This window comes from Juglans regia, chromosome 12 (assembly GCF_001411555.2).
Source record: "Juglans regia cultivar Chandler chromosome 12, Walnut 2.0, whole genome shotgun sequence".
NCBI lineage: Eukaryota > Viridiplantae > Streptophyta > Magnoliopsida > Fagales > Juglandaceae > Juglans > Juglans regia.
Window position 1 is genome coordinate 1252920 of NC_049912.1, and position 72089 is coordinate 1325008.

The window sequence follows — 72089 nt, forward strand, 5'->3', positions numbered from 1 at the left end:
TCATAATAAATAGAGTAATGTTATTTGAAGGTATTTACACCCACATACACTATATATATCGCATAATTTGATATGTAATATTTAAATTTTAATTTTTTTTTAATCAAATTATGTCTTGTAAATAATATGTGATGTTAAGAGTTAAGATATTCAAATAGAATTATTCATTAACTAAAAAGTACTTTCCCAAATTAAAATATTCTTAATATTTTTATTAACATTTAGGTACGATAAAGAGTTGGGACTAATTTTTTTGTGTTTTTCTAATAAAAAATAGCATTTTTAGAGATTGTTTAGAAATAGATCACATCTCAAAATCCTCATATCATCTCCTTCCCAAACATAATTTAAATACAAAGTTTTCAAATTAATTATTATAATTTTTTCAAACTTTCAAATAAAAAATAAAAAATAATTCAACTTTTTAAATCTCTAAAAAAAATAATATTATAAAATTATATTCTAATAATATTTTAATTATATAATATTTTTTATTCAACTTTCTCTCTTTTTCTAAAACTCAAAATTATTACCTTATCTCATTTTCTAAACTAGCCCTTAAACTTGTGATTCAAATTATATCTGTTATGCGTCATATTTTACGTGATTATTATTTAATAAGTGTGATTAAAATTAATAATAAGAAAATAAGTGGACCTACTTTAGGAATATCGGTTTGACTTATCTACATGCATATCACACGACATGAAAATGCAATGCAAGTAACGATGAAAAGAAGCAATTTAAAAATTGGAAGGTAGTAGGTGGGAAGATAAAAGGCCTGCTCACCCGTTCCGCCCAGCCGCTCGTTCTTCTTCTTCTTCTTCTTCTTCTTCTTCTCGGAAAATGTAAAAACGGTGCAATCCACGCGTTCAAATATCACTCGTCCCCAAATCCCTTTTGAAATGTATTGGAAGCTTCGCGACAGAAAGTCTAGAATTCAACCAATTCCCATTTCAGAATTCTCCTCTCTCTCTCTCTCTCTCTCTCGACCTTTTCCAACTTTGAAAAACAGTATGCTTTGTGGCTTTTGTCTGCCGTTTCTCAGATGTCTACAACCCCACGTCTTCGTTTTCCCCTTCTCTCTCTCCTATTATAAAAGTGTAGCTCCCTCGGAACTTTGAAGCAGAATAATACCTCCGGGCTTTTTCTGGAAGTTATGGTATTTTTCTCAACTAATCATCAATCCCAAGAACTGGATTCGTTGCTGACCAATGGAATCTGATCGGAGCAACAATCCGGTTCACTCTCGGTTCTTGCTCTCAGGTTTTTACTGTTGGGGCTGGGAGTTCTTGACCGCTCTCCTGCTTTTCAGTTGCTGATCAAAAATACAAAACTAATCCCTGTAGTAGGAAACCGATCGGATCGTTCTCGTTTTCATTTTATTGATCCTTTCCAGATTTGCGTCTTTCTTTTTTTTTTTTTTTTTTGGTTTTCTTTTTATTTCGGGTTAAGGGAGGTCATTTCAAAGGTAGGTCGGTGAGGGGAAAAATCCGGAGGACAAAATGGCACAGAGGTCAGTTCCGGCGCCGTTCCTGACGAAGACGTATCAGTTGGTGGATGATCTGGGCACGGACGATGTGATATCCTGGGGTGAAAGCGGCACCACTTTTGTGGTGTGGAAGACTGCAGATTTCGCCAAGGATTTGCTGCCTTACTGTTTCAAACACAACAACTTCTCCAGCTTCGTCCGCCAGCTTAACACATATGTAAGTTCATGATCTCCTCTTCTGATCTTTTCTTTTCATCCCTATAATAATAACACTCCTGATCATGTCCCTCCTTTGAAACAGATAAACAATAGTTACAATACTGCTTGAAGAATTAAAATCCATTCAATAGAATACCTTAATTATTTTACATAAAAATTTTTATACATCTTCTGGCCGATAGATTGATTCAAGAGTTCCGATGCTAAATATCTATTCAATCCAAGAGAAATAGTTTCTAATAAAATTATTTGTTAGTAATAATAAAATAGTTTAAGTTAAAATATTTTATAAAATTTGAAAAAATAAGAATGAGAAAAAAATATTATAAAATTAAAATATTATTTTTATTTTAAAATTTAAAAAAATTAAATTTTTTTGTGTTTAACTCGTTCACTTTTATAAAAATTTTTATCTCATTTAATAATTATAATTTTTTTAAATTTTCATATAAAATAAAATAAATAATTTAATTTTTTTAAATTTTAAAATAAAAATAATATTAAAAAAATATATTTTAATTATATTTTATTAAATTTTTAATTTTTATCTCAATTTATTTTATTTTATCTATAAAAATAAACGAAACTAAATATTTAAAAAAATTATAATAATTAGATAAAGAAATTAAATATTTAAAATAAAAATTAGTTTATGTTGAACTCAGATGAGATAAAATAGATTTTCTCATCTCATCCAAATATATGCTTTAAAAGTATTAATCAAGATTATAATTGTATAATTATAATAAACTATACTTATTTATCACCCCTCTTATATTTAGATATTCATCAAGTGTATTGAATTTTAATTAAAACTGGATCCAAACCAGTTGTTAATAATGACATAAAGTTTGTGTAGGTATCTACGGACAAGAATATACATAGATGTGTGATCTGTCTGTCCTTTAAAAAGTGTTTTGAGTTGTTGATCAAGGATTAAGAGAATTTCTTAGTTATTTATTCGTCTCGACATACGTGGTATTAAATTAATAAAATATAAATAAAATATAATAAATAATTTGTACTCCTTATATACTATGATAACAAAAAAATAATAAAAAAGATGGTGGATAATATTACTCTTAATAATATCAAATAATACTAAATTTTTTAGTAAACTTTGTTTTGGTAGTTCTAATTTGTAAAAAATATTCTCAAATTAGTGATAAAGTACTTATATGTTATAATTTTATTTTAAAAATAAATTTAAATATTTAAATATTACAAATAAGATTTTAGCGTCTTCTTAAAAATAAAATAACTCAATTTACAAACATAACAAACCTTTGCGATTTTGTCCTTATTCTTACTGCAAATTGCAAAACAGATGGGGTTGGGTTGTTGAGGGCTCTTTCAGCGGACCCCACCCTCCTCATTTAGGGAGAATTTTCCAGAATTCTTTAGATAATCTAATTTTCAGTTTTTAGAAAAATTTTTAATTAATCTTATTTTATTTAATTATTATAATTTTTTAAATTCTTATATAAAATAAAATAAATAATTTAATTTTTTTAAATTTAAAAATAAAAATAATATTAAAAAATATTTTTTAATAATATTTTATTCAGATTAACCTCTTTAATCGTACAGGTGAATGAACTTTTTTTAAGCCACGTTGGTTTTTCTAATCTGTCGGCTTGGGAAATTTAAATGCAAATTGCGTAAAGTTTTATTTGTATAATGTTTTGTAGGGCTTTCGAAAGATCGTGCCGGACAAATGGGAGTTTTCGAACGAGAACTTCAAGCGAGGGCAAAAAGATCTACTCTCGCAGATTCGGCGTCGTAAAACGGTGAATTCAGCACCAGCACAGGTTCCAGTCGTAGGTAAATCTACGGGTGGCGGTTCGACCTCCGACTCTGGCGAGGACCTAGGGTCAACTTCTACCTTTTCTCCGGATTCAAAGAATCCGGAGTCGGTGGAGACGTCGAAGACAACGCAGGTGACTGATTTATCAGGCGAAAACGAGAAATTGAAGAAGAATAACGAGATACTAAGCTCGGAGCTGGCACAAATGAAGCAGCAGTGCGACGAATTGGTGGCATTTCTGACTGGGTATCTAAAGGTGGGGACAGATCAGGTCAATCGCATAATGCGGCAAGGAAGCTGTGGATCCAGCCGCCATGGATTGTTCGTTGAGGCCAACGGGGTTGATTCCGACAAAGATGATGTCGACAAAAACAACGGGACTGAAGAAACCGGGGAGAGTCTGAAACTATTTGGTGTTTGGTTGAATGGAGATACTGATAGGAAGAAAAGGGGGCGCGAAGAGAAAATGGGATTTAGTGGGCCCCAACCAAAGGAAATGAAGGTTTGTAATTGACGAACCATAGTGTGCCACGTTAGCAGAAAAGACCATGTGGGTGGGTGCGTTGGATAAGTTCTGGTGCACCCCGTTTATTTAAAAAAAATATATGGAACAGGATAAAAGTAAAGGGACTATCCCAGGGTTTAATTTCTAATTAATTAGGTGTTATATGATTAAGTAGTTGTCCCGGAAGGTAGAGCTCAAATTAAAATAATGGATCTCCACCTTCCTTCACTGTTATAGTTTATATACCCCCACACACACACTTTGCTTGAAATTTGCACCTTAATCACTAGGAAGTTGACGTTATAATCGTAAGGTTTGTGCATTGGAACATTTCTAGATCTGTATCATCATTAAGTCAAGTACGTTTGGTTTTATTATTTCTCTCCTCAGCTAGTCAGCTATATATGATTATAATCTTATTGCATGATTTTTTTTCCCTTTTTTCTAAGTACGTGATTCTAATATATATCAATTAAGGCCTCATGGTTTGGATATAGAAATTGTTTCATTTTATTTTATCTAATATCATTTTATCATTATAACTTTCTTAAATTTTTACACAAAATATAATAAACAATTTAATTTTTTCAAATCTTAAAATAATAATAATATTAAAAAAATATTTTAATAATATTTTATTTAATTTTTAATTTTTATTTAAAATTATTTCATTTCATCCTATCTCATTTTACAATTCAAATGTGGCCTAAGAGATTTTGGATTTTGCATGCTTTTTGAATGAGCAATGGGTAGCCCACTGGGCTTTTCAAATTTAAAATTTAAGTCTTATCAAGTCAATAATACAAAGTATTTGCTTTACACATCAAAAGCACACCGGTTCACAAGTAGAAGAATTCTTTATACGACACATAATTTATATGACATAATTTGATTTGTAAGATTTAAAATTTAATTTTCAAATCAAATTATGTCATGTGAATTGTCTATAGCGTAAAAACTTTCAAATAGAAAAGTTTATTAAATAATGAGTAATGCTAGATACAATTCTAGAATGTGCAAATCATACGCATTCCCTTTTAAAAAGCGAGATTCGTCATTAAAAATATAATTTTTTTCATGTAAATATTAGATTTATCTCCTTTTTTTCTAAAGAGTGTGCTGAGTTTGCAGACTCTATGATTGTAAAGTGTAAATATTATTTCTCTTAAATAACTAGAGACTATTTGTTATACTCAACTTATGGGCTAATCATTTGATGTCACATCATAAGATGTTGAGAAGATAATTTAAAATGAATTATAAATAAAAAAAAAATTTTCCAACTATCATTTTCTGGTCTCGCTTAAAATAATACACGGTACAAGGAAGTTGAATATAGTGGATAAAATTATATTTCTCAAATCTAACTTGAGCACCAACCAAGTTTTTTTCAAACCATACTTATCATCATTGAAAAATTTCATCAAACCAAATAGCAGCTAATCTTTCTTTTTGTCTCAACTTGATTTCAGATATTGCTCTCAGTGAGGAGTAGGAGGTGAAGTTGTTTCAATCCTTTTTTCCAATGGAGAAGAAGGAATAGTCTCGGGTTGCGTTGGTGACTATAGAGGGGGTCATGGAGGAACTAGAATAGATTTGGGATCGACTAAAACTGACTGATGATGAAAACAAGTCTGTTAATATTTCTAAAGGCAAATTTGAGAAGGTTAGAGGAAAGAAGAACGGAGTCGGGTAGGTAAGGTGTGTTCGAAACGAATGATTGGGAAAGAAGTGGTATGCACAATATGTCAAAGATATGGAAAGTAGACAAAACGATGATTTTCCAAGAGATTCGATCAAGGACGTTCATAGTTACTTTTGCAACTTAGGAGGATAAGTTGCGAGTAGTGGGGGCCGCCCATGACTATTTGACAATTCTCTATTTAGCCTGAAGCTTTTTTATGGAATGATTCATCCAAATATGCTAAATTTTGATGACGAATTTTTCTGGGTTCAGATGCACAACCTGCCTTTGGTGTGCATGAACTTTCAAATTGGGAGTCAGATTGCAAGGTCCATTGGAAGAGTCATAGAGGTAGATATACAAGAAGATGGAGTAGGTCGAAGAAACTATTTACATGTGAAATTTAAGCTTAATCTAGAGAAGATTATTGTGAGAGGTAAAACAGTTACTTTGTAAGGAAGGAAAATGTGGGTGCCTCTCACCCAGAAAAAATGCATTGAATGTGCTTCGTTGTAGCCGTGTTGTGCAAGCTAGTTAGGGTGCCCAAAGTCTGATTTAGTATAGATGCAACGCACAACGGTGGGGATCTAATTCGGTTCATGTTAAGGGTTGCGCCAAACTTTCGAAGGAAATTAGTAGGTGGAGCTCAATCCAGTGCCAACAATTCTGGCAACAAAAGAGATAGAAACATTCTGAAGGATTTTCACGATGAAGATAGTTGGGTATCTTCTCCAATGGTGACGGCGGAGCATACAAAAGAGATAATTAAGGAAAATTAGTGGAAATGGGCGAGATTTGTGGCTATCAAAACAGTGAAGATGATAACACGAAGGGTGATGTGAGGATGGAAGGCTTTTTTGAATTTGAAAATATGGGATTAGTTTTAGAAGGATATAAGGAGAAAATTGCAGGAGAAAATTAGAGAAAATATTGTTATAGACTAGAGGATATCGAGCACAGTGATGAGGTCAGAGATAGAGGAAATAAGTTAAGAAGTATTGGGCCTGATGGAGATGTTGTTGGGCTTGGGCCAGGAACTTTAAACCCCTGTAAACAAGACACTATGGGTTCAAACTAAACAGCAAGGAAAAACATAGAAGTAATCAAACGAACTAGCACTAAGCCATCACCAACTAATAGGTGGAAGAGAAGAGCTCGAATAAAGATTACTGCAAAGGTAAGTTAGTTCAACCCAAACTCTTATAAGCACACTCTAATTTTCACTGAAGATGATGATACTATTGCAAATTAGAGCAAAATGGAGAAATGATTAGGGAGGGGATGTTTGTGTGTTTGAAGAGTCAAAGGCAAAGGCAGCTAGACAGCCCCGCCTATTTTCCTTAGTTAGAACTTCCAAGAGCTTGAAAATCCCGAGACAGTTCAAAACCTTTACAATATGGTAAAGGACAAGCAGTTTGAAGTAGTTTTTCTAATTGAAACACTACTTCTCTCCAAGAAGGCTGAAGCTCTCAAGAGAAGGTTAGGGTTTAATAATGTTTTTGTGGTTGATCCAATAGGGAGAAAAGGAGGGTTGGCACTATTTTGGAAATGTGAAGTAGAATGAGAAGTCCAACATTTTTTACAGTGGCATGTAAATGCTTGGATCAAATATGAGAATTCTACAGTAAAATGGTTACTATATGGCTTTTATGGACACCCTGAGACAGGTTTGAGGAATTTACCTTGGGATTTATTGGCAAAGATTAAACCCATTTGAAAACACTGTATGGTGTGTCACGGGATATTTCATTGAAATTCTTTTGTAATCTGAGAAAGTTGGAGGCAGACTGAGAAGTGAATCTCAAATGGTAGAATTTAGAGACACTCTAGAAGATAACTTCTTATCTGATCTTGGGTTTAAAGGGACCATATTTACTTGGAGCAACAAACACACATATGAGACTTTCACTAAAGAAAGATTGGATAGAAAAGTAGCTAACTCTTAATGGAGAGCTTGCTTTAAGTCACTATGGGTAGATACTCTAACAGTGAGAAGTTCTTATAATAGGCCATATTGCTGTCAATGAATAATGAACAGTCAAACGTCAGTAAAAGAGCCATGTTGTTCAGATTTGAAGCTAGTTGGATTAAGGAGGAAGATTGTGAAAATGTTATCGAGCAGAATTGGCTAGTAAGGGCTTCTATTTCAAACTTTATGCAAAGGTTCCATAAATCCAGGCAAGTTATTGATTCGCACAACAGAGTAGCGGAAGACAAAGAGATATTGAGAATTTTCAAGATGCATTACGAAAATATATTCAAATCTACAAAGCCATCCAAACAAGTGATTGAACCATGTCTTTTGTCTTTATCATCTCGAGTGATAGAAGAAATGCTTTACAACAGGAGATAGGAGGGATTTATGTTACATACCTATTTTTGTTGTGTGTTGAAGGATTGCGCACTCTTATCAATGTGGCCTAACAAAAGGGGGAGATAAGAGGGGCTTTTGTTACAAGGGACTCGGATCAATCACCTTATGCTTACAGATGATTGCATTATTTTTTGTATGGCTACTTTGCTGGAGTGGAGAATGATCAACAATGTTCTCGGTAAGTATGAAAGAGCTTCTGGACAGTGCTTTAACAAACAGAAAACATCAATATTGTTCTGTACTAATGCTAGTGATACTGAGCAGAGTCGATATTAGAGGTAATGGGTGTCAGAGCTAGTGGAAATATGGAGAAATGTTTAGGTTTGCCCACCATGGTAGGAGATCTAAATATAATACCTCATAAATATTAGAGTGTGGCAAAGATTGAATAACTGGAAGAATTTTTTCTATCTCAAACTGGAAAGAAAATTTTACTGAAGGTCGTCATCCAAGCCATTGCAACTTATCGCATGAGTGTTTTCAAACTACCAAAAAGATTACTTAATGAGATATCTTTTATGATGATAAGTTTATAGTGGGGGCAAAAGCAAATTGAGAACAAAAATCCATTGGAAAAGTTGGACGAAGATGGGGGAACCTAGAGCTAATGAAGGATTGCAGTTTAAAGAGTTTTAATAAGGCAATGATGGCTAAACAATGTTGGAGATTTATGTCTAACCCATACTTTTTGACCACATAAAATTTTCAAGAAAAGTACTTCCGAAATGATAATCTAATGGAAGCAAAGTTAGGTTGTGGTCCATTTATGATCTGGAAGAGTCTGTGGGGCTCTCTAAGTTTGCTTAAAGAGGGGCTAGTTTGGAAGGTTGGAAATGAACAAGGTATCAACATATGGAGAAATAAATGAATTTCAACACCTTCCTCCTTTTGCATTCAATTTCTAATTAAAGTTCTGAATAGAAGTTCTCGAGTGAGGGAATTAATTGATTCAAAAAATGGCTCTTAGAGATTTGAGTTCATAAAAGACATTTTGGGGGTGGATGAGGCTGAATTAGTGTATAACATCCTTCTAAGCAAAACTGGGATTCAAGAAAGAAGGATTTGGGGCTACACTAAAGCAGACATTTTCTCTATGAAAAGTGTCTATCATCCTGGATACATCTCTCAGGAAAAATTTGGAAGGTGAATCTTCTCAATTTACAAGTGAAAGTGTGTTTTGGAAAGAAATTTGGAAGATGCAGGTATCGGGGGTGGTTAAGAATTTTGTCTGGAAGGCAGTAAAAGATATACTACCTACTAAGACAACATGCTATGTTTTGTGGAGTTGTAGGGCCTCAATGATGCATGGGCAAAAAATTTAAGTCCAGTTAAGAAGTGGTCGAGCAGTGTAGCAGTTTTTCATCAAATATGGGAGTAGATTGTTAAGAGTCTACAGTAGAAAACTTAGAATTGTTGGAATTAGAATGAGAAACATATGGTTGAGATGAAATAACTTTATCTTTGAGAAGAGATTTCCAACTCCAAGATCAGTGGTTCATCAAGCAGTGGAGAACCTTGAAGCATTTCAGCAAGCGCAAGCAGAGAAGTATTTAATGCAAAAATGGGTTTGAGAGTAATAGATCAGTAGTTAGATGGAGGAAACCATCTTACAATGTGTTAAAGGTGAATTGGGATGCTAGTTATAACTCAAGGAACAAGAGGATGGGTGTAGAGTCATTGTCCGTGATTGGGAGTGGGAGATTCTAGCTTTTCTTTGTTTGAGTAAGTCCTTTGTAAGTCATCCAATCATAGCTGAATTTAATACTTTGTGAAGGACAATGAAGTTGTATTTAGAATTAAATTTCTCAAACGTGATTTTTGAAGGGAATGTATATATGGTTAGATAGTCCATTAGAAACACAGAAGAGAACTGTTAATGGTATGGGCAATTAGCAAGAGATGCAAAGAGAATTTTCAAAGACAGACCAGCATGAAAGATTCAGCATACTTATCAAGAAGATAATAGAGTAGCACATCAACTAGCCAAATTGGCTATTAATTACAATGAGGAATTAGTGTGGATTGAAGAAGGTCCAAGAGAGAGATGCAATCTTGCTTTAGAGGAAAAAATTTGTAATGAATAATTTGGTCAATAAAAGGTTCATCTCTTTTTTGAAAAAAAGAAAAACCCCAAGTAGCAGCCTTAAACCACTCCCAATGTCTTTTGTATTATACAAAAGATGTAAATTATTTGAAGAATTGCTCTAAAAAGGAGTTCCAACCGATTATGTAAAAGGAATTGGAAAATATAATTAGCTACAGTAACCTGCTATATGTAACGGGTACTATTCATCCTGTAACGGGAAAATACAACTCCCTCATTTTTTTTTTTTACTTTGATTTTTATCATGTAAGCAAATTATTTTTATGATTCATCATTTAAAATACATATATTTCATTTTCTTCTAAAAAATATTTTGAAAATATTTTTAAACCAATTTTTTCATATTTTGATTTAATTTTTAATTTTTATTTGGCTTATATATTTTTATTTTACGTGTACAGGACTAAATTATTTTACATTGTATATAAAAACAAATTGCAAATATTAAAAAATATATGGATATTGTAAATTTATTGGTATAAATGAAATATTTAAGAAGAATATTTAAATGATATAGAGAAAAAATAGATAAGATGATGAATGACATATTGTAAAAGTCAATATGTAAAATAAAAAAAAAAGTGAGTTATGGTGATGTATTGTAATGGATAGAATAAAAAATTCATTGGGAGTGCTCTAACAAACCCCAAACCCTTTACCCTTTTATATAACAATATCATCTAAATAAATCTAAATAAATTAATGAAATAGTTAAACCTAAATAGACACCAAATTATCTTTTGAACTTCAATGTTTAAGGCCAAACTATATATTTTCTCAACAGTTCCTCTTCGGGCAGGTGGCACCTATAAACGACATTTATTGGAGACGAATCACAAGTTGTCACGTAGGTGTTCCATCTAATACTATGTAACACGCATAGCAGGGATCACTGCTCTCTCCTTTTCCCGCTAGAGCTGAATGACTCTCCTTCCCGAGTCGAACACCATAACCGACCTCTCTCTTTGTACTCGATCTCTCTCATTCCTTCTCCGAACACCATAATTGGAATAGTGAAGCTCTCTCTCTCTCTCTCTCTCTCTCTCTCTCTCTCTCTCTCTCTCTCTCTCTCCTTTAATCTGTCTGCTTCCCTCTCCCTCACAAAAATCCTAAATCGATCTTCAGAATCTCTCTCTCTTTCCCTCTCTCTTCTTCGATCTCCCTCGCGGAAACCTCAAGACAAAGATCAGAATCTCTCTCTCTCTCTCTCTCTCTCTCATTCCCTCTCTCTACTTCGATCAAGAACCCGAAATTAAGACCCTGAAACTCTATATCGCAACTTCACTGTCGGAGGACCTCAGGTACCAATTTCTTTAATCTCCGATTTTCTCATATTCCTAATTTCTTATAATCCCTAATTTTTTGTAATCCCTAAATTTTAATGGTCTGTGTTTTGTGTGTTTTGTTGTAGGGTTTTTGGCTTTGATTTCTCACTGCTGCACAATGACGAATCAGTCAAAATTATGGTCTGTGTTTTTTTATTCTCTAGTTTTCTCTTGTTTCCAATTGTAATCTAGAATGAAAAATCTGTGTTATGCCTATATCTATCACTTCATTCCAATTTCTATACACTTTGTCACACACAGAAAATGCATCCTTAAGAAACCATCAGATTAAACTGACACTGCCTCAAGCATATAGTATTATCCACGTTAGAGCTCCAATTATCAAGAAATAAGATGCAAAACTAATTCAGTAACACTCTCGACCACAAGCTGATTGATTACATTGTTTTAAGGATGAATTTAATATTGATTACATTGTTTTATACTCTCTAGTTTTTTAGGGATTGATTAAATATTGATTACATTGTTTTATGTTGGGATGAAGGATTTTGGGTGGAGTTCGGATGGTGATGATGTTGAGATACTAATGACTAGAAATTGTCTACAAGTTGTAAATGAAACTATTGAGGATGAAACCATGGATAATCAATGTGATGTGAATATGGGAGATGGATTGAATATGAGAGATGGCATGAATTTGGGAGATGGTGATGGAGATGAAGTGAATATGGGAGATGGAGATGGAGTCAATGTCATTTCCACTTCTAATAGTGGACTTTTTGAATCGTTCATTGGAAAGGAATTTGATGAAGTTGAGGATGTCCAAGCATTTTACAAGGCGTATGCAAGATGAAAATGTATATGCTAATGGAGTCGTTGGTTGAATCTGGGAATCATCAATTTGCAAGCCACAATAGTATCTACTGATGGAGTCGTTGATTGAAGAAATCATAGAACCTAGCGTGGCTGGAAAATATGATATGGCTACGATGGAACTTCTGGTTAAAGTGGCTTTACAGTGTGTGGTCGAAGATTGCATGAAGTGTTCCCTTGAATGTCTTGGACAGTTGTAAATGTAGGCAGCCACTAGCAACAGAAATGAAGAGCTTCATATTGTAGTTACGTTTCGTTATTTTCTGCTTCATTCACATTAAATTTACTTGGCTTGTACTCTGAACTATATATTTTTTATTGGACCAAGCATGACACCCCATGCTTGGATATGTTGCACTACTAGTATAACAGATTGTTCTTACTTTTCTAGCCTGGATTGAACATAAATGAAGTTCTTGAGCTTCATGTTCTAGTTACTCTCGTTTTGTTATTTTCTGCTTCATTCATACTGAATGTACTTTGTAGTTTGGAATGTACTGAGTTTTTACCATTTCATACTTTTGAAGGATTTATGTTCTTATTCACCAAAAAAGGAAAGGATTTTTAAGAGTTGCTCAACCTCTTTGTCTGGTCCTTTGTTTTGTTGATGCAGCTATGTTTTGCATGATTTTGAAGAGTTTTCATTGATTTTGGTTTTTTGGGATGAATCCAAATGGCATAGCAAGGACACACATTACACATTAAGGCGATAAGATTCATTTGCATGCTTCATGATAAAAGCATTATTGGTCCATATTATCTCAGAAAGTTTGAAAAAATAGGCAATATCAACACTGTTTGCATTTACAAATACATGCCAAATTTGGTTCTTCCAAGCACCTTTTGCTCAATGAGGAACTGAAATTAAATTCAAGATTTATATCACAATTTAGGTGGAGTACCAAGAACACCACAATTGTAAGATAAGAATAGATACAAAACAATACAAACCCATGAGATACATGATTATCATTCAAATCATGACATACATGACTATCGTTCAAACCATCACAAAAATTACAGCACAAAGCAAAACAATACAAAACCATGATAACAATAGAACTTGTAATGTTTCTGTAACACCTCATTCCCATAGGCAAGAAGTGTCACATATTTTTCATAAAATAAACCCGGCAAGAGATCTCATATTTCATAAATGAAAGTAGAATTTATTTTGTAGAAAAAAAAGGTCTAATAAAATGTCTTCCAAAAACATTAAATAAATAAACTAAATAAATTCATGTCATAAAAGTAAATTTTATTTTTAGAAAGTCTAAAACTAAAACTAACTGCTCCTTCTAATTCTGGCATGCCTGCTCGTATTCATTATCCTCACCTGGGTGGTTAAAAGCATGAAAACAAACTAAAATGAGTCGAAGACTCAACAAGAAATCCATCACAACGTAAACATAATAAACATAAGATTTTCATAAAAGTTTTCATGCTAAAAGTTTAAATTCATGACTATTTATACCAATGCTTATGCTGTACATGACTGATTTATCTAAATTAATTGACTGATCTGACTAATTTATTTGATTTAATTGATTGATCTGACTTGCCAACACACTTAACCATGTGTGCGAGGTTGTGCACTGACCCCACGTCCCGCGGCCGCAAGAGGAGCCGCTGATAGTATTCTGGCATACTATGGTGGACCACGCTTGAGTCCGTGGCTTGCACATCCACCCTGAAACTGAACTGCATTGGTACCATGCATCTGAATGTCCTCTGATTAACTGATTTGATGTTATCTTGCACTTAAACTTAAGATAGCTTACATGTTTTATACACATGCGATGCATGACATAATATATACATAATTATAATTTCTGAATTTGAACATGATGAGAAATGACATGATTGTATGCTATGCTGAATGACATGTTTGCATATGACATGGGTAGTTCATAAATAATGGCTATCAATGAACTGGCTTGAATAATACTTATATATAAACTGAAATGTGATGATCTTAATTTACGATCAAATTACTTACCTCGCTGCGCTACTTCCTGAAACTCACTTCATAGCTTGTCACCTATATGAAGTATTAAATATCACTAAATCTGTCTAAGAAAATATGTCCTAATATTCCACTTAATTTAAATTCATACTGTAGAATATAATGAATAAATATTCTGTTTAATACCAAAATCAATAAATCCTGATATTTTAAATTACTTAAATACTAATAAAATATTATAATTTAATAGAATACTTAGGCTATTTTAAATAAATCATAAAAACCCCAAATCCTAAAATAGATTTCCTTTCTTAACATAATTATTTCAAACTAATAACATATTCCTTAATTTCTATTTAAAATATAACTTAATAAATTTCTTAAAATCCGACTAAATAGACAAAGAAGAATATTAACTAAAATAATAGGTTCAAACGTTTACTTTAAAGTACAAATTTCTTAAACATTTTCTTATAAAAATGAGCCTATGACTAATATATTTATTTAATAAAATTAACCTAACTTTAAAATATTAAGCCCATTATTACAAGTCAATATCGAGTAACTTAACTCAAAGCATAAGTATGATAAAATCAAGTCCAGCATAAGTCCAAGTATTCTGCCATGGCTTACATCCGAAGGGCAGCAACGTAATGTTACTAAAAAGAATATTCAGTGAAATGCATAGGAAAGCTACAAGGCAAGGTGTTAAAGCCTAAAAGGTATTTGTGTAAAACTCATAACATTTTTACGAAGCAAACTAAAAACAAAACCTAAGGCAACCAATGTTGTGAAGAGAAACAGAGGGCAAGCGAGAGGCGTGTGAGGCAGAGGACTCATAGAAAGAGGGGCAGCGGCACGATTTGGCGGTTCTGGGCGGCTGGAAGTGGTCGACGACGCAACTGGGTCTCTGGGCAGGGTGGTGTGACGCCGTGATAGAGAGAGAGAGAGAGAGAGAGAGAGAGAGGACTGCCTAGCCGAGAATAACAAAGGGAGATGAGATCACCGTGAGGCAGTCGAGGCAAAGGTGGTGTGCGGCAAACCTGGGGTGACAGAAAGTCTTCACTGCAATTTCTGTGATGCCTAAACTGTCCCTGGCATAAGGTGGTGGTGGAACAACCAAGGTTGGCTGCGTCTCATCTACAGGTGCAAGAAGCCGCAGCGTGGTGCATGTGTGACAGTGCTTGGAGGTCTTCGCGGTCATGCATGTCTGGGCAGTGGAGTTGCCGCAGTGGTTTCGTCGTCCAGTTGTGGCCCTTCATGGTTGTTGCTGACGGTGCTTTGTTTGATGGGTGCAAAACAGGGCTGCGTTCGTCGTGCATGTTTTAGGCTTACGGTGGTCGACTTTCGGAGCTGCTAGCGGCGGAGGTTTGCATGCATGGCGAGGTGTCAGAGGTCTTCGGCTACAGTTCAAATCATGGGTGGTTGACTGGGGTGGTGCTCGGTGTTTTCCATGGCATGGGTGTGCTCTTTGTTTTGCTTGTATGCGACGGTGGCTTGTTGTGAAGCAAGGCTGAGACGTGCATGGGGGAAGGTTTGTCCATGTTTTGTGTTGTATTTAAAAAGAGGCTTTGTGAGCTTTTATAGAGGAAAAATGAAGGATATATGGTAGGGCTTTCTGATATGAGTTGGTCTCCCAATGGGATTTGGATTTATCAATTAGGGGATAAGGATGAGGCTAATCAGTTAAGAAGAAATAAAACTTAAAATTCAAAACTATTGCAAAATTGGGTCATAATAAAATACCAATAATAAAATTATAAAAATCTTATTAAAATTAATAAATTTAAAATAATAATAAGAATAATAATAATAATAATAATAATAAGAATAATAATAATAGAATATTTATAGTTATAAGAAAAGAATACATAAAACTTATCTTATTGCCTAATCTTAGGATTGGGTTGTTACAGTTTCCTAGTACTTCTTTTCCATAACTTTGAATTTTGCTTCTTCAGTCATTACACGTGCTTGATTGATCATGTTGTTCCTTATTTGAACTAACTCCAATGTCATTTTGCAACAACTGTTTTGTTCAATTTCAAAATCAATCCATTGAAAAAACTCGCATTGTTTGTCTATCTTATATTTGGACAATTGGAAAACCGTCTGCTAAAACTAGTATCTTTGGCAAAAATCCTTAGCTTTGATGGAATCCCATAGTGGCAAAGTGGTCTATCCAACCCAGCTTCATCTTTTGCTCTTGAACTCCAAGAACTTGGACTACAACTAGCACCGTTGTTATACTGCATTTTATACATCGGTTATACTAGCTTTGGTTTCATGGCCATTTATATTCTAATTATGGCACCATTAAATATAAAAAAAGCACTAAAGTATATAATAAATGTATTTTGATTCAATTTTAGGTAGGATATTTCACATTACAGATAGGTTGGGTACTACATTACAAATCTGTGGCAAATACTGAATAAAAGCAACATTTAGATGAACAAGGAAACATCAAAAATACTTTTGTGGGGTTGGACCCCTGTCCTGATGAAATTCAGAATTGAGCGTAATAATTCTGGGTGGATATGATTGAAATGTGGAGGGGATCAATACCTTCTAAAATAAATAAAAAAAACAGTAAGTTGTGGGAAGTGCATATAAGCCTATCCCACGTCATTATAAGACAATAACACCTCATAGTATATGCTATCCAACAAAAGGGACATGAGACCGACCTCTAAACAGAGTGGAACATGTAGTTTTACACCTATAACCACATATATTAATACTACAAATTTGCTTGGTGAGGGAAATTTGCCCAAAAAAAAAAATGCGTACACTATGAATTGGGTTGCAGATTGAAACGTGGAGAAAATTACCTTCATTCTTCGGTGGAGTTGAGGGAGGGTTAGGGTTTTGTGGGAAATAGATTTAAAAAAAAAAACCTACAAAAATAAACAACCAAAAATTAGGGATTAGAAAAATTAAAACCCTAATCTACTGTTAGGAGAAGAAAAATTTCAATCCAAATCCAAATGGCCACTACCTCAACGTCTTTCTTGCAGGTTTAGTGCGGCACTACCTCTGAGGTCATTCCCGGGTCACGAGAGGGAAGGAGAGTGACGGAGATGAAGTGAGAGAGCAGAGCATAACCTTCAAAATCAGAGATTCAAAGAGAGTGAGATTTCGTTGAATGAGTGAGGGTTTTCACCTTTCGGGATCGAGAGAGCATAGAGAGAGGGAGTTTTTCGTCAAGTGAGAGAGGGTTATTGCCTTTCAGGATCGAGAGAGCAGGGAGAGATGGAGTGTTTTCGTTCGAGAGAGTAGAGAGAGAGGGAGTGTTTTCGTTTCAGGAGTGTTTACTCCCTGTTTGAACGTGCCTATCTTGTCTTTATGTACCACACATGTAGCAACTTGTGATTGGGCTCCGATATATGCAGGTTGTAAGAGACACCTGCAAGAAGGTTTTCTCTTTTCTCAAATCTAGTGTTTGAAGCAAATCACGATAGAAGATAAAACCCAAGTTTACATATTAATAAAATGTGTGTAACTAAGAAAATTAAGGAAAAATAAACAAACCCCTATTTAATTATCTCTCAATATGCAATCACTAATTAATTTGGTCTATTGCCCTCAAATTTTCAATAAATTGCAATACCCCGATCCTTTCTCACTTAAAAAGATAACATCGCCGACAAAATTCTCATGAAATAAAAAAAATTTCTTAGATTAAAAAGGAAGAAAATATTCTTTAAAAATTAGAAAGACAATAAATTTTAATTCACACCGTTTCATTAAATAGATACATTACATCAGTATTGGTGCATGAGCTCACTTACAAGAAGACTTTTCCTTTTAAATTTAAAAAAATATATATTTTGTATGTTTTTCGATCTTTTGAAGTTTTTTATGCTTTATAGTTTTTATTTTTGTTTGAAAAAATCGTGAATGTTGTTTTTATATATTTTCTAAAATAATATTCATTTTTTATGTTTTTAAACAATAAAAAATAAAGATATTGACACTAATAATTTTCCTAAGGAAATTACTGTTTATATAATTACTGTTCATATGACCAGTGATTTTACTGTTCATACTGACGGATAAAGTTACCGTGGATTCAAGATAAAGATATCAGCGAGGGTACTTATGAACTGTGGAGTTGGAAACTTGGAACGAATGGCTGTCATCTTCCGCCGTGCACCACTCTCTACTCCTCTTCCGCTCCCCGTCTTTTCATCCTCCTCAAACCCACTGAGGCCCCAGGTCTCCTTCTCTGCGTCCGCAGCGTCTGCTCGCATGGAGCCGCACAACCAAGGGCGAACCAAATTCATGGATTTCCCATACGTCTCAGCCCCACACAGAGACCTGATGCTTGATCTCGTGTCCACATTGGAGAACCGCCTTGGCTCGCAGCTGCTTCCATGCACTCTGCCACCGGATGTACAGTACTATCAGAACCAGACAGGGACAGCCAGTGCGACGCTTCATGTCAGATCGGGCCACAAGCCCTCCCAGGTATTTTTTCCCCCTCTCCTTTCGATCTTTATGAAATTATGAGTACCAAGAGAGGTACTTTAATGGAATTTCTAAATTAAATGGGAAAGGGAGTTATAATCTGGAGTCTGTATTCGAACCCAGATTCCCGAGGAAGTGATGATTCAGTTTATACTTCAGCTCTCCCTCGCATTCCTCCTTCCATTATTCGAGGTCGATCCCCTGTCTTTTCCTCCATGGCCTCCACACCCACATCAAACTTGGAAACCTCAACCAAGACTCCGCCCGAGCCGCCATTAGAGGACCCGAGCGCTCCAACCAAGCCCCACTCTCGAAGAGGAAAAAGTCCAAGAACAAGTCTTACTTCTATGTGAACAATTCCCTAATCTTCGGGATAAAGCTGTACGACAGACATAATCGTTAAATGATGACCAGTTTTCCCAAAAGCTTAACCTTTAATCCTTTAATTTACAATATTCAATCCCAGCTCTATTTCCATGAGCTTATTAATGACAAGATAATAACATTGACATTGATGCTGAAGGAGTACTGCCCTTCGTCGGTGAAAACTGTGAAATTGGCAATGAGTGGGCATGTCCCGTTTCGAACTTCCGATTTTAATAAGTACAGGCTTTGGTGCTTATAATTTCAAAGTGTGGCTTTTAAGATCAAACTTGCAACGTATTTGAATGAGGCATTGTTCTCTTGGCACCAACGTTGGCTCGCCAGCTTGGTTCCGGCTTTGGATTTTATTTTAGCAATGGGGAAAAGGTCGATCTTTCTGCACAACCACCAATAATGTCTTTTAGTTTTGCAGTTTTCTTGCACCACCGATTCTTTGTTTTGGGCGTTCACTTCAGGAAGCCTCGTATTTATCTTCGTTGCATCTTGAATGTGTCTTGGTAACTGACGTTTGCTTTTCGTTGATTTTTGAATGTCTAAACATTGAGATTATGTATCAGATTGATTTTATATTGGGTAGCTGGATACACTGTGAGCTACCAACGGGAGGAGCATTGAACATAACAAGCCTCTCAGCCTACCTGAACTCTTCCACCGATGCACCAAATTTTCTAATCGAGCTCATCCAGGGCAGCCCGACGTCGCTAGTTCTCATCCTCGATCTGCCTCCTCGGAAAGAACTCGTTCTCTACCCGGACTACATTCAGACATTCTACGAAGACACCCAACTAGAGACACGAAGACAGGTGCTCGAGAAAATTCCCGAGGTTGTACCCTATGTCTCTTCCTCCCTCTACATCCGTTCTCTAGTCTCTCCCACTGCTATAATGGCTCGCATCGACACCGGGACAAGTGGACCAGGACGCATGGAGGAGGTCGTAAAGAGTAGTATAAATCCCATTGCGAAGGAGTTGCTGGACATCTGGTTGGATCGCTGTGCTTGTGGGGAGAGAGAGGTGGCAGAGGTCGAGAGAGCTTATTTGGAGAAGAGAGACGGGTTGGTCAAGAAAAAGACCATTGAAATTGATCTGGGCATGAGCTTGCCGAGGTTGTTTGGGCAGGAAGTAGCAGACCGAATTCTGGAATCCTTGCAGGAGTTTTTCACTGCATGAGGAGCTAATTGATTCGGTCGGCGTATTCAGCACTCGCATTGGCTAAGCTATATGCTCCTGCAATCTAAAATTTGTCTAAGATGTAAAAATACAGATGCATTGGAATTGCCAAATTTGTCATCTAAGTTAAGTTAATATATAGCTCATAGATTCCACGTATATTCACTTGAATGGTATTTGTTTAATATTAGGGTCGGTCCAAATACATTTGTACATCATTACCTATTGATTTCCTCAAAGAAATTACTACATACGAGTGCTCTCTTTGCATGAATATTAGTTTGCTACAAAATGAAGGCTTCCGTTTAATTATTAGGATTTTGGAGTTCACTTTCTATACAATTAGGAGTTTTTTACATGATATACGCAGAACTTGTATGGATGAGAATTTTTTATTTTAGATGAAAGTTTAAAATATTATTTTTAAATATTATTATTGTTTTGAAATTTGAAAAAATTAAATTAAAATTTAAAAAAGTTGAATTGTTTATTATACTTTGTATGGAAGTTTGAAAAAATTATAATGTTGAGATGAGATGAGATAGAGTTCTCTTCCCATGCCTCAAATATAAACGATCATTCTATCACATTTTTCCATATCATCAAATTTATTTTTATATCATTAATTTCTAATGATATGAGATCTTGTAACAAGGCAAAAGTATTACTTGTCCAAATTCTATGAGTACCTACCTTAAGGCCATGTTTGGCTAACTAATTTTTCGAAAGAAAAAAAAATCTTTGTTTCAATTTAAACATCTTTTGATCTATATAAAAAATATTTTATTGGAACTTCTCTTCTAATCATTTGCAAAGCTTAGTAATTTCAGGAAAAGCTAAATATACAAAAATTATTATAAAAAAATTATATGCAAACTTTTTAACTCTGCCTATTCATTTTAGCAAACCCGACTCCAATACAAAATACATTAAAGAAAATATTCAGATTACCTCATCTATTCTTACATAACCCCAATAAATAATACCTCTTACAAAATTAGAGAAATGTTTGGTTCACAAAGATATTTTACAAAATTATATTTATAAATTGATGAAACTTGATGTTAGATTTATAAATTTTAAAATGAATAATTTTATTTAAAGGTCTTTATACCACACACCATACACGTGACATAATTTTAATAAATTTTAAAAATTAAATATTACAACTCAAATTATGTCATATAGATGATGTATTGTGTAATTTCCATCTAAAACCACTACATTACAATTACTTGGAAGACAAAGATTATTTTCGCTGAGTTTGGATGTTAATGTGATCTAGATGATATGAGTTGATTTATAAATAGTATTATTTTGTGAATCTCATTGAGATATGTTTAAATATAAATAAGTTGTGATATATATTTGAATTTTGAATGTATGAAATAGGTTTAAATGAGTTTTGAAAAGTTGAAAAAATAACATTTTTCATCAATAATTAATTTAAGATGGATTAAGTAATCTTGACATTCGAACATAGCCAATTCTAAATGGGCCGAGTCTACACTCTTCCAGCCCATGTTTACAAACACCACCCGCATCCCTTCGTCTTTCGTGCCTTCTTCCCGACATTTTTCCTCAAATCGACAGCGTCAAAGCATATCAGATCGTATTGAAAACTTTTGGATCCCAGCCCCAAGGTGCTTGTTCGAAGATTTTCATTAATAATCTTGAAGCGTTTGCGAACTCCCTCTCCCAGACCGAAGCCAATGGTACGTTTTCTTACGAAACCCTAGTTTGATTCCTCAATTGATCACGAGGGGTTTTTTTTTTTGTGAATCTCCGGGATTGATTCTGATGCCTTTTTTATTCTGCATTTTGAAAATTATAATATCATGATCTAGGTTTTAGGGTATGATCGTTGCATTAACCCGAAATTATATGGTAGACGATGCTTCCGGTTGTGAATTTACTTCAATCAGAAAAATGTGAAGGGTTAGGGTCATATGGTTAAAAGTAATTTGATTATGATATAATTATCATTTGAGTTCTTATTTTCATATGGTTAATTTTCGTACGAACTTACTTTCGAATTATGCTTTTAAGGTCACAATACATTTAATAAAATCTTAGTGCTTTCCATATGCTTCGGCAGTTTTTAGCCATTTGGCATCTTGAATACGGTTGACTTTTGTTATGGTAAAAATTAGTTAGGGACACCTGAAGGCAGCGACTTCGTTTAGGACTAGTATACTCTCGCTTTCATCTTATTTGAGAATATAAGAAGATCAACAAGTCTTTCTCTAACGGTTCCTGACCTTATTCTACGTAGTTTACTGCCATAGTGGAGCACCCTGTTTGAATGTATAGATCACCAAGTAAAAATGTTAATCGTGTTGTTTTGATTTTTCTTGACGCTTTTTAGAGAGCCATACTTGGTAAATAATATCAGTTTTTTAAATATGTAATCATCCCATCAGGCGACTCTCTATAGAGGAACATCCAGGAAAGATAAACCCAGAGGACGTTTGCACGGTTTAACTCAGCAGAAGAGGCAAGAGATTAAGGAAGCATTTGAGCTATTTGACACTGATGGCTCAGGTATTAAAATGGTTTGTTGTTATATTTGTCATTGCAACATTTATTTTTTATTTTTTATTTTTGCGATTAAGTTTTTGTTTGACCTTGTTCTTTAGGCACTATTGATGCCAAGGAGCTGAATGTCGCCATGAGGTATGAAATTCATGCCTGATGTACCAAGTACTCTGAGTTGACTAGTCATGAAATCATCATAACTTGGATCTTCTCTTAACAGGGCCCTTGGTTTCGAGATGACGGAAGAGGTAATTACTAATTACCCTTCCACAGTTGCTCCTTAGATAAAGGCAGGGTATCTCTGTGTCTGTGTGTGTGTGTCTGCAGTGCTTGTATGTTGTATTATTTCCTTTTATCTCGATCAATTTGGTTGCAATCATGAATCTTCTTGGTTAAGTCTAGGCATATGCTAGACTCTCTTCAGGGTAATATCTTAGTAACTAATGTAATGCATCTGGTTCTCCTTCCTTCAGTAGTCCTAGGAGAATGTTCTTGACTTATATTGAGTCATGTAGTTTTCTCTTTGTCCCGGAATTTGATTCTAGACTTTTGACAACATGACAACATGGCTAATGTATTTCTCAACTGTGTCATTCCAGCAAATCACTCAAATGATTGCAGATGTGGACAAGGATGGTAGTGGTGCAATTGATTTTGATGAATTTGTGCACATGATGACAGCCAAAATTGGAGAAAGGGACACTAAGGAGGAGCTCATGAAAGCTTTCCGCATTATTGATCAAGATAAAAATGTAAGGATTGGTTCTGTCAGACATTTTCTATGTTTCTTCTTGTTACTAACTGTATTCTCTTTTCATTGCATTTAGGGAAAGATATCTGGGTCAGACATTAAGCGTATCGCGAAGGAGCTGGGTGAGAGCTTCACTGACAAGGACATTCAAGACATGATTGAGGAAGCTGACCGTGATCGTGAGTTTGCATTCTTACACGTTGGATGTAGCTTTTACATTTTGCCAGCTTCTTTTTTTAATCTTTTATTTATTGTCTGAAACTTATCTGGTTGAATTTCAAAGTAATTATTTCAAACTATTACTCGATTCTCAAATACACCTCCAAACTATGACATGATACCTCACCCTCCAAACTCGATTCTCAAATTTGTACTGGGTTGCTTCCTGGTCAGATCGAGTCAAATTGGTGGCCCACCATGAGAGTCGTGGCCACCACTACAGGAGCCCTGAACATACTCTCATAGTGGACTACCATTGTTTTGTTTTATTTTTTCTTGTTTTTTGAGTGGACGAAAATTATATAATTTTTATTATAAACAAGGGTAATATCATCCAATTTAATTCTCCAATCTAATTGGAGAGGCAATGCAACAATGGGTTGGTTTTGAGGGGTGAGCTGTTATGGGTTATAGCAGGAATGGGGTGGTACTTTGAGGGTTTTTTTTTTTACAATTTTACCCCATCGATTTTGATTACATGCAGAACACTGGACTTGCATTTCTTTTCAGCCGTTTTTTTTTTTTTTTTTTTTTTTTTTGGGGGGGGGGGGGTGATCGTTAGTGTCACTGTTTATAATTTTATTTTGTTCATGCATTTCGTCAAATTCTATTGTTTCTTTCTCTTTGGAAAGTATATTAAATTATTTACTCTTTAGGAGTTGTAGTAAATAATGATTTTGGACATGTTTTGCTTTTGAAACATATAGATGATGGAGAAGTTAGTGCTGACGAGTTTATCTGGATGATGAAGAGAACATATGGGTACTAGGCAGGCATACTCGGAGGATCAAGCTTGTTGAGAGTTTGAGATCCTTTGCAGTGAAGGGATATTTCTGGATTATGCTGTTTCTGTAATCTACTATTATTGTTACAGCCACACATTATGGAGCATATATATTGGACGATATGGAAGTAGTTCAAAGACTTTTTTTTTTTTCCTTTTAAGTGTTCTGACTTATGAATGAACGATTGGATCCAAGATAGGGCATGGTAATTAGTAACTACTGTGCGTGTATATTATATTGTTGCTGTTGACTTATTATATTAGCTAATTGTAATGTGGGTTGTAAAATAATTTTTTTATTTTTATCATTGTTCTTTACAAAAAGAAGTTTGCCATGCTTGTTAATTACAAAGAAAGTTCGGCGATATTTTTCCTGTCCTGATCTTACTACCCGTTTGGTTGGGTTGGTAGGGCAATTTAAGTTGTTGAATTAGAATCCGACGCGAACTTTTGTCAAATTTCCTTATATTTCTTTTAAACGCGTGCTAAGAGTTAAGGGCAGGTTTGGGGGATGAGATGAGAATTTTGTGTTTTGTTTTAAAGTTTAAAATATTATATTTTAATATTATTATTGTTTTGAGATTTGAAAAAGGTGTATTGAGATTTGAAAAAGTAGAATTGTTTATTATATTTTGTATGGAGATTTGAAAAATGTGTAATGATGAGATGAGATGAGAATTTTATATTTTGTTTTGATTACCAAACCTGCCTTTTAATCTCTACGGTCCGCATTTACGAAACCTAAAAAGAAAGACCCACTTGACCTTTTTTGGTTATACGATAAAATTGGATAAAATATTATTTTTATTTTAAAATTTTAAAATAATAAATTATTTATTATATTTTGTGTAAAATTTTAAAAAAGTTGTAATGATTAATTTTTATTTTAAGATTTGAAAATATTAAATTATTTATTATATTTTATAAGAGGGTTTAGAAAAGTTATAATGAGGAGATAATATAAAATAAAATGATTTTAGATAAGTTGAATAAAATATTGTTAAAATATTATTTTTTAATATTATTATTATTTTTGAATTTGAAAAAATAAAATTATTTATTATATTTTATGTAAAAATTTAAAAAAATTATAATGATAATATGAGATAATATGAAATATCTCTACATCCAAACAGGGCCTATATAAGATGAGATTGTTTGGTTTGTATAACCAAATCAGTCCCCTCCTAACTCATCCTTCCTTTCCATCTTCCATCCTGCGCATTTTTTTCTGTGGAGAATAAAAACCAACAAAATTTAGTTTTGTATGTCTTCATGAACATTCCGGAAATATTGGCACAAATTCAGAATCAACCTCAGCCGGACATATAATTTGTAAACACAAGAAGAGAAATAAGCTCAAAATGATGGGAGGGAAAAGTAAAACAAGCAACCTCGGCATACATTCATCACAAGCAAAAAATATTACCTGGATCATTAAAAAACAAAATTAATACATCAATCCCAAGAAATTAATAATGTGGTTTGCAGCCAACATACATGATGGACTACGACCGATTGCGAGGCACCAATAGCACAATAAACCCATCTCTTCCTCGTCGAAAATACCTAGAAGATTAAAAATTTGGTATTTACCACCCAGTTCTACAAACTTTAATTGGGAAAACGATCATAAAGATCGATAGATCAACAAAAACCACACCTGAACACTAGTTGGATCCTAGCAGTAGTACCATAAATGCTGCAAAAAGTAAACCAAAATTGTCATTTCGAGAAATGCGTCAATCTGATGCTTTTCTCCTCGAATCCATGTAGTTCCGTTTTATGTTCCTTATGACACTGTTGATGTCCCACTTGTAGTCTGTTTGGCCACGTAAACTTGCTTTATCTTTGCAGAGGGAAAGCTTTTTTCTGCACCCAAAGACTGATTCCTTCCCTGGAGCCCCATTCTGCGATGGGTCCATTCGGCCCCCGAACTATTCTTTTGGGAAACCCCACCTCCTCTTTGATAACTATACCCCGAGGAATGACCATACTGCTTGTGCTGAGATGACTGAGTCTTAAAAACGGAATTTGTGCTGTGGCCACTGCTGTTTTTGCTACTGCGTGCTTGAAGATCAGTCTTGCCAGCATCAGCAACGGTGCTTACTGATGAGCTACTAGTGACCACAGCTTGTGACTGAGCCCCAGTGCCAGAGGAGCTTGCAGGATCTACTAACCCTAATTCATCGGGGAACTGGGTGACAGTTGCATCAGTTGGCACAGGAAAATTCCGGCTGCTGTCAGATGGCATTGAACTTCGAGAATCAGGGAATCTGTTGGCAGTTAATGTCTGGTTAACAGCAGGCCCATGGCTGAATTGAGATGTAAGAGCACCTTCTGCCAGTTTTTGCAATGGCATTGACTGGGGAATAGATTGAAGAGGTGAAGCAGGAAAGTGCTGCCAACGAGCTTGGACTGACAAGTCAGGAGAAGACTGGGACAAAAATGTTCACCACCCGGTTAGTTATACCATAAAGGAAGAAGAAAAGTAATATCGACTAATTAAACTAGATGGCTTGTATGGCTTCTACCTCTACAAGAATTATGCTGCTTAAAATCACCTCCGCCCAGCATATACATACATAGAGACGTGCGTGTGTGTAAAGCATTTTAGGGGAGGCTTTCCCCTACCCACAATCTATACCTGGAAAGGAGATACATCGAACATGGCCAAAGGAGAAGGCATTGGCAGGAGAGGCGACCCAGGGGAAAGATGCTGGATAGGAGAGGACATGTTTGAAGGAGTGCGCTGTGCAGAAACCATATTCAAATTATTTATATCCCCCTCACCCACACTCGAAGCAGTTGACGCAGGATTGTGCTTCCAATCAGGTTGCTTGCCAGACGGGATATAAGTGGCACCCATGAAACTCAAGCCAGCTTGTCCAAATTGTCCAACTGGTGCAAAATGGCTATAAACAACCATGTGTGGAGGGCCTTGAACCCCTGGGATGCCTCCTGGAGGACTGATGAAGGGGCCGGTAAATCCAGCAGGAGGGCCATAGAATGAATCTACACCAGAATGGCATTGTGGCCAGGTCCCAAGTGGCCCTGAAGCTGATGCACTACTCTTCTGGGGCTGTGATTGAGTGGTGGATGAAGATTCATCATGTTGTCCAAAAGCAAAGATAGGCCCCCCCAACATGTGGTTCATCTCGTAAAAGGGAAAATGAGAAGGCGGTCCTCCAGGAAAATGAGAAAGCATCTGGCTTGAGGAGTTTTGTGGACTCGCCAAGGGTGGCCATAAGGAAATTGGCAGGGTCTCAACAGATAGATCAGCAGGAAGAGCAACACTGATAGATTCTTCTGCCCTTGATTGACTTTCTAATTGCAGGTCACCATCTACACCTGCCAAAGATTAAGAATACACTTCAACATAATGTATACCAATAAACCAAGTTAATATTAGGATGGGACAAGAAAAAACCACCTGCTGTTATTCCATCAATATCAGCTCCAAAGCTTTTCGTATCTGACACAGAGACAGGGGAAACACCCAGCCCATTTCCAACAATCTCATCATTGCTGATGGCTGCAACGGCAACCGCTGAAGCAGCTGCTTCAGCTTCAGCTTCAGCTTCACAATCCTCCAAGTGAACACAAGATTTGGGGACATTTTTCTCCTTTCCAAAGTAAAGATTGCGATCATCCTCAGCTCCAGGAAGATTGTGAGATATTTGGATATTAGACCGACATGGACCTGGAGGGCCAATACCAAGAGAAACCGCACAGCTGCTAGGAGGGAGAACTGTTGGAGATGTAACTGCACCTGTGCAGGAGACAAATTCTTTATTCAAGTGAGACAATTACAAGCCCCATATATTCCAAGTACACAAGAGAGCAGATGCTCACCAAATTGGATTTTCTCCCCAGTAAGCAGGGAGTTGATTGGCCTCGTGGCAGAAGAATATGACATGTCCTTTGTCAAGATGGATGATGATGGCATGATGGGCTCACTAACAGAGTTATTATGATCTACAACAGAAGCATTAGAATCGAATTGTTCAGGCTTCATAGCCTCATCAAGTTGTGTTTGTGTTAGGGCCATAACCTGCCAGAGAAGTCAGATTCAGATTCTTGACAGAAATAATAAGCAAATTATTACAACAGACCAACAAAATAATGAGCCAATTAGCTTGTAATCAGATTGAGTTTCAGAGTAGCAAATTCCCCAGGGGGTTGGGCCAAACATAAATCTTGACTCATTTTCCAATCATAGTTGATTCAACTCATACAAAGAGAGCACCTAGCAAAAAGTAGCGCTGACTATGAACATTATACATGGAAGCACTTGAATGTGAGAACAGTCCAACTGTTAGCAGCAAAGCTTTGCATACCTGCTGATTAATCCTTGAATTATTCCAAGGCCCCAATGATGATGTCCGGGCATTATCAAGGACCACGTCAATCACCACTTGTGGTCCAAGGAAGACCTTATTTTTGCTGTCAAAAATCTCTCCTGGTCCAATGCTCTTGCCACCACCAGTTACTGTAGGAACGGAGCCTGTCTGGAGGGATCTGTAGAAGAAAATATGAGATTTCATATCATTTATAAAATATAAATAGTCTTCACGTGAGTAGATACCTGATTGCTTGGGATCGCACATCAGTTTGAGAATCAGTTTTCACAGCAGGAGTACCAATTGGAGCCAATGGTTGTGAGACTATGGCAGTGTTAAATCCGGAGGATACTTCAATGTTTGCCAAGCCCCGTCCGTCAGACGAAACAAGGTCAGGCCGAAGGCTCTTTGATGCTTCTCTACTTGTTGATGCAGAAATTTTACTTAACTTGGCTGGGATGATAGTGTTCTGTGAAGTAGAACGAGGTTTACGCTGCATCTGTCATAAACCATTTCAATTAGAGATAATAAAATACTCCTGCAATGTACACCCAAAAGAGAAATGGAACGGAATTCAAACCTTTGAGACCCGAGACTTTGCCTTGATTTCTTTCTCTCTTTGTTCCCGCCGATCATTCAGCATTTGCCTCTTCGACCGCACCTTGATGAAGTCATCTTCATCGCTAGGAGCTTCAATGCCAGGTTGCTCGAAGACGCGCACAATGCCACTTTGCAAAGAAGCATCAACAAGCTCTTCAGAACCAATATTCCTTTTAAGGTTTCCCTCTCTGGAGTGAAGGATGCTGTGACTCCTCGGCAAGGTTTCCTTTACATATCCCTTTTCATTTCTGCTCCCCGAATCCATCTCCTGTGATCTAGATGGACCTGAAGTCAAGTATGCTGAGTCTAGTGTCGGTTTCAATTGCTTACTTGACACAGCCACCTTCCGAGGCACACTTCTCATGGATATTTCTGTACCCCTTCCATTGGTATTTGACTTATCATCCACCCCAATGTGATGAGATGAAACCAAACCAGTAGATTGTCTCTTATCTGCACTTTCCCGAACTCGAAACTCAGTGCGCTGAACATTCCGTCGGGGCCTCCTCTGCAATCCATTAAAGTCTGTGTGAGAAGTGTCAGCAGCTGGATACGATAATTTTGAGCTAGGATTTTTAACCGTGAAGACATATCTTTTCCCTCTGCCACCAGATATCGGCCCTTGAGTCTTTGTTCCATTTAAATCCTTTTCTTTTGAAACCAACTGAGATGATGCTGCTTCATATTGAGGCTGCCTTTCTCTCGTATTGGACAAGGAATTGTAGTTCTTCACAACTGAATTATGGTGCCCCTGATCTTCTACCTGCTGATATGATTCATACCGCCCACTGTCATCACCACAATTGGAAATCTCTGTTTGAACCTGCTGCTTTTTAACAGCTTTTCCAGCATTCTCTCTAGCAGCAAATGAATTTACCTCTTTTGACACAATTCCTTGGGAATGCTCCAGATGACTTGAAATAAGGCCTGGTTGGTTATCCATTGAAAGTGACACAGCATTGTTCTTCATTGGATTATGAGCAGAAGATTCTTGACCCAGTTGAATTGGCAGAGGACCTCCTGGGTTCTGATTTAAGGAAAAACTGGCTGGAACATTGGGTTGAGTAAATGACATGGATTGAGGAGCCAATGGCAATACTCCCTGAGATATAGGAGATGTGTACCTTAGCTGACCAAACTGGAAGAGAGGAGGCTGTGATGGGTGCATGTGGGTGAGGGATGGGCCAACCTGAGGATGCAGGTGAAGAGGCATCTGAATAGAGCCAATCTGTATGGCCGTAACTGGAGGTGGTATTAGAGAAGGACCAGAAAACAGCCCAAACTTAACAGGCACCTCAGTTTGAATCGGTACAGCAGGTACAGTAGACATCACAGTCTGACTAGATGAAGGATGTGAAGCCAGATTGATTACAGATGGGACAGGATGCTGAACTGACATACCAGAGCTACTAGAAGCCTCCGCATGATCTAAAATCTCACGTGCTGCTGATGCATGAGCATAATTGGGTTGAATGACAAAATCCTGCATGGCCTTCTCAGTTTCCTGGAACACTCTGGAAGAACCATCACTGCTCACTTGAGGAGCAACATCCACAGGTTTAAGGGCCTGTCCATCACAACATCCACGTTCTTCAAAAGCATCTGTTGATCCCTGTTGTATCACAAAACTACTTTCTTCATTCCTTGAACTCCTTTCAAAATCATCATTTGGCAGGCCAACCGGAACACCCTCATTGAAGCCTAAAACGAAATTTTCCATCATGTCAGGTGACCCTTTCTCCTTTAGATGCATATCCTCAAACTCCCGGTTTAGGTCAACATTCTCATCCTCTCCTTCATGCACTTCATCTTCTTCCTGGTATCCATCTTCATCCTCATCATATTCTTCCTGCTCTTGCAACCGCTCATCATTCTCTATAGTCCATTCTTCATCATCACCAGCACTTGAGGTGGTCACCATACTTTCTTCCTCAGCTTTGGTCGATAAGACAACAGGTTCATTCTCCTGTTCTGACAGGGGAGCATCTTTTTCTTCTCCTGCAGCTGATGCCACCGCAGAATCTCCAGATTCATCCCGATCATCATGAGATAGATGAGTTGGAGAACTAGGAGGACTTGAAACAGAGAGTGAAGACTGCGAGTCACACCTTGGTGTAGCGTTATTATCAAAATTTTGCTCCCGATTCTCAGGATTCTGTTGTTGGACATTACCAAGTTCACGTTGCTCAAGATTCTCTTGATGACTATCATCAAACCCAGTCTGCATGTTAGGTTCACTTCGAGCTGGACGATTGTACCGTACCTCGTTTTCCAGAAAAGTAGGACCAGGATGTTCATTCTCAACCCTGTAGGTCGTCTTGTTCATAGAAGCTAGTGATGGAGGGGGAAGAACACGAGGCTGCCTCATGGAATACCGTGACCTCCCAAAAGAATAAGGCCCATCTGCCTCAGTATTTGGATACGAACGGTCAGAATATTGAGGATAAAGAGTACCATGGGAATGACCTTGACCCCATCCAGCATCACCAAACTTTTCAACAAGATTCTCATGATATTCTGAGTCCATCTCCATATTTTTGCCATAATGATCACCATCCCCGGAAAGATTCCACCTCTGCCCTCTAAGATGAGTGAAATCATTCATGTGAGGTTCTGGAATCCCACCTCGATGATGAGTCCTAGAAGACATAAATCCAGCTCCTCCATAGAACTCTTTTCTAGAAATCGATCTCCGACCAGCAGATGAATCTCTCTTGGGACCATGGTGACCATTCTCTTGGTCTTGGATGAGGAAGTTTGAGCTGCTCCCACTCTCATACGCATCTCTTCTCCACGAATTAACAGGTTTTCCCCTGTCCATCAGGGTGGAAGAGCCATCTATTGAAAAGTGAGGCCTAGAACCCATCTCAAATGGCCTATTATGACTGGAGGAATCAGAAGATGCTGATGTTGTAATCCTCTCCACCATTCTTTCACCATCTTCCCAATCACCGATGTCTGCCATCCCTTTTTCATTTACCATATCGGACATCTTCTCATCTGCAGTAGCGGGATAATTACCACCAGCCTTCCCTGCTTCAGCCTGCCTCTTGGCAATCCTTTGCTCCAATTCTAAAAGCTTTTGCTTAGCAGCCTGTTTCCTCCTCTCTTCCTCCATAATAATCCTTTGTTTCTCCTCTTCTCTAGCTATCCTCTGTTCTTCAGCTCTTTGCATGGCTTCCAGTCGTTCTTGCTCTGCTCTCCATGCTGCTTCCCTGGCTTCCTCTTCCAACCTTCTCTGCCTTTCTTCCTGTTCCCTAGCCAACCTATCTCTCTCCTCTTCTTCTCTTCGAGCTAGTTCCAAGGCTCTTTCTTGCTCTTCAATGATCCGCTGCCTCTCCTCTTCTTGCAACTTTTGGACTCTCAAAAGTTCGGCCTCAAACGATTCCCTTACAGGATCATGGAAATCAGTCTGTTTAGGCACATCTTTCTTCCTCTTAACCACCCCAACGAGACTCCCAGAAAAGGGATCCCGTCCATCAAAACCTATAGCTTCAAAGTCTTTGAGGAAAGGGTCCTCCATATAGGGTTTTTGACTCTTTGAGAATGGACGTTTCTCCCTACCAAAATTGAGTAACGGATCATTAACAGGAAGCCCTTTACCACCCAAGGAATATGAGGATTTAGATACCAAGTTATTCTGGAAAGCATCGCCCCTATATTTGGTGTGCTGTTCATGGCTGTACCGGTCTCGTGTATTCCCTTCAGCCCCTCGGCTGCTATATAGATCTGTAGCGTTGTTCCTTAGGTGTCTCCCTCCCTGTCCATACCCGATATTTGTCCTTCCAATATCATTATTACCATTTTCACGGAATGGTGATGCTGTGTATTTGTTCTCTTTAATTGTCTCTCTATTAAGTGTAGCCGGCCTCACACTGGTACTACTTCGATCATTTTCAACTCCTGGAACACCAAATCCATCTTTAGGAAGAGAGACAGTTCTCCACGAGTTTCCTTCCCGCCCTTCTTTACTAGGCATTCTTACATCTCTGCTGAAAGGGTCCATTTTGGAGACTTCACTGGAAAAAACCTTTCCAGCTTCATTGTCACGCTGACCCCACCTGTCAAAATGGTTATGAACAGGCTTCTTTGGTAAAACGCTAACCCTGGGCATATCAAAATCTCTTTCCCAGTGAGCTTCGCCCTTGGGAAACCCATGATCTCTACCCCGGTCTGTCAAACCAAAACTTGTGTCACGCTCATCATCAGCCCAATCTGATCTCGGATTCACACGAACAAGCGGCAGTGGACCTGGAAAATACTCTTCCTGCTTCCGAGCTGTCCATGAACCACCAAAACCGTGACTTTCACCACCCTTCTCGATCAAACCATTAACAACACCATGATGGGATGGTTGGATTTGAGGGCGCATACCACCATGAGAGCTCAAACGGGAACCAACCTTCTGCTCATTGGTTGACTCATTACCAACTGCTTGCTTCTGTTTCTGACTCAAACCATCCTTTTGTTTCTGTGGAGGACCTGATGTGGAAGGCAGAGCAGCCTTCAGAGATGGAAAATCCTCTCCCCTCAAAACGGTCGCTTTCTCTGCTGGTGGTGGTAGAGGTCCAATCGAAGCAGAAGCTGGGGGTCCCGCCATGCCTGACCGAGCCGAGGGAGGCAAATACACGCTGCTCCCCCTGCTCACCCCATCGACACTACTCAAACCTGGGTCAACTCCATCAGCTCCATGATCACTAAACCCTTCATTCTCTTTCTCTTGCACTGCAATCGTGCCCGGCTTAGTCCACCCCATACCGGACGAAGTTGGCCTTGGCCCACTTCCCGAAACCCCACCAGCGGGCCCAACCCCTGTTCCCAACAAATCGAATCTCTCATGCTCCTTTCGCAAGGAGGGCAAGTTCAAGGGGGGTGGAACAGAAAGCTTCGCCCCAGCCTTCTGTGAGCTTCGAGGCCTCGAAAGGACCACCATTCCTCCTCCTGCGCCGCCACCATGACTACTGGGTCGGGTTCGATTAGATCCATAAGAGCTCTGATTAGATGAATGTTGATGGTGATGAGGTTGCCCATACGATTTGTTCAGATTCACCGACACAAACTTAGTCCCGGCTCCGGGATTGGCCATGGCAGGGGTCCGACCCGAAACGCAACCCGTTTGGCGGATTTGGATTTCCGCCAGTGCATCAAAACCCTAGCCCTAGATTTCCCCTCCACCACAAAAGAATTGCCCCACAGATTACTGTTCTCCTATTACAGATCTTTAGTAAAAATCGACGATCCAATACAACCAAACCCTAGGAACTCTCTCTGATCCTGATCAAAGCCAAAAAACAAAAACAAAATTAAAAGCTATGATCGATTTCAAACTTCGATTGATTGAAAATAATAGAACAGTGATTAAAAAAAAGGTTTGATTTAAAGAGTATGTATGCGTGTCTTGGTTCGAAAATTAGGGTTCCACTGTGGTGGTGATTTACTTTTCGACAGAAAGAGGAGGCGGATATCAAAAGTACATGGAAAAGGGGGCGTGGAAGAGGAGCTCACCTCCGGGGAGAGGGGCGTAGGTTAGAGAACGGCCGGAGTTAACGTGCGCCGCGGAGAATCCAAGAGGAGAGAGCGTGAGGTAGAAAGTCCTGGTAACCGGAAAAGAGAGAGCAATACAAAGCGAGAGCTAAAAAGGCGCACGAGATGAGAGCAAGTTATGAGGAACTGTGTTTCTTGTTTTCGTGTTTGTTACCCCTTTACTTGTTCATATTTTTGTTTATTCCCACTCCAGTTACTGAATATCTCAATTACATCCAACATTCCTTCTATTAAATCTAAAAATAACTTTAAAAAACAATCTAAAAATAAGGGAATGAAAACAGTCAAATATTTTGTCTAAGTAGATCATATGTGTGATTTCAAAATATTAATTTCTGAAATTTAAAAAAAAAAAAAAACACACATTTTATGATATTTCAAAAAACACCCCTAAGTATAGTATACAAGTAATTATATTTCCTCCACGAACTATCATCACATTCTAAATTGATCCAAATCCTATTTTGAGACTTCAAAAAAACACCCCTGCAAAAGACGAAGTTGTCATTAACATTAAAAAACCATGTCTTTGGCCAAGTCTTTTGGACCAATTAGCAATATCTTGGTTTCCGATTTAAGGATTGAATCCCCCTTCTCCTCCCATGTACCAAAAAAACCATGTCATTTAAGAAAAATCCAATAAACCATTTATCATTAGCTCTCATATAAAAGGATAAATTAACTAATTCCAAAATAAAATAATCTATCACTAATCTGTAAAAATTTAATCTACTGTTTGGATAGTGAGTTGAAATGAGATAAGTTAATATGAAAATTGAATAAAATATTTTTAAAATATTATTATTATTTTGAAATTTGAAATAATTGAATTGTTTATTATATTTTGTATTAGAATTTGGAAAAGTTGTTATTATTAGATGAAATGAAATGAAACATTTTCACTATTTAAACAGGCCTAAAAGTTTAAAAACACTTTTTGCTTTTCATTAATCTAATGTACCACAAATTGATGTGGCTTGTTGTAGTACATTAAATATAATTTTTTTAAACAAAATATAACATATCACTCATGCTTACACTTTGCTTATTTGAGTTGAATATATCACTCATTCACCCTTTTTGTTAACTTAAAAGAGTGATTAGTTGTCATATACTACATACTGTATTCTGATATCATTTTTATCTTATTATGTTAATATTTTATCTCCTATCAATCTTTGATTTTCTAAAAAAAATTAAAAGATGAACCAAAAGTAATGGAAAGTATCACATTTACAAAGTGAGATGAAAATGCAATATAAATATAATATATAGCAAATAGTATTCACTTATTCATGAGTTTTGACCCTAGAATAGAAATAGGTGTAATATTTTAGCTGAATTCACGCTATAAAAGGATATAAAATATAGTAAACCACATGTTTTACAACTTAGAAAATAAAACAAGTGAATATTTTGTATGAATAATTTATAAGTTTTTTCACCTATTCTAAATGTGATTTTATGTCAAGCATAATTGGTCATTGCTTCTATTTTCCTTACATTTGAAAAATAATGAAGCTTGGCTAGGGTTGGGCTTTGACTTAGACGGAGCTGGAAAGCCCAACTTTGGGCTCCGACTCCGACTGTCAGAGTCGAAGTTGAGCTTTAACTCCAACTTCGATCAAGAGCGTACTCTGACTTCAAAACTCCAATCAGAGTCAAAATCGAAAGTAAGAACTCTGATCAATGGGTCACTATTACAGGTTGGGTCAAAAAAAAAAAAGCTAAAAAAGTTTAAAAAAAAAACATAAATACAACTTATACAATTTTAAAAAATCAATAGAATAAATTTAAACCCATAAGCTAAAAAATTTATACATTTAAACTCAACAAAAGGAAAAACAATTGGATGATTACTTGAGATTATTAATAGAACCAACAAACAATAATAAAGCCATAATGAAGGATTACTAAAAAACACCTAAATCTATAATGTAAATTAGAAGACATCATCATGGAAACAAAACACCTAATTTCATAGAATCATAAACATTAAAATACAATCATGCATACAACAACAAAAGATCTAAATGCACACCACAGGAAGTGCAAACAATAAACATCACAACTAATCTCTAATCCAACTCTTCCAAATCCATAAACATTAACAAAGTATCAATATTAAATTAACAACTAATCCCTAATCTAACTCTTCCAAATTCATAAAAACTAACAACTCCAACAAATCCAAATCCATAGTCTCCACCACCAACATAGTCCACTACCAGGCACAAAGTAACAGCTCAAACTTCAAGTATCCTGCATTATTTTGAAAATTAAGAAATTTTAGACATTACACTACTTAAGTAAAGAATAATACTAACAGTAAAGTTAACATAAAAGTTAAACAATTAAGTTCATGATTCATCTACCGGACTCCCTCCCACAATGCATCTATCTCAGTCCTCCTCAATTATTATGACGTTCACAGGTAGATCTACAAAAACATAAAAATTATAACTTAATGAATTAAAATAATAAAAATATCTAATTAGTCAATTAAGAAAGAATGCTAAAAGCCTAAAGTTACTAGACTCAAGCCTATAGCTCTCGACATCATCAACACTATCTAGTCCAATACGCTTTGACCTTGGCCAGTTTTGTGAGCACAGTTCTCGGAGCCAATAAACTTTGATAGGCATCCAACACACGACCGGAAGTGCTAAATGCCAACTTTGAGGCAACCATAGTGATAGGAAGGACCAACACATTCAGGACTACTTAGGAAAGGACTGAAAACTTAGTGAAAATAACCTTTACCAAGTTAGGATATGAAATGTATCAATAGGTGCCTCAACATCCTCCAAAAAATATAGTTCAACCTCATATTTACACTGCGTAATATTCCTTGATGCTCAAATTTAATGATACATTTACATCAAAACTATTGAGCTCCTTGAATGTGTGTCATCTATGAAAGATGTCGAGTCTATCAGTCATGAGGAGCTCCCACATGAACTTGAAACTTGACCACCATTGTTGCTATAACGGTTATACAAGACATCAATATCATGCTTCAATACTCTGTTGAATTGTTTAGCCTTGTCATCACTGAGGATGTCCCTAATACAAAACTCTACAACTTCCAACTTATATCGGGGTCAAGAGTGCAGCACAATAAGAAGGTCTATATAAGTATGGAAATGAATGTCTATATAAGTATAAAGAGTGGAGCATAATAAGAAGTTCCAAAGTAGAATTTTGCAAGGGGCAGACTATCCAAAATTAAAGGACCAAGCATGCATATTCCCAAACTTTAACAGTAACTTCCAAGAAGCTTTAAGCACAAAAGCAATTGCCTTCTACAAAATAAAAGTGTCTGAATGTGAGGGATCTTGAGCTTTCAAATTCCAAAGTTAAGGTATAAGTTAGAAGGCCCATGAACTAGGAGGTTTTGGGGCATCAACTAAGCTTTCTTCGACCATAGTTAACAATACCCTTGCATTGGAAAGGTAATTAATAAACAATCGAGTACTCTCCTTCTTCCTACTTTGACGGCATAAGAATTTGATTGGTAACGTTGTTTCAACATGCTAATTCCACATCAAATTCTTTTTTTTTTTTATTAGAACAAATGGTAAATTAGACGTGCTCTTTCTGTAATGCCCCCAACTTTTCTAACTATTGGAGATGTTTTCATTGACATTGAAAAATGATAACGTAACAATAATAAGAAAAGAACTATAAGAAAACCTTTATATATAAATAGAGTTTAAAATACTAAATTTCACTCAAACTGTTCGTTCAAAAAATGCCACAAACTAGAATTCAAACTATTCCATAACTGACACTTCTTCCACCACTCTTAATTTAACTCTTCCACATATCGTCTAAGCTCCCTTTTTGTCTTGCTCCTTTTTGACATCTGTAAAATAAAATTTTACAGGTGGAATGGTAAGTCCACAGCTCGGTAAATATGATTGATTAAGCTGGGTGTAATATATGAGCCTCATTAATTTAACCAATACACCAAATAAATAATAGCCAATAACATGATTAATACACCAAAAAATAAAATGCTTATACTATGTAATTCTAAAAAAAAACTCTCCATAGGGAAACTATCCCTTCAAATGTAGATATCATTCCCATAATCTATTTTTCCTTTGGAAACTACACATTCTTAAATGCCCTCCAGTGTAGTTATCCTCCATTTACATTTCTCATTTAAAGGGTCTATACCTTCTCAAAGTCATTCAGTATAGTTATTTTTCCAAATAAAAATTAGTAATAGAAACATGATATCATATAACTCATATAACATTTGGTGTAACTATAATGCACATAAAGTTTCTATAAATGTATCATGACTAGTTTACATATAAGTTTAGGCTCAAGTTACACATTTCATGATATAACAATTTATTTGGAGATGCTTTAATATTTCTATATGATGCAAAATAAATTTTCTGTACAATACATGTTTTTAATTCAAAAAAGTTCAAAATCTCAAATAAAAATGCCCAATTAATTAAACCTACTTACCTCGTGATCCAAAATACTACTTGCCACAGCTGTACTACTCTGAACCTTAATGATATAGAGCAAATATAAACACATACTCACCTTAAAGTCCATCTCAACATAATACTGATTACACATAAAAACATGCATCAAAATAATGCTAATTGGACATCAACCATCATCATAACAATATTCGGAGCATGCCTTATTACTAATATCGTAAATTTAAAACCATTTAAAAAAATCCATCCTACTGTACTAACATTTTGGTTTACGGAAAACTTAGAAAAAGATGGCATATAATAAGGATTTTCTTTTAACCTCCATTCATTTAAATTGAATACTTGTGTCTTAATAGTAATATGATATACTAGAAATACGTTTATGTATATCAGAGTGCACATTTTTGCACTATAAGAATTACCTCATTGCTTTATAAGAATTCTATTTCCCAGATTTTATTTCTAAACAAATTAACATCCAAGGTCCCATAAAACAATGATTTTCATCAAATCCGTTTTCTTTTATCAAAACTAAAACAATAACATAAAATAAAAATAAAAATAAAAAGAATCCATGTACATATAAAAAGAAAAATAATTATAATCTGCATTACGTAAGGAAAACCCAAATACAAACGTGATGATTCAATAAAAAATTATTGAAATCATAGAGAAATTTTAAGAAAAAGTAACACTAGTATAAATAAAAAATAAAAATCACATTTAGAATAAAAAAACATAATGAATACAAGATAATGAACGTGCAGAAATGAACGTACAAAAATCCACCAAGTTGTTGTAAGATTCGAGAGATAAATTATTCTGAGAGAGAAGTGGTAGGGATTTTCAAATACTCTTGGAAAAAAACTTTGGAGTTTTTATAAGAGTAAAACCATTCACTTGAAAAGAAAATTGATGGCTAAACATTAAGGGAACTACGTTACAGGTCGGAAAGAATGATGATTTCATCTTCATGGATATTTATGAGAGAGACCAAAAGAGAGATCTTAAACTAGGTAACGTAAAATGCTAAAGATATGAAGAGGTGCAGCAGCTCTGTAGAATGAAAACTGAAAAACAAAAGAGGAAGAAGATGAAAGCTGTGTGCGTAAGATGGAAAAGTAGAAGTGAAATGGTGAGTTTCACTTGAGTGACAATTTTTTTTTTTTTTTTTCTAATGGGTTGGGCTAGCTTAAAAGGTTGGGTACTACAATCTTCCCTTCTTATAAAATTCCGTCCTCGAAATTTGGATAACAAGTAACTATCTCCAATCCTTCTAACTAGAACACTTCTAATAGTCACATTATTTATTGCTATCTCTCCGGATTCTTTCTTCAACCAAAAATTATAATCTCAAGTTCTTACTACAAAAATAATAACTATACTTTATATGTAACCACATGAGTACCTCAATCCCTAATCCGATGCGTTGAATTAAACACTTTTAATTAACCTAAAAATATATCCTCAAACCTTATCTCAGCTCTAAAATATTGCCACTAAGGGTACATTTAGAAACTAAACCAAACTCAACTCATTTTAATATATCATTACAATTTTTTCAAATTCCAACACAAAATATAATAAACAATTCAACTTTTTCAAATTCTAAAATAATAATAATATTTAAAAATAATATTCTAATAATATTATCATCTCAACTCAACTCAATTCAGTTCAACATCCAAATGCACCTTAACTAAAAACTTAAAAGTTACCTCTGTTATCCATCTCTTCACATTATTTCTTGATCCTTTCAAGAAATGGCTAGCATCGCCAGGGTTCTCTTCAATTTACTACTGGTGGGTTTGGTCCTTGATTTAGATGGAACCCACACAATCAAAGGTCGTTCTTTTATTATCTCATAACCCAAAGCACAAGCACACTCTAGTCTATATTTGATATAAGCTTCAGAGTCCCATTCTCCATTTTCCTTCTCAAATTGCGGAGGTGCCATCTGAATAGAAAATGTTATGACCAAAAAAAAATATTTATTAACCCAAAACAGTTATCAAGAAATAAAATTTTCAGTAACCCTAGAATGCAACAAAGATTATATTCATAAAAATAGTCATTACAAAACTCGATACATTCCCAACATAAGAAAATAGTATAAGCTTTTTCGAAACAAAAATTTTCTTTTGTAATGAAAAATCTAACTTCTTCACAACATCGATCCAACACTGTATCATTTTCTTCAACAGTGAATGCGTACACCCGTGCAAGAACCATCTTCCATTGATCGTTCACTGGAGTAGGATTATTTCCTTGGTCAGAGCAACATTCTTTAGCAAAATGTCATTTCTTGCCACACTTGAAGCATACACCTGTTCCAGCTCTACATTCACCATTACCATTCTTTCCACACTTTGCACATCCGTTATCTTGACTACTTGGAATTTTTTTTCATGTATCATATTTGTCCTTGTATCCTCTGTTGACTTATTTTTCTTCCATTGACCTTGATTTTCATTATGTTTGTTTTCTTGTGTCGCTGCCCTTTTCTATTAAGCATTATAGATATTAGCACTCCTTCGAAGACTTCGCTTAATGATAGACGCCTTATCCACTAACTTAGAAAAATCTTGTATTTGAAAACCTACGACTCTATCATAAATTTTGAGATTTAGTCTTTCCTCAAATTTTCAAGCTTTCATTTCTTCATCAGGAATCAAGTAGAAAGCAAACGAGAAAGCTCAACAAACTTCACCGCGTACTGGTGCACATCCATTGACCCTTGCACTAAATTGATGAACTCCTTAGCCTTAGCATCTTTGACGGACTTTGGAAAGAAACGCTCATAGAAAATTTCCTTAAAACAATTCCATGTGATTGGAGTTTGCTCTGGTACTTTTTCCCAAAGCGTCCTTTTAGATATTCACGAACGTTTTGAAAACAAACTTTTTAAATGTTGAAAACAAACTTTTTGTTCAACAGTGCATTGCAAAACTCTAAGAATTTCTTCAGTGTCCTGAATCTAATCCTCAGTAGCAATTTAAATCAGATTTTCCTTCAAATGTTGGAGGTCACAATCGGTTAAATTGTTCTATAGTGCATCCTTCATTTACTACATGTCCTTCCCGCATTGCAGAGTTACGTGCAATTTCTTCCATTACTTGTTGTGATACTTCCCGTATCATCGCAGAACCATTTGAACTTGGTCCTGCCGGAGTCTCCCCATTGATTGGCTCATTCAAATTAAAGAAATTATGCTGAGAAGCCATCCTAAAAATCAAAATAACTATTTTAAAACTAAAATAACTAAGTAGGTAAGTAGGCAAACTTAGCTAATTCATAAATAAAATTAAAAAAAAATTCAACCAGTCTCTTACTCTACCATTTCTTACCCAAATTTCAAAATCCAACAAAAATCTTAGTGTCTACAAAACCCATAAAACATTTGCTCTGATACCAATTGTAACGCCCCAAACTTTTCTAACTATTGGAGTTGTTTTTATTGACATTGAAAACTGATAACATAACAATATCAAGAAAAGAACTATGAGAAAACCTTTATATATAAATAGAGTTTAAAACACTAAGTCTCACTCAAACTATTCGTTCAAAAAATGCCACAAAATAGAATTCAAATTATTCCATAACTGACACTTATTCCACCACTCTTAATCTAACTCTTCCATATATCATCTAAGCTCCTTTTTATCTTGCTCCTTTTTTACATCTGTAAAATAAAATTTTATAAGTAGAATGGTAAGTCCATGACTCGGTAAGTAGGATTGATTAAGTTGGGTGTACCATATAAGCCTCATTAAATAAACATTGTGATATTCCATATGATAAGGATAAGGGTATGTGGTATATGAGATCCCACATTACTTGAGAATGAGAAGTTCTTACTCTTTATAAGGTTCCAATGAGACTTCAATTGTATCATTGACTAGTTCTTTTAAAATATAGGTCATGTGGTTTGGGTCTTCTATTGGGGCGTTACAAATGCTATTAGAGTATATCTCAACCAGAAATGTGAGACTTGAGCCGTGTCACCTACAACAGACTGGCCAGACGAAGATGTCGAAAATTTAGGGGGGATAGATTATGATACCCCATATGATAAGGATAAGGGTATGTGGTGTATGAGATCCCACATTGCTTGGAAAGGAGAAGTTTTTAATCTTTATAAGGTCCCAATGGACCTCCAATTGTATCATTGACTAGTCCTTTTAGAATATAGGTCATGTGGTTTGGATCTTCCATTGGAGTGTTACACTTTCCCTCTCCCTCTCCCTCTCCCTTCGCCTTTTCTAGTCCATTCATTTGAAACAATATAAAAGAAATTCATGGGTAAAATACTAAATGTGATAACGTTTTCATGGGTAAAATACAATGCAATCATTTACTTAAATCAAAAGAAACGTAGAATTTTCAAAAAAATCCTAAAAATTTTCAAACCCTAAAAATTGAAATTCCATAAATAGCCAGCTCCAAAACGACAAAATGAACTCAATAAATAATTAAATCAACTTAATGAAATCAAAGCAACACTGAATAATCGAAAAATCCTAAAAATTATTGAACCATAAAAATCAAAATTCCGTAATTAGGCAGCTCCAAACAACAAAGACAAATCAAATTAGTAGGGCAAAATCTACTTACGACATCGCACTGGAAACTACTCTACACAGTGGACCTGGGCTCACAACGGTGTCACGACAATGGCAACAAGACACACGTGGGTGCAGAGACAAAAGAAATAGGAAGGAGAGAAGAGGATTTGGAAAAGAGAGGGGGAGAAGAGGGGTCCCCAGTCTTGGACCCCGATGAGCACCAAACGACGTCGTTCCACTTGAAATGGAATGACGTCGTTTCATTTAATTAGTTTAAAGTATCAGATGAAAATGATTCTATCTTACATTTGATTTAAAAAAAAATAAATAAATATATTAGATTTCGGAGGTCGGAGCCAATATGGGCTCAGACGTTGACCAAAAAAATGTAGAGGAACTCCGAACTCTGACTTTTTCGACTCCATCGGAGTTAAAGCCAAAGCGGGTGTTGGAGCTGGCAGAAGTTTTGCATAGACCTAAACTTGACGCATTTTATTAAAAATTAAAATAAAAAAAAAAAAACCTCTACAAACCTTGGGCATAACATTTTACTCTTTTTTTCTCTATGTGCGAATAAATTATCCAATGGGTCTTACAAAACACATATAAGGAACATATTGAATTGATCATAATATATAGAGTATATTGATTTAATTATTAGAGTATCGCTGATCCTCTCATACCCAAAAGTTTTGTTGACTATTTCTTTATTTTGTAAGAGGAACTCTTTGCTAGCCTAGCTATGTAGAAAATCGCATCAACACTTTGTTTTAGCTATATAATTGGAAAAAAAAAAAATCAAACCAAGACAGTCCAAACCATATTGCATACCTTCTTTTTTTTCTCTCTTCATTAGGCTAATATTCCATGACAAAAAAACAATTAGGGTTATGCCCTAAAATATATTGATAACCTACTTTTTTGGCAGAAACCATATTACCCTTTAGCAACCACGGCGAAAAAAGGACATAAAAACAAAAAACTCTTTAATAAAATATTGAACTAGGTTTGGTTATAAAAGATTTTAAGAATGTTTGAGTATTTTTTAAATATATTTTTTATTTGGTTTTGGAAAATGAAAAAGAAAATTTTGAATAATTCTTTTTTCGAGAATAAATTTGATATTGGGACATGTAAAAATGGATAGGTAGAGTTTAAAAATTTTTTGAATATAATTTAAGAATTATTTTTGTTTCAGTATTTAGTAGAAGTGGTTTGAATTCTTTACATGGATAATGCTTGAGTTAAGAACTTCAAAAGTTTAAATGATGTAAATGTTCCAAATTTGAAAATATTTGGTTTAAAAATTTAAAATTTATTGAAAACCGAAAGAAAACTTTAGAAGAGTTTTCAAAATCAAACATGGTCATTGAAAAAGTCTCTTGTCAAATTCGTTTATTATATGAGTCATACTACTCATAAACCTTACACCACACACCACTTAAGTGGGGTGTTAGTGTGGTTACCTTTTTCTTTCTAAAACTCCACAAAACACAGCAGCTCTCTCCCATACCACTCTCCCCGCATAATGTTTTCTCCCCAAATCTCATCCCCTGCAGAATGCCTTCTCTCGTATGCTCATTCCCAATCTAAGAAATTTCTTACATTAGTTTTTTAAATGGTTTTCTAATTGTAATAGATTTAACCATTGCATTCTTTAAGCTGAAAAATCTAAAGAATGGGAAAAGCATGTGTATGTCGAGAGAGAGAGAGAGAGAGAGAGAGAGAGAGAGAGAACCACATTTGAAGAGCACACGAGGAAGACCCTATTTGGAAGAAGTTAAAATTGGGTTCTCCAACATTAGAATCAGGAGGGATCTTTGGTCTGAACAATATACTTCTATTTTCTTCACAGTGGAGGAAAGTGTTTGAAAGTGCCATTAATGCTGAGAAATGGCAACAACAGAAGGAGAGGAAGAAGACCCTCTCTTCTTGATGAAACAAGCACCCATGGTGGCTTTGTAAATTAGCCAAACAAAAATAAAGATAAATACAGGGAAGTTGATTTTTGAAAGTTAAAGAGACAAAAGAGAATTATGGGGGGAGGCAGAAAGAGAACCATAAGGGGTGAGGGGGAAAGTGGTTTCTGACAGTGAAAGAGACAAGAGAGAAGCACAGGAGGAGAGAGAAGCAACGGTAGGAGGGGAGTTTGGCCTAGCCGAACCCTAATGTGGCACTCCCAGACCAGGTGTGCGGTGTGCTATGGGTGAACCGGCCTCCAAATATAATTTTTCATTTTATATATCTACTACTTGCATGGACAAAAAGAGTTAAGTTTGGCTCGTTAGATGTGGAAACGTCCATATCTTTTGGGATCAGTTTGGTGCCCAAAATCATTATCATCAAAATGCAACGAGTCCAAACTACGAAGTATATAAATCTCAATTAGAGCCCATCATGTTATTAGTGTAAGTGTTAATCCTACTAAAAATCGATGGAAGACTAATGCCTTCATAAAGAATGGATCTGATAATGATAAAGAATTGACTAGATATAGAGTTAAGAGGAGACATAAAGCTAAAAGAACGTGACATAAAATTAAAAAAAAAAAAAAAATTGATCAGAATCGAGATCAGAGGCAACAAGAGAGAGCTTGCTTGTTTTGGGTCGGGATCAAATGAGGGAAGAGTATAAGAGAAACAAAGGGCTTCTCGATCATTTTTCTAGAAAATCTAATCAGAGTGATTGTGGAGAGTTTAGCAAAGGTGAGAACTTATATTAAATTATATTTATAACAAATTTTATGCTTAAGACTCACTAGAGCATTCCCATCTGCCCCTATGAAGGTTTTTTAACCAAAATTTGGAGAAAAAGTGTCAAAATCTTCTTCCATCCGGCTGTGCATTTCGAGGGATAAATTCAACTTCCCTATAGTAAATTCTCAAATTTGGGGAGTTACTGTAGCTTTCCCTAAACTTACTTTATTTTTTTTTATCATTTATTTTCTTGTTTGCTTCTTTTAATTGTTTTTTCCTAGATATGCGATAAATTGATATTATTTATTTTTCTTTTCTTAAATTATTTTATAACTTAATTTTTTTTTATTGTTAGTTATGTTTTTATCATTGTTGTTACAATTTTATCATCATTTAAAAATGAGTTTATTATTAATAGAAAATTATAGGTGTCAAAAAGTTATCTTTTGTGAGAAATAAATAATTTGAATTTTAAAAAAATAATCGTTAGAGATAAATAATTAAAAACATGAAAAACAAATAACTCTTGTTTAGAAAAGATTGAAAAGAAATAAGTTAAAAATAATAATAAAGAAAAAATAAATAAGGATTATTTTAATAGAATAGAGAAATAATAAAGAGTGAGATGTAGAAAATCTCAAAAAATTGAGTAGGTAAAATAGAAAATAGGTGTCTTTAACTAAAATTTGGCAAATAATATACGGAGGCCAATGTGGATGCTATTATATTGGCTGATCACGCAAATCCTTATTTTTTTTAATTTTCGGCCATTCATGATCAACTAATCCATAGACTAAGGCCTGATTTGGATAGCAAAATTCTCTTATCTCATATTATTTCATTTAATCTCATCTTAGTATTCAAAAAGAAATGATAGTCACAATCGTGAGTGTGCAAGCGTTGTGCAATAACTTAAAAAAAAAGTAATTAAATATGAGACTCACATGAGAAAAATTAAATTTTTAATAGTGGATCTCACTCTTTTTTAATGCGACTGCACAACGCTTGCACACTTCACGATTGTATGTAACATTATTCATATCCAAAGACCACAAACATAAACACTTTTCAAATTCCAATAGTCAACTTTTTTATCTAATCATTACTAAATCATTACAATTTTTCTAAATTTCTAAACAAAGCACAAATAATAATTCAGCATTTTTCCTAGAGATTAATGGGATTGAGAGTTAACAATTTCCTAGATTTTTTAATGTATGAAAATATGGCATGCATATTATTTTTCTCATGCCAGCACAGTGAGGCTGTGTTTGGATACTAGAGTATCCTCAACACTTTCCAAGTATTCTAGTACTTTTGAAAATACTTCACATGCCAAACAACTTAAAATACTTTCAATGGGACCCACAAACCCACTTCAATCTCTACTTATAACTATTCACAAACATTTTATAATATTTATCACTATTATATATAAATAAAAAATAAAATCACTATAATATTGATCACTATTATATATAAATAAAAAATAAAATCGCTATAATATATAAATAAAAAATAAAATCATTATAATATAAAATATAAAATAAAATCATTATAATATATAAATAAAAAATAAAATCACTATAATATATAAATAAAAAATATTTATCACTATTATATATAAATAAAAAATAAAATCGCTATAATATATAAATAAAAAATAAAATCATTATAATATATAAATAAAAAATAAAATCACTATAATATTTATCACAAGTAAATATAAATAAAAAATAAAATCATTATAATATATAAATAAAAAATAAAATCACTATAATATATAAATAAAAAATAAAATCACAATAATATATAAATAAAAAATAAAATCACTATAATATATAAATAAAAAATAAAATCACTATAATATATAAATAAAAAATATTTATCGCTATTATATATAAATAAAAAATAAAATCGCTATAATATATAAATAAAAAATAAAATCACTATAATATTTATCACTATTAAATATAAATAAAAAATAAAATCATTATAATATATAAATAAAAAATAAGATCACTATAATATATAAATAAAAAATAAGATCCCTATAATATATAAATAAAAAATAAAATCACTATAATATATAAATAAAAAATAAAATCACTATAATATTTATCACTATTAAATATAAATAAAAAATAAAATCATTATAATATTTATCTCTATTATATATAAATAAAAAATAAAATTACTAAAATATATAAATAAAAAATAAAATCACTATTATATATAAATAAAAAATAAAATACTATAATATTTATCACTATTATATATAAATAAAAAATAAAATCACTATAATATATAAATAAAAAATAACATTACTATAATATTTATCACTATTATATATATATATATATAAATAAAATCATTATAATATTTATCACTATTATATATAAATTAAAAATAAAATCATTATAATTTTTATCATTAGTATATATAAAAGTAAAATAAAATCACTACAATATTTATTAATATTAAAAAATCACTATAATAAAATCATTATAATATTTATTACTAAAAATAAAATCATTATAATATTTATGTGACCCACACATTTTTCAACTACCTACTCAAAAGTCAACAACTTAATATACTTCACACATCCAAACAACTTAAAATATTCTCAATGGGACCCACAAACTCACTCAAATCTCTACTCATAACTATTCACAAACATTCTCAACACTTCTCACTATCCAAACGTACCCACACGGTGACTTTTCTGAAGCAGAACTTGATCTAATTTTGGAGAAGTTTCAGCATGCGAACTGGAACCAAAATATCATTGCCCAATCAAGAGATTATAGTGAAATTGGAAGAGATGAACAGAAGTTTCATATGATAGATGTGACCGATCTTTGCCTTCCACTTCTTGCTTGATCTGTTCTGATAATTAATTCTGAGTTATCAACAAAGAAGGTGTAGTCCATCCTTTCTATGAAGTTATCAACATAGGTTGATATGTAGCACAATTTATGCCTTCTTTTGTCAATAGTGTATTCTACTTCAGATGATTTGCTTACCTCCATATCTCTTTCTATGAATTATATGCTCGTGCATTTGTGTTTTAAACTTGTTTGTTCATGGGTCAAACAAGTGAACTTGTTTTATGCATGATTAACACACATGAGAATGACAAATGCAAGAAAAAAGATGGCATGTATTTGTGTTGTCTTCTACACTAGATTACTCGCTTGCCTTCTTTTAATTTGTCAATCGTGTATTAATAATCTAGTCTAGATGTTCGGAGTGAAGTTGTCACTTTCAAGAACATGGAAGAAAGCAGCAGTCCTATCATGGCTGAAATGTCCATTCATGCATGTAAGTTACTCGCTTACTTTTAATCTATAATTCATATGTTATAAAATGGCTTTTGAAAAATATGAATCAATTGCATGTTATGAGGACAGACTGACCCTTAGCTTTTTTTTTTTTTTTTTTTTTATATATTATTAAAAATTAACAGTAAATTTAAATAACACTCATTTGATTGGATCATATTTATTTCCCTTGTTTGGACTTCTAGAAATCCTTTTGTAACTGATATTCTATATGTTTTTGGGTATAATGAGATGGTTTTCAAATGTGTTCTGCTACAGATCTCTGAGATCTTGTGAAGATGCTTTATCTTTTTCAATAACAAGTCAGACTTAGGATTCCTTATACTCTCTTTCTAATGGTTGAGGTCTGCCTATTCAATATTTTCAGTGAGTAATTGCAACAATATATATTTTTTTTTTTTCCCGAGCTGCTCAGCTTATTAACATGAAATGGGTACGTACAAAATTCAAATTAATTATCTCCTACCTTTACTTGTCTGAGGGCATGCAAGTTAAATGATCGTCTCTCTGTTTGGCCAGAACATGGAAATTAAAGGAATGAGAGAAATAAACATAATTTTGTTAGTCCAAAGTTGATATTATTCGAATTTGAAAAAAAGAAAAAGAAAAAAGAAACACATTAGACTAGATTTTCTTCAATTCTGATTTGGGTCTATATGATCTGTCGCATAAGCTCCAGCAACCAGAGAAACAGAGAAGAGATAAATGGAAAAAGTGGCTTGGCTATGATGATATTTATTGCAAATTTTAAGAAAGGTTTTACAACATTTGTTTTATTAAAGGAAAATGATAGTATGACTATCAAATACATTCACCAAATGTACCCACTCATATTTTTTTATTTTTTCTTAATAATTAAGGAAGTGAGTATTAGTAAATTTATATATATATATTTTATTTTTTTCTTAATGGTTAAGGATGTTTAAAAAAAACTCATTTATACTAGTGTGCACATTTCAATTTGAATACCAAAACCATCTCAACCCATTTTATCTTATCTCATCATTATAATTTTTACAAATTTTTACATAAAATATAATAAACAATTCAACTTTTTCAAATCTCAAAATAATAATAATATTAAAAAAAATATTCTAAAAACATTTTATTCAACTTTTAACTTTCATCTAAAACGATCTCATCTCATCTCATCTCATCTCATCTCACTATCCAATTCCCACCTAAATCTTGTATGAGTCATAAGGTGGTCTATCTCTCTATCTCAATAAAGGCCTTAAGAGTATATATATATATATATGCACCTAAGAGATCCTAATTTAGCAATCCTATTATTTAGAAGGAGATGAAATCCTAAACTTTATTTATAAATCCTCACCTTTTATTTTTAAGGGAGAAATCTTATTTACCAATCATACAACTTTTATTTGCCAATCCTCATCACTTTTACTAAGTTCGTGAAGATAGTAATAAGAGGAAATTGTCCTTGTATATTTTGGCCTAGTTTTATTTACGATATTGTCCTTCCTCTTACAACACTCTTTACAAAAATACACATCCCTACTCTTTCATTCACCAATCTAGCCGATGGAAATGTCCCTTAAATCATAATAGAATTAGAAATCATGAAGGTTAAAAAAAAATCTTGAAACCAAGCTTAAAAATTAATTGAAAAATGCCACTTTTTAATACTTTTGGAATTAGTGGGGGTAATATGAAAAATGCTAAGCATCCCGCACTCAATAACTGCTTAAATTGTTTTTATTTTTTTGTTTTGTTTTGTTTACTTCATGATTAAAGAAATATTTTTTTAATAATATTATAAATTTTTATTTTTATAAAAATATATTTAAAAGTGTTAAAAAAATATATATGAAAAAAAATAAAAAATAAAAACAAATGAAAATAACTAGCGAGAACAAGAAAAATGATACTCTCATCACTGATTCTTATAACTCGATATTACTGTTGAAATTTTTTATTTTATTTTTTAATTCTTTTTTTTTACTTAGTGTTTATGAAAATAATTTTTAATAATATTGTAATTTTTTTATTTTTTAAAAAATATTTAAAAGTATAAAAAATATATATAAAAAAAGATAACAAATAGAAGAAAAACAATTATATTTAACGGTGGACGTAGCACTACCCGGGTATGCCCAGATGATAGAAATAAAAAAAAAATAAACATAAATTTTACATACAAGTCAACGTTCTATTTAAGTATATAATTACAACAGTAAGAAGTTTATATGAACTTAAAAGTAAAAAAAGAAACATAAAATTTACATACAAGTCAGCGTTCTATTTAAACATATAATTACAATAGTGATAAGTTTAACAAAAAAAGATTTAGAGTGTTTATGACGTAGCCTGATTTATAGATTCGGCAGAGAGCACGTTGAGTTTATTTTGGCGTAATCGTCCATATTGATTCATTTCTGCGCGCAAGTGTATAATCCATTCTTTTTCTGAAACTGTACTTGCAATGTTTGCTAAATACGATAGATGCTCCTATAATAATGAAAAAAATATAAAACATAATGCAATAAATTTTTTTGAATAAATTTATAAACATATATTTTACCTCGCCTGTGTGTTCAAAGAGATCAACAGCTGTAGAATTCAGTATTTCTTCTGCCATCAATCCAAAGACAACAACTGATATGCATCCAGTATCGTCCTCTATTTCCAGATAGACTCGACAACTATAATTAATAAAAATATTATTAATGCATAATTTTGATAATTATTATGTTATATTTATCATGTCAAAAATGATTATTTAAAATGATGAAATAAAATGCTTACCGTGGTTGTCCGATGCTCATTTCTTTGCAATTGTAGCACAAGAATTTTTCATTATAATCATATCCAGTTGCTTTATTACAATTTGCACAGGACATATAGCAGAACAACTGACGTAAGTCGAGTAATAAAAATTTTCCTTTAACTGTGAATGTTGGTTTCTGTATTAAAAATAGAGAAATAAATGTATAATATGAATGTAGTAGTAAAATGAATTTAAATAGAAAGAAATAATTTAGTTTTAAAAATGAAAGTTATACCGCTATTGGTTCTGTGGACTCAATAACTTCAGTAATCTCAGAAATTTTTGTTATCGTCTGCATGGCACTGGTTGAAGTTGATCCTCTTGATGTATCTAAATTCTTGGCAATGATTTCTTCTAGCAATCCATCATTTTGTGTTGCCCTAAAAAATTAGATTAATAATTAAAATGACATAAGTGGTAAAAAAAACGATAATATATGCTAAAGGTATATGATATTATGTTATAATGAAGGATTTACCATGTACGTAATGAAACTGCAGGTGCTAAAAGAGGATCGATGATGAAAACACTTGTTGGTTTTGATGATAGAGAAAGACCTATATTATAAATATGTGTTAGCAAATATATAAATATATGATAAATAATCAAGAATAATATTATTTTCAATGAGAAATACCATTATAAGAACCAACTTTAATTCGCGTTCCAAGGATTATTGGTTTTACTGCAATAATGTTTGAAATTTGTTGACACTCGTCATGAACAAATCGAGCCCACATTGTTAAACGCAAAGGTTTCAGGCTATACAAGTTATAAATAAAATTAAATTTGTAATAATAAAAATATTATAACGTAATAAATAAAAAATGCTATAAATGTAATTGGGGAGTGTTTAAACCTTTCATCAATAACTTGTATATCTTGAACTGTTGTCTTTCCATGGATAGTGTTGACTTCTCTTGGTGGCTTCATTTGGATTGTAACAGCTAAAATATCTATTTCATCAAAATATTTGTTGTTAGTTCATAAGAAAATAAAACTATATATATATAATAGTTATCAATGTAATAATTACCTATTTCAGAATCAGTATCCTTATAAGCGTCAAGCTCATTGAAAGAGATGATATTATATTCTGGAGCTTTTAGTGCTGGTTCATCATCTTCAAGATTTTCAATAATTGTCTTCGAATTGATTATCCATTGATATTGATGCGCTTCTATCTTGTGTCTTGGATCTATTGCTTTCACATATGCATTGCCTATATAATAAGATTGAAAAACATGCAGTGTATCATCGCGTAGATCAATATCTCTATCAAATATTACTGCCTGCAATCGATTTCCCTGCAAGAAAATAACAAAAGAACTAATCATTTAAATTTAAATAATTAAATATTTATGTATCAATAGGAAATACAATATAATAAATATAATATAAAAAATATTTATAGAATAAAATGTATAAAATATAACAAATACAAAATTATTGATACCTGAGGATCTATCAATGTGAGGTTTTGATATTTTGTTGGCGAGTTTTGCGCTATTCTTTTTGGTGATTTTTCTGCAACAAGCATCTTTATTTTCCAGTTTTTGGTAACTGGAGTGATATCTTTGATTGATGCATAAACAGTCCGCATGTTTGCTGTATTTACAAATTAGAAGACAGAGAAATATTATTATATGTATTACAAACTCTATAATATAATTAAAAAAAACAATAGAACATATAAATAATAACAACATTTTAAGAAAATTAATTGAGTAGAATAAAGAAAATATTAAATTCAACTATTTATATAGCATCATAATGAGTTTGTTAATTTTAAAAAATCTTTATACACAATATTTTTTGTATAATTTTTATCATAATTATCAATTATAGTTGGCCTTATAAGAATTTTTACTGAATTAGCAGTTTTAGCTCTTGATAATGCCACATATAATTTGTCCTTGTGATTTTAATGTTTGTCCTTGTGATTTATTTATTGTCATTGCAAAACTTAATCTGATGGGAAATTGCGTTCGTTTAAATGGAAAACCATTATTCTCATTTGCATCTGGCAAGAACGGAATTCTAGGTATAAAAACTCTTTTTCCTTTATGATGACCAACTGAAATTTCTGCATCAATGACATTACGATTAAAATTGCAACAGATCAATCGTGTGCCATTGCATAAACCTTCTGAAGGATTTATATTTCTAAGTAACATGATTGGACAATTCTTTTTAAGCAATAATTCATGTGGTGGCAATCCATTTGGTGTTAAAGTATTTAAGAAATCTTCCATAATACCTTGTTCAGATGTATCAATTGTTTCATCAAAACTATAATATCGCACCATGTCACCAGGAAATTTTTCAATGACTATGGCATTTATTTCGTCAACTGATTGATTTTTTGGTGTTAATATAGCTCGATTTGTCATTTCAACTAAATTATTTGAATAATTCGATATATTTCCAAAAATAGCTTCTAATAAATAATTCAAAGATTCAATATCATTATTGTAAGGAATAAGCATTTCTGTTGGAATTTTGATTATTTCATTAATAGTAATTGGTTCACTACCATTACCAACTTCAATCAAATAACGGGAAAATTCAGGATCTAATCTAGCTCTCATATTTTCTGTTAATTTAATTTTGATTAAAGACGACCATAAATAAGAACAAGCTAAGCTTGTATCAATTTGTTCTTCTCTTGTGCTTTTACGAATTACAGGTAATACTTGACGAAAATCTCCACAAAAAACAATAACTTTTCCACCGAAAGGAAGGTCTGTATCATTTATATCTCGCAACATTTTATCTACTGCCTCTATAGAATGTTTTCCAGACATAGGTGCTTCATCCCATATAATTAATTTTGCAAGACGTAATAATTTAGCAAGATTTCCTTGTTTGCTAACATTACATGTACTATTCTTTTCTATATTTAATGGAATCTTAAATCGTGAATGTGCTGTTCGGCCTCCAGGTAAAATTGATGCAGCAACACCAGATGATGCAGTTGCAAGTGCTATTATATGTTTCGATCTAATTTCAGCAAGAAGTGCTTTATATAGAAATGTTTTTCCAGTGCCAGCAGGACCATCAATGAAGAATGCAGCAGATTTGTTGAGAAGTAAAGTTTCGAGAATCAAATTATATGCGTGTTTTTGTTCAAAATTTAGATGGTTTGATACAAGGAGATCTTCTTCTGAAATTGTAACAGTTAATTCATCATCAATTTCTTGATGTGTAAATTCTTCATCATCAGAGAATATATCAATGGGAGCAAAATGATACATATTTATATTTTTTCCCATTGATTCAAGTGTAAAAGAGATGTTTTGTAATACCATTTTTTTAATATTTGCTACTGTTGTATTTGTTAAATGAAAATCTGCAGACATTTCCTTTTCAAATCGTTCCCAAAGTTCTCTTGGATTTGTAGGATTACAATACACCAAAATTGTTGCAAAAAGACGTCTTAAGCTGTTTGGCATTTGGTATAAACAAGCTTCTTCTAAACATTCTTCTAAACTACTATCTTTGTTCAATAGGCCATGTAAATCAGCTGCTTCACGAAATGTTGGTACAACAATGCCATTAATTGTTTTTAAATCTTCAAATGATTTTGGTCCTTTAATGTGATTCAATAATATTCGTAAGTAATATATTTCACCTTCAATTGGATTTGCAGTAACAATTCGACCTATAACATTTCTTTTTTTTCTTGGAGTCCAAATTCTATATTGTTGATTCCAAACGAATTTTTCAGGAAATTCTCTATATAATAAATTGCGTGCATTTTGATCAATTTGATTTGTTAAAAAAAATTCAGTTAACATCGATTTTCTTGAAAAATTTGAATTTAAAATATTGTTTAAGTTTACTTGTGCATGGAAAGCTACTAAATGTTGATCTTCAAGATGAAGCTGTAAACTATAAACTGATGGATACATTTCATTAAGTGTAAAACCATATATTCTCCACATAGCTTCAGGTGGAGTAATCCATCTACCTGATTGAAATTGTTCAATTTCATCAATTTGTTCATTATTTTCATCATTAATTAAATTGAAAGCAATACGATCATGTCCTTTGTAAATATATTTATACAAATATTTAACAGCTTTGATTGTAGAACAAATTTCAACATTTATATGACAATTAAATTTTGAAAGAAGGTATGGATTATATGGTACAACCCAACGGTTATCTAAATTTTGTCCTCTAACTTTCACAATTATTCCATCATTAGAACGTTTATATAGTGGAAAACAATCAATTCCAACAGTTGTTTTAGATGTAAATTCTTTGGGATATCGATTTTTGCAAGTTCCATTTTTCTTCATACATATATTAGTTGGATTTAATATTCCACAAGGACCATGCATCATATGTTTAACAACAGTTTTATATAAATGTAAGTTTTTTGTTTTATCAGGTATTTCTGTTGAAACAATTTCATCGAAAGATTCAGGGGCATAAATTCGCCAATCTTTTTGTAGTATTATTAAGAAATGAACATGTGGTAAGCCCCTTTTCTGATGTTCAATTGTGTAAACATATGCTGCAACTTTACCAAAAATTTCTCGCTTAAATAACTCGTTTTTTAAATCTTCTAATTTTGCTCTAAAGATTCGGGTGATTAAATCAGGACGATTTTGAACTTCTTCATGTGGCTTTAATTCATCTAAAATTTCTTTCCAACTTGGATTACATGTCATAGTTAAGAAAATGTCAGGTTTGCCAAAACGTTGAACTAAGGCCATTGCTTCCATATATCTCTTGCGCATATCTCTTGGGCCTCCAATAAAAGATGAAGGTAAGATAATACGTCTTCCAATTTTAGAGGCGTTAGTTTCTCCAATTGAAATACTATCGACAATACCTTGATATACATCTGATCTAATTTCTTGTTGTTTTGAACGAAAATAATTTAGTCTTGATGTTTCAATTTTAATGTACATGTCAACAACAAATTGTTGTAATAAACGACCAGATAATAATAGAATTGATTTGTTGTGTTGTCTAATTTGTAATTTGAAACAATAATATTCACGACACGAAACTGTTGGTTGTTTCCTCTTCTTCTTCAAAACTACAAAAATTATGGGAAAAATTTATAAATATAAAGATATGAAAGTTTAAGATAAAGAAGTTAGAAGAGTTAAAGTATTACTACCTTCTTCTTCAGTTTGAAGTACTTCTTCTGCATTATTTAATTGTTGGAGATTAGTTAGTGTTGATGATTGATTGTTTAATGATATTGTTCCTTTTTTGAATTTTTCAATTCCTTCGTGCCAACCAGAATCACCAAGAGGAAATAATAATGGATATTGAAGTGGATCATAACAACCAAAATAATATTGAACAATATGATTTCCACCTGTATGACTAAAAACAATAATGTTTCGACTTGTTTCTTCTGTATAATTGTCAGATTCAGTCCAAATAGCTGCAACTTGTGATACTGCTGGGGCATTATAAACACGTTGATCCAACCCAACATCTGATCTTATGTGAATTATATGATTTTCGAGATTTGGAATGTTACTCAAATTTCGGAAGAAACGACTATATGGATTAACCCTGAGTATAGCCATAAGTTGACTAATAATAGAAGGATCTAATCTTTCTGCATCATTAACACGATTTTCTAATTCGTGTTCAGTATCATAAAAGTATAGCTGCAAATATGAAGGACATCCATCCTCGGGAATTAAATCATTAATGTAATGATAGATCTGTCCCTGAACTCTAAATGTGTAAATTCCTTTGTTTCTTCTACACAAATTTGTATCGAACTTGACTCCAAATGATGTGAAGGCGAATTTATTATTGTATGTACGCACATATGTACGAAAATTTTCAGATTCACTTGAGTCAGAAGTAAATAATTAATAAAGTTGATCAGGAATTTGACTAAAAGCTAATGATATAGTTCCATCACCACAACAAAAACCGTTTGGTTCATGATAAAATTTTTTTGCTCCACAATGTTTACATGATGGTACTAATGGTAAATAATCTGGTTCAAGAATTGTAGTGTGTAATATTTGTTTAAAATAAGGAGATTTGCCTTGTCGTTTTCCTATATAAAAGAAAAAGGAAATAATAAATTAATTGATGATAAAGTATTAAATATTAACATAGGAATTAATGAAAGAAGGTGTTAATTTATACATTACCCGAATTGAAATTTAACGTGCTTTCAGAATTGAATTCTTCTTCATTAAGATAATTAACCTATGGAAGAATTTTTTTTAATATTTATTTAATAGAATGAGAAAAAAAAAGAAGGAAATATTTTTTCACAAGAAATAGTTATGAATAAACCTGATTGCTCAACATTGAAGGAGAGGTATCATTATGGACGTTAGTTTCAGAAGAATTGATATTCGAAGATGATCCAATTTCTCTTATACAAATGGCTTCATTGTTGTTTGAACAAAAAGAGAGAGCAGACTGAGCTTGTGTTTGCCTTCGCATTTTATTATTTGGAAGTTTTTTCAACTCAGCATATCTCTCTCTTTTTTTTCGACGAATCTCTTCTTTTTTCTCCTTTGATTGCGCACTATACCAACTTTTTGTTGCCGGATGTTTTTCACGCTCTTCAAAGTTTATTCATAGAACAAGTTAGATAAAATTGAATAGAATTGGTGTTAATAATGTTTAAATATCTTTTACATTTAATAATTCCATCTTACCAGTCGGCATAAAGTTATGGAAGATTATAAATTCTTTGTCGATTTCAGAGCGTAATCTAAAAAAGATTTGAAAACATATTAAAGATGTAGCTAGATATGTATGTATATATGACAACAAATATGCATAACAAATATTATAAGCATTTATATTAAAAGCAAAAGAAGAAAATAATTAATTCGAAAGAATTTCATACAAATGATATTAAGTGAACGAAATGAAATAGTAAATCTTAGAATAGAACAAGAAAAATGCTAGGGAGTCCGTTTTGGACTCTTTTTTTTTGTAGTTTTTTTTTACTTAGTGATAAAGAAAATATTGTTTAATAATATTGTGAATTTTTTTCTTTTTTTAAAAATATTTTAAAGTGTTAAAATAATGTTGTGGAAAAAAAAAATTTTAAGATTTTTTGCTTTTTTTTTTTATATTATTTTTTTAACACTTTTAAATACTTTTTAAGAAAAAGAAAAAAATTCACAATATTATTAAACAATATTTTCTTAATCACTAAGTAAAAAAAAATAAAAAATAAAATAAAAAATAAAAAATGCAATCGGAAAAATCAACCAAGAGCTCAAAACAAGCTCCCTAGCATTTCTCATAGAACAAATCTATTAAAAGAAATCAATATCATGACGAAAACAAATATTCAGACAACAAACATATATTATCAACAATTTATCTTGACGACAAGTGCATTTATATAAATATAAAAAAATTGAAAAATATTTTTTCAGATAAGATAAAAGAGAACATACCAGAAAGTAGAGGACAAACAAAAGAACAGTGCAAATAGAGGAAATTGATAACAACCGGATTGACGAACAGTAAAATAAGAGCAAAAGCAGCAAATCTGTAAAAAAGAAAAAATACATTAGAAAAAATATTTTAATAATAATAACCAATTAAATTAATAAATTTAGCATTTATAGGAAAAAAATTTGGAAGGAAAAAAACAATGCATTAAATGAAATTTATTATCATTACTATTTTTAATAAAACATATAAGAAAAATAAAATAAAAACAAATAAGAGGCTGTAAAAGAACTACAAAAATGAAAAATATTGGAAATGCTACTTTATTTTTTTTGGTTTTTGTTATAATCTTTGTACTAATGAGCTACTGTTTATCAAGCTTTTGGAATTTTGCCACCAAAGTTTGGAAACAATGGTACTAAGTACTGGACGCGTGTACCTAAAGAATTTGTTTTAAGTCTACGTTGACCTTTAGTTATTTATTACTAAAGTCACTAATTAAAGCAGCCTATGATCATATAATACTGCACTTACAACGGTAAACATGCATGCATATACTCCCCCAGACTTCAGTGGCTAGTTTGGACCAAAACCATAAATTTATACATCATTTTTCTTGAAAAAGTTAACGCAAAGATGCTTGATTGATCGGTTTTATGCTCTGCACTTTCAATTTATTAAGTATCTATGTTTGGGTAATGAGATGAGATAATAATTTTTTAAATAGTAATGAAATTGTTTATAAATAGTAGTGAAATAATTTGAATTAAGATATTTTATTGAGTTTTAAAAAATGAAATAGAAAAAATTAAATACAAATATTATAAAAGTTAACAATTTGTTTGAATATAATTTTTTATTTTAAAATTTGAAAATATTGTATTATTTTTTATATTTTATTTAAAAATTTAAAATTTTTTAATGATTACATGATAAAATTATAGATTTTAAATTAAAAAATATTTTATATTTAACTAATATATCTAAAAAATCTTATAAAAAATTTTGAAATAAAATGAAAAGTACTCATCTCACTTTCCATATATGGCCTAAGTATTAGTTATGATTTCGTGCAAGGCTTTTTAGTACGTACTTCCTAGCTAGCTAGGTAGGTAGTTCAATATTTGCAGCTAGAATTTAGGATAAATATGCTAAAAGATATTGCCAACAATCATGTAAATAAGTAAAATAATTATTATAAAACATAAACACCAGACTTTTTTTATATTAAAAGGGATCAGGACATACCAAAAAGCAGGGACTAATAAAAGGCAAGTGAAAATGTAGGATTCCAACGATCGCGATGGGCACAACTGAAATAAAGATATAATCAACAGATATGTTTTAAAAAAAATATAATATAATAAAAATATAATTATATTTATTCAGTTTAACTATATTAACATATTAGGGATAATAATAAATACAATAAATTGGAACATATTATTTACTTTGTAATAGATATATGAATTGATTTAAATTATCAATAAACTATATTTTCATGTGTTATTAGGTTCCATGTACAATTCTTATACTAAGTAAAAAAATTTAATAAATTATGTGCTGGTAGCTAGGTCCATGTAAATGAGATATTTGTAGTGTTATTAAACACACACTAATTTTTAAGTAAATCTTTTTATATTTTAGAGTTTTAAAAATAATATAGTTTTAAAAAATTAATTTATTTAAATGATTTTATTATTTTAAGAATATTATTTAATATTCATTAATTTATCAGAATATTGTTTGTTAATAAAGCTACACTAACATATTAGAATATCATCTCTTAATATTTTTTTATTCAAATTCTATGAACAACCGTCATATTATGTAAACAAAAATAACTATATAATTCAAATAAAATTTGTAAGATTGGAAATAAAAGTCGTATAATATTCCAATGGATTATTTTACAAATTTATATTTTCTAATAACTTTAATATAATTTATTAGCAAGTTGGTGTTAAAGTTTCAAGGGCCAAAAGGCAAAAACCCTAAGTCAAAAGGCCCTATAAATATATCGCTACACAAGTCACAACTTCCAGATTTTTCTTTACTTTATCCCTCTCCCTCTTTCTTCGTCCTTCTCATTTCTTCGTTACCCAGGCTGCACTTCTCTTCTTTCATGTTCTTCTCAACAACAAAACACAAATTTGTGTGTATTTTATTTCTTTGCATATTTCCTTCAAACTTTACAAATCCGAGATTCTATTTTTCAGATATGTAGAAAAAATTTCTACTTTGTTGCGTCTGATATGTAAGAGAGCATGTTGAGATCTGTAAGTTTTTTTCTATTTTTTGGCTTCTCGGTTGATACTTATTTCTTGTTTCTGTTTAATTTTTATTTAATTGTTGCTTGAGGTTTTTTCTCTTCCTTTGGTTAGATATGCATTTTCGACTTTTGCAATTTTTTTTTCCACCTCACAGATCTGAGAGTTTATTTGTAACATGTAGATGTTTTTTTTTGTTACTTTTTTTTTTTTTGGTTTTATGTAGATTTGAAACTTGATTTTTTCTTATTATTGGTGTTTGTATATTAATTTTTGAAAATGTTACCAGTTAACCTCTTATGTAACACAATAATAGAGACAATAACTGAGATAGAAATCGAAGGTAGAAGAAGAAATAACACCGGTGAGCTTAGTTTTGGCAATTTTTTTCCAATTGTTCTTGTGAGCAAATTATGTAATATAATAAGCAATAAAAAAAATTTTACTCAGAAGAAGGAAAATAAGAAATCATACCAGACGATGATGCAAACCGTGACAAGCATACAACAAAGTTTTCAGATTTTGGTAAATAGATAGAACTCTAGGTTCATGAAGACCAAAAATTGTATATAAAAACGGTGGGTAAATAGATAAAACAACAGGATAAGCATAACAAATTAAAAGACTAAAAAGTAAGTCGGTTATGTGAAGAACTTGACAAAATTAAGGGTAAATATGTAAATATGCCAATAAAGATAATAGTCGGCAGAAATAAGGTTAAAATTGTAAAAAAAAAAAAGATCAGCAGATAACGCAAATGAATGATAGAAAAGAAAAGTAAATATAAATGCAGGGGTAAAATTGGAAAAAAATTTAGACGAAAATATTGTTTCCCAGTTATTCGCACTACAGGATAAGCATAACAAATTAAAAGACTAAAAAGTAAGTCGGTTATGCGAAGAACTTAACAAAAGTAAGGGTAAATCTGTAAATATGCCAATAAAGATAATAGTCGGCAGAAAGAAGGTTAAAATTGTAAAAAGAAAATCAACAGATAACAGAAATGAAGGATAGAAAAGGAAAGTAAATATAAATGCAGGGGTAAAATCGAGAAAAAAAAATTTAGACGAAAATACTGTTCCCCAGCTATTCGCACTTTATATATAAGTAGATATATTACCAACACTATCTTAAAAGAAATGATTTTTTGTTTTAGTTTTTAGGGACATGTAATTTTATTATTAAGGTAGAAAAGGCAAGAGTTGAAATTTTGACTCCGTGATTTTCTCAAAATATTTAGACCCAAGTGTTAAACAATTAAGGTTAAAATAATGAGGTGATCTCACGTAATTGTAAATAATAATAAAAAATATACAAGGGCATGAATCTACTATCATCATCAGTAACGGCGACTAAAGATATATATAGTTGTCGTATTAGTTCTAAGCGAATCGTAACATTTGAAGAAAAACCTATTCTTTTATAGGTTTAGATAAAGAGCAATTGTTGTAATATACATGCACCAGTAATTCTAGATAGTTTGATTATAAAAAAAATAAAAAATAAATCTCATATTATTTATCGAATAATTATATTTTCAAATTCTTCTTATAATCACCCGCTGATCATCAACGCGTGGTCCCTTCGATCCGTCTGCATCGCCAGCTCATTCACAGCCAATTTACTTATGGGTCAAAGCTCGGTCAACCAGCCCAGTGCAAGCTACCTCACTCTCACGTACTCTTCCACTGTTTCACCTGTCTCTTTTGAAGTTACATCGATCTATTCACTTTAGCTAGGCCCCACCCCGTTTGGATTGAGATAAACAATTACAACTCATTTTATTTTATTATTATAATTTTTTTAAATTTTTAAATAAAATATAATAAATAATTTAATTTTTTTAAATTTTAAAATAATTCTCGGATAAGTTAATTTGTAAAACGTGGATTATGCATGCATTCATGCCTTCCTCATCGCTGCTACGTACAAAATTGCTGTTCTTGTTTAAAATACGTTTCAGTACTTGGATATGTACATATAACCCTCATTAAGTATAGCCGTTGGATTTATGCATGCTGACCATCCGTATAGAATCTTGTCATGACATTGCTCCTTCTGCCACATTGTTCCAAGAACATCAATGACAAATCATGTCAGGATGCAATTTGACTACTGTGATAAGATATATAATTAAGAGGGAAAATTAAATCAAGGGGCCAGATTCGTGGAAACTTCATTACCAACGTAAGTACTGCAGACAGTAAAAGACTTTGGGGACGCATCTTGAAGAATGGATGTCGTTTAGTGGCAATTTAACAAGTCAAGATCACAACAGTACATCTCATCACAACATATTTTCAACCAAAAAGGTAAAGAGGGGAAGAAAAGCAAACCCCATAAAAGTATAATCACAGCTATATATATGGGAAAATGATTTACCTACAACACATTTTACAATATATTGTACAACAATGTATTAAATGGAGAGTATTATTGTAAATCATCTTATAAAAATAAGATGATTTTACAATAATGCCCCCCATTTAACACATTATTGTACAATGTGTTGTAAAATATATTGTAGGTGTATCATTACTCATATATATATATATATTCAACCAAAGCCATGATCATGACTACTACCATTCTTCGAAGTTTCTTGTACGTATTATTCTTGACCATTGCTACACAACCTCCACCACACTCCACACTCCATATTTTTTTAAATTTTTTAAATTTTTAATATTTTTTTAAAATTTTTTTTAAGTTTATTCTTTTTAAATTATTTTTTATTTTTTATTTATTATTTATATAATAAATATTTAATAAAAGAAAAAAATAATAAAAATTAAAAATAATGTGAAGTGTGGAGTGTTAGGAGGTTGTGAAGATTTTTTTATTATTCTTTCCTGGCTAATGCATGGGGTGTTTCAGAAAGTGGAAACCTATGAAGCCCCGGCCCATTGGAAATAACAAGATCTCTTCCAACTGTTCACGGCCCTTCCCCGCCGTAAACTCTATGAAAAGATGTTTCATTAATATCGGAGTTTGATAACTTGTTTTCATTAGACGAGCTCTAATTATTGGTATATATATAAAAGATCTAGATGTTCAATATATATAGTCGGTTCAAATTATATGAGTAATGATCAAACTTTATCTTATCTTAAATGAAATTAGGAGCTCATGTCAAATAAAAACTTTTTAATATTTTTAATGAAGTAATACTCATGTCACATTGATTGATTGTAATTAAAATAGGTTAAATAATTAATTGTATGAATATTATTATTTATTTCTGTAGATGTAAGAGTTTGGCTATAATTAGGTAACTAAGTTGATAAGTTTAAATAGAATTAGGTGACTAAAATGATAGACTTTATCTTATTTTTTGTTTAGTAATTTAGATGAATGTAAAACACTTAAATTTGACTATAGCTGTTTTGATTCTATCTAAAAGTTATTAAGAAGTATTTTAGATAAGTTAAGAATGTAAAAATCGAGTTTCGAGAGTTTTAGTATTATCTAGATAAGAGTTTGAATGAGAAACTGTTACTGCTAAGAAGATAAAGCAAAGTTTTAAATTTCGTTTCATACCAGTTGATAAGATCGAAATATACCGTACCGGCCAGGTAGCCAGTACAGAGAAGGACTGAGTTTCATACCTGTCAGAATTTTAGCCGTTTCGACCTGTACCAGCCGATATTTCAGATTTCAGCCTATACTTCTTCTTCTTCTTCTTTTTTTTTTTTTTTTTCATTTCTTCCTCATATTTAGACTCATAATTCAGACCAAACTATTTATAATTTATATTTTTTCATTTCTTCCTCATTTTTAGACCCTTAATTCAGACCAAACTATTTATAATTTATATGTAATTTATTTATATATAGATTATTATTTTGGAAAATATAATTTTTATATATTTATATATATAATTTATCCATATATAGACTATTCTGAAACGATACTTGTACCGAAATATCTCGTTTTAATGTCTCGACCGAAATGGTATTCAAAACATTGAGATAAAGTGCCAGATGTCAACATTCCATCAATAAAGCCCATCGTGACAGAGACACTCCATCAGCAGAATCCTACTACAATTCAAACTGCTTTCAGATTGTTTATTTAAGAGATCCTATTGGTTAGAATATATAGAGATTTAGTTTTGGATATTTTTTTAGATCACTTTCCAATGCGTATTTTGGTGAGAAAATTCGTTGAAAAATTTTCATATTATTTATCTCAAAGAATATGATTGTTGATCCAAGATTGAGATAGCGTGATCGTGATTCAGCAGCTTCTAGAGTTCCAAGAGAAAAGTTAATGTTTGAAGATCGTTTAAAGTTCTGGCTGATACTGCAGCAGAGACAAACGAGTCGTTTGTCGTGTCAAGTAAGAGAGTGAATTGACAAATGTTTTATAATTGAGACTTACTTGTACTTAATTTTAAAATAATAAAATTAAATTTTCTGAGTTTAGCTACCCTGTAGGGTTTTACTTTTAAATAATTTTTTAAAAGGTTTTCTTTTGTTACAAATTTTGGTGTTATGAAATTTATTTACTTATGTTATTGCTTTATTATTAAATAGTTGCATGGTTGATGACTAACCAATTTGTTAAGTGAATTGATAGAACGTTGTGTTACAATATATGGACATTTAGGGAATTTCAATTTTGAAGACACTTAAGTAAATTTTGGAAAATGAAATAGATACAATTATTTTTACAACTTTGCTTTAAATCATGGAGGACATTTTAATAAAGTAATGATACTCCTATAGCTGTTTTATAATCATATCAATCTTTCATTTAAAATAACGTTATAAAAATGATTGTAGTTCTCATTATTTAAATAAACCATGATAACTATTATATGATCTTGATCGAAATTGCACTTTTTGAGGGGGGGATTTCAGCCTGATCAGATCATGATCGAGTAGGGATTTTACTAATGATCAGTTAACAGAAACAGAAAACGATTAGTCTATATAATTATACAATTAAGTTAATGTGAACTGTGAAAACATGCATGTTGAAGCTGAAAATTAACAAAGAGTTGATCAGGGGCCAACAAAACGTTGTAGATCGAAGAAACTTAATTTGGGTTAATTCCTGCATGCACGCCCCAGAAGACCACGGACGTACGTACAGCTAAACAAGTAAGAGGAATGCAGGCTACCCTCTGATCATTACGTACGTACGTACGCCAACTTCTGTTGTTTTGTGCAGTGACGTTCCATGCAGCATTAATCTTTCCTAGCTTTTGTTGAGAGAGCCAAGATCAGTACGTAGTTACCTTTAATTATTACATATATATATATATATATATATATTTATATGAAGCTATACATATCGGTTTTGGTGAAAGTATTGGCCGGAATATTGGCATGGCAGCATTTGCACGTATCTGCAGGGTTTCCAATTTAAGCCCGGCCGGTTGATCTCTTTCCTGTTTCATTTGGAATTATAATTCATACCAAATGGTTAATATATATTTTTAGGGTACGTACTATCTATCTCCATGTTATATATATATATATATATATATAGCTAGGCGGCCGAGTACTGGCAGCTTATGATCAGATCTTTTGCCAATTTCTCATGGCTGGGTGGCCTCTGATCTCTTTTCTCCGATATATATATATATATATATATAAATATATATATAAGTTGCAGATAGACATGATAGGCACCTCCTAGCCAGCGTACTACTCATTTATATTACTACATATATATATATATATATATATATGTTTTATTCAGTCTTTAATTAAAAAAAAAAAAGGAAAAGAAAAGAGAATATATAGCCAGCTTGAGCTTCCCAATTAATCCTGATCAACACGTTTACTTAACTTGTACATAATCATAATATATATATAGAGTAATGTTAAATACAGTCGTTGAGTCATGTATAAGTATCACGTAATATTTTTGAAATGAAACTAAATCCACAATTATAAAATTAATTTTTTTTGTGTTTCGTATATACTCATTTTTTTCAAAGGCCTACGAAAATTTTATACTCCACAACTGCAAATATATATATGATAGTTTAATACAGTAAATTAAATTCTAAAATTCTTTTAATTATAATATAGATCAGATAGATATCAAGATATGCTGATTTTTAATTTTTTTAATTAAATATAAAAAATAATATAAATCGATATATATATATAATTCCCTTGATATTTCGGAAATATCCAAAAAATGAAAGGGGGTTAGAAACGGTCACGAAACTCGAGGGGGATGAGGGAGCTCAGCAGAATGAGAACTGAAACTTTGTTATTGAACAGTTTGTTCTTTCCAATTACCATTAAGATTTTTCGTAATTTTCTAGCAGAGAAGTACCGTGCAAGTAAAGAACAAAACATCCAAGATCGTCATCAAATTAATGAGATCGAAACCTAAATTTTAGAAACACTGGTCGAGACCCAAAGAAAATTTAATCTTAGCTAGCTAGCTAGCGATCGAGTAGAACTAAATGAAAAATAATAATAATAATTGGCAAGCAGGACCCCAAGAAAAAATTCTTCACGGCTTTAATCGAACCCACTCGTAACGTCCTTCCAAGGGCACATCATTGAAGACGTCGTAATTGTACCTGCAACAAATTTTCCATCCACCTCTCAATTCAATATCCACTAGTACTAGCTATTAGTAGTAGTGTTTGGTTACTGAGAAACTGCAGCAACAGAAGAAAAAAGAAGAAAATGAAAGATAACTTTCGAGGCCCTTAGTTCTTTTCTCTGGGAACTTACTTTTCCACGAAACGTTTTTGCAGGTCTTTCTCGGCGTCCGCAAAGAATTCTTCGATCTCGGACTCCGTTGGCATCTTCCTCTTCTCCACCCTTGATCTGGGGCGAGAGTTCGCCTCGGTTGGCCTCGCTGTTGATTCCAGGTTGGCCGACTCTGCTCGAGGCTCGCTCGAAGGCGTCGTCTCTCTCCTGGCAGAAAATTTCATTGCAAATTTGAAATGACGCACATAATATACATAAATACACATATATGATTGTATTTATAGTGGTAGTACGTTGGAGATATACAATTTGAAACGGAAAAAAATTAGATCGAAGAAGATCATTGCAGGGATCACACTTGTTTTGAATTTCGAATTCGTGAGCTAAATGATTTCAGAATTTTTAACGTTTAGAAGTCACTATTTGATCAAAACCTTTCTCGGCAGAAATTATACGTGGATGTTTCAACTTCAGAACTCCCATCCTGCAAACAGTAAATTCGAGAATTAAGACACAACATACGAAATTGAAATTAAAGACCGGCAACTAAAGCGCGAAACAAAAGATTCTTCAGGGAGCCGAATTTATCACAGAATTTAATTGACGACCTGCAGATCTACGAATTCGATTCTCTCTTCCTCCGGTAGCAGCGAACTTGAACCGTTACTGGAGCAACATGATGTCGCGACGTGATGATCCGAGCTAGGGCTAGAGCACCGGCCTTCCTCCGTCGACTCCGGCGAGATCACGGGGCTTCTCCGGTTCCTTAGCTGCACAAATGAGGAAGATGACGACTGGGAAAACTTCAATTCCTGGGCGTCCAGCTTCCTCCTCTTCGTGGTGGTGGTGGCTGAGCTGGCGGGAGCTGCTCGAGCTCTGGCCCTCACGCCCACCTGAGCGACCACCATGACCGCAATATCTGCTATTCCAGGCCTACACTTCCTCATATCTCTCTGTGTGTGGAATTCCTCTAAATTACTGTGTTTCTCGCTTAGTCAGAGAGAGAGTTTTTGTGTTTGATGGTGACGGTAGTGATGAGGTGCCGTTGGTGGTCCAGTCTCCGTTAACAATGACGGGGAATCTCTAAACGGGGAATGTGACGGCGCCGTTATGCGGATCGGGGTGCGTGGATGTTTGGGCCGAACGATACGCCATTCGTATGGTGCCACGTGGATACTTGAGGTTGAAAGAATTTAAATTGCCAACCGTACTGGAGGGAAGGAAATTGGAATCTGGTGTGATTAGAAACGTACTTTTAGATTGGATTTTGATTTTTTTTCGGTTTTATGAGCATTTTTCTCCAATTATAATGATTATTGAAAAGATAAATCAGTTCATCGTTTACTAAATTTGAGCAAGCGGTAGGAACTAGTTTTTCTCCATCGAAGTAAGCCATTCATTTTGGTAAAATAATTGTAGAACGACTCTCATTTTTATTTATACTGGAGTTTCGTTTATTTTTATAGTTAATCTCAATTCATCTCATTTAATTATTATAATTTTTTAAATTTTTTACATAAAATAAAATAAATAATTTAACTTTTTTTAAATCTTAAAATAAAAATAATATTAAAAAATATATTCTAACAATATTTTATTCAATTTTTTAATTTTAATCTCAACTCATCTACGAAAACAAACGAATTATACAACTGATGTTTAGTTTTCAAAATAAAAGTAAAATGACTTGTACAATATAGAGTACCTAAGTCCAGCACTTTTTTTTTTTGAAAAAAATAGGAAAAAATGGAGATCAACGTGAAAGAACCACTTTTTCATGTTGAATTCCAGCTTTTTCAAATGGAGTAGTGTAAAGGATTTGCACAACCTAAAATTGGAATTAATTCTTCTTTATAAAATATATATATTATATATGCATGGGCATAACTCGTATTCCAACTTGGGAAAAATAAGCTAAATTACATCGTTTAATTTTAAGAATCTTATATATTATTTAATTACAAATTAATTATTAGCGCATAATTAAATAAATCATGTGAAAGGGCATAAACAAGCTTTGGGTGTCCTGGTTCACTAGCTAGTTCTATACAACATACTCCAATATAACTGATTAAATAAATAATTAAGGAAGGAATGTAATTTAATGAAGGAGTGTATGTAATGTACTTTAGGGAATCATGTAGAAGTAGTACTCAGTACTGTTGGGAAAATAAATTAATTTTAAAAAGTATAGGCCTGTATAGTACTTTAATTTGGTGAAGGTACATGCATGGGATTCCATGCATCGAAATGTAAAATTCTAACAGATCATGATGATCATCACTATCAGCATCGATCGATCTACCGCGCATGCACAAGTAGTACTACTAGTACTGGATATTTTTATATATATATATATATATATATTAACTTAATTGCGAAGTTAATTCACTATAAGAAAAATAGATTTTTGTGATTAATTTATTATAACTAAAAGATTAATTTATTTATAAATAATCATTTTGTTGGAATTAACTAATCGGAAATAAATAATTTTCTTGTAGTAAATTGCATGATAAAAATTTGAACTTTCCATGCATTTCAGTAAGTACTGTGCCGGCGTCCGTGCACAACAATATCTAGCACCAAAATCAAAGTGCATATATGCATTAATAATGCATGCATGAGGCACTTATGGATGGGGGAGACATGCCACACATGGTCATTTAATTTACGGCCATAAAGGCATAATCGTTAGGTGCAGCTAGAAAATATGCAGAAAGCAGTA

The 72089-nt window shown here is 33.1% G+C and overlaps 6 protein-coding genes across 8 annotated transcripts; 3 read left to right on the forward strand and 3 right to left on the reverse strand.

The window, feature by feature from the left end:
• The first annotated feature begins 780 nt into the window (after positions 1–780).
• Positions 781–4412, forward strand: LOC108985770 (heat shock factor protein HSF24-like). Its single transcript, XM_018958192.2, has 2 exons — positions 781–1709; positions 3403–4412. Exons 1-2 carry the CDS (start codon positions 1506–1508, stop codon positions 4030–4032), a joined length of 834 nt encoding a protein of 277 aa, XP_018813737.1. The 5' UTR covers positions 781–1505; the 3' UTR covers positions 4033–4412.
• A 13992-nt stretch (positions 4413–18404) lies between these two features.
• Positions 18405–20610, forward strand: LOC108985767 (red chlorophyll catabolite reductase, chloroplastic). The gene is made up of 2 exons (XM_018958187.2): positions 18405–18783; positions 19725–20610. Exons 1-2 carry the CDS (start codon positions 18415–18417, stop codon positions 20334–20336), a joined length of 981 nt encoding a protein of 326 aa, XP_018813732.2. The 5' UTR covers positions 18405–18414; the 3' UTR covers positions 20337–20610.
• Positions 20611–21807: 1197 nt separating this feature from the next.
• On the forward strand, positions 21808–24936 carry LOC108985772 (caltractin). Its single transcript, XM_018958194.2, has 7 exons — positions 21808–22051; positions 22760–22880; positions 22976–23012; positions 23095–23122; positions 23474–23626; positions 23702–23804; positions 24552–24936. The coding sequence occupies exons 1-7, from the start codon at positions 22049–22051 to the stop codon at positions 24611–24613; spliced, it is 507 nt and encodes a 168-aa protein (XP_018813739.1). The 5' UTR covers positions 21808–22048; the 3' UTR covers positions 24614–24936.
• Positions 24937–26009: 1073 nt separating this feature from the next.
• Positions 26010–35206, reverse strand: LOC108985749. Of its 3 annotated transcripts, XR_001995244.2 has the most exons (9): positions 35077–35206; positions 29552–34845; positions 29217–29470; positions 28969–29149; positions 28484–28682; positions 28062–28400; positions 27276–27979; positions 26292–27065; positions 26010–26197 (listed from the first exon to the last, which is right to left on the reverse strand). XR_001995244.2 is itself a non-coding variant. In XM_018958173.2 (8 exons), the coding sequence occupies exons 2-8, from the start codon at positions 34655–34657 to the stop codon at positions 26421–26423; spliced, it is 7428 nt and encodes a 2475-aa protein (XP_018813718.1). In that variant the 5' UTR covers positions 34658–34845; positions 35077–35206; the 3' UTR covers positions 26010–26420. The 3 variants fall into 3 exon arrangements, 1 of the variants encoding a protein (XP_018813718.1); XR_004797784.1 differs by having other exon boundaries at positions 26010–27065; positions 27163–27979; XM_018958173.2 differs by having other exon boundaries at positions 26010–27065.
• A 17138-nt stretch (positions 35207–52344) lies between these two features.
• On the reverse strand, positions 52345–54320 carry LOC118343965 (replication protein A 70 kDa DNA-binding subunit B-like). The gene is made up of 7 exons (XM_035683470.1): positions 54020–54320; positions 53843–53939; positions 53621–53745; positions 53462–53540; positions 53219–53363; positions 52962–53119; positions 52345–52858 (listed from the first exon to the last, which is right to left on the reverse strand). Exons 1-7 carry the CDS (start codon positions 54318–54320, stop codon positions 52558–52560), a joined length of 1206 nt encoding a protein of 401 aa, XP_035539363.1. The 3' UTR covers positions 52345–52557.
• Positions 54321–68980: 14660 nt separating this feature from the next.
• On the reverse strand, positions 68981–70361 carry LOC109014834 (cyclin-dependent kinase inhibitor 7-like). Its single transcript, XM_018997333.2, has 4 exons — positions 69970–70361; positions 69796–69845; positions 69383–69568; positions 68981–69225 (listed from the first exon to the last, which is right to left on the reverse strand). Exons 1-4 carry the CDS (start codon positions 70306–70308, stop codon positions 69156–69158), a joined length of 645 nt encoding a protein of 214 aa, XP_018852878.1. The 5' UTR covers positions 70309–70361; the 3' UTR covers positions 68981–69155.
• Between the last annotated feature and the right edge of the window lie 1728 nt (positions 70362–72089).

Coding starts and splice junctions, on each gene's coding strand:
- LOC108985770 (XM_018958192.2), top strand. CDS start 1,506: ATGGCACAGAGGTCAGTTCCGGCGCCGTTCCTGACGAAGACGTATCAG. Junction 1,710..3,402: donor TCCGCCAGCTTAACACATAT/GTAAGTTCATGA, acceptor AATGTTTTGTAG/GGCTTTCGAAAGATCGTGCC.
- LOC108985767 (XM_018958187.2), top strand. CDS start 18,415: ATGAACTGTGGAGTTGGAAACTTGGAACGAATGGCTGTCATCTTCCGC. Junction 18,784..19,724: donor CGGGCCACAAGCCCTCCCAG/GTATTTTTTCCC, acceptor ATTATGTATCAG/ATTGATTTTATATTGGGTAG.
- LOC108985772 (XM_018958194.2), top strand. Junction 22,881..22,975: donor ATTTGACACTGATGGCTCAG/GTATTAAAATGG, acceptor CTTGTTCTTTAG/GCACTATTGATGCCAAGGAG. Junction 23,123..23,473: donor GTTTCGAGATGACGGAAGAG/GTAATTACTAAT, acceptor GTGTCATTCCAG/CAAATCACTCAAATGATTGC.
- LOC108985749 (XM_018958173.2), bottom strand. CDS start 34,657: ATGGCCAATCCCGGAGCCGGGACTAAGTTTGTGTCGGTGAATCTGAAC. Junction 28,683..28,968: donor ATTCAAGGATTAATCAGCAG/GTATGCAAAGCT, acceptor CTTCTCTGGCAG/GTTATGGCCCTAACACAAAC. Junction 28,401..28,483: donor TGGGGAGAAAATCCAATTTG/GTGAGCATCTGC, acceptor TCTCCTGCACAG/GTGCAGTTACATCTCCAACA.
- LOC118343965 (XM_035683470.1), bottom strand. CDS start 54,320: ATGATTAGTTCTTTTGTTATTTTCTTGCAGGGAAATCGATTGCAGGCA. Junction 53,541..53,620: donor TAAAGTTGGTTCTTATAATG/GTATTTCTCATT, acceptor TTTATAATATAG/GTCTTTCTCTATCATCAAAA. Junction 53,120..53,218: donor AGTCCACAGAACCAATAGCG/GTATAACTTTCA, acceptor TTTTTAATACAG/AAACCAACATTCACAGTTAA.
- LOC109014834 (XM_018997333.2), bottom strand. CDS start 70,308: ATGAGGAAGTGTAGGCCTGGAATAGCAGATATTGCGGTCATGGTGGTC. Junction 69,846..69,969: donor TCGAATTCGTAGATCTGCAG/GTCGTCAATTAA, acceptor TACTGTTTGCAG/GATGGGAGTTCTGAAGTTGA. Junction 69,569..69,795: donor TATAATTTCTGCCGAGAAAG/GTTTTGATCAAA, acceptor ATTTTCTGCCAG/GAGAGAGACGACGCCTTCGA.